Source organism: Lissotriton vulgaris, chromosome 6 (genome assembly GCF_964263255.1).
Source record: "Lissotriton vulgaris chromosome 6, aLisVul1.2, whole genome shotgun sequence".
Classification (NCBI taxonomy): Eukaryota; Metazoa; Chordata; class Amphibia; order Caudata; family Salamandridae; genus Lissotriton; species Lissotriton vulgaris.
The window spans coordinates 1,502,800,630-1,502,872,718 of NC_141694.1; positions in this window are offsets into that span (position 1 = coordinate 1,502,800,630).

Sequence of the window (72,089 nt, forward strand, 5' to 3'; positions counted from 1 at the left end):
ATATATATACACACACACACACATTCACACACATATTTGTGTGCATATATACATATATATGATCCTACTAAGGATTCTAACTCACTCTCTGAAATCTGTACGCATTGGAACCTACTATTGGTGTTCAATGAAAGCTCTATGTGACCACACATCCCTGCATGCTGTATGAAGAAATAAAATACGTAGTTGAACCCATGAGGGTTTTTTCAACCATACAGCATGCAGTATAAAGAACGCTTCAATTCGTACAGGAGAAATGCTTCTGATGAAGTGGTACGTTGGCCACAGACACGCGTCAGGCAGTACAATGAACTTGAATGGCTGGGGCAGGCCGTGATACCAAATGGCAGACACACTGTCGAATGCATCCTGAAAAGCTTCAGCGTTTTTTGGATAAAAATATATATGAATATATGTGTGTGTGTGTGTGTGTGCATATATACATATAGGGGAACAACATTATGAAGCTTCATGGCAGCAGAATGCCTCTTTCTGGCTTTACCACACATATGTTACAAGGTGTGTTTTACATGTGTTTTTTACCTTTTTCCCACTTACTCTTTCAGGTAATTCCTCTTAGAAAACAGCGCAAGTATTAGATTTGTTCCATAAAAATTCTATAGTGCGACACAGTAAATTGCATGCCCACTTTGCACTCACATCTTTGGGGGAAATGACTTCTTCGCATCCCACACTGACGAAAGTCCAGTACTGTCAATAGGCCAATAGCAAGGGCTGAAGCATGTTGGTGTCTATTTTAGGGTCATAGGACCATCACATCCTCCGACCCTACTTTAGTATTTTTTAACCTTCCCTCCCAATCCACTAGTAAAGGACACTTTCGGAGTGCAGAGGAATTTTATCTTTAACGTTACGCCCCACACACAGTATATTCATAAGTGCTCCCTGAAAAGATGGTTGAGCCCACCCCGACTTTTAGGAGTTGGGGTGAGCCCGATGATGAAACATGTCACTATTAGAGTGAGTGAGGGCTATAATAAGAAAATGGACTATTTCCCTTTCCACCCTTATGTCAGATGTCCGGCTGGGTAGGTGATGGCCGAGGGGGTGAAACCAGGGCCAGACTCCTCTTTTGCTGCACATGATAGCTCCACCTGGCATCGGCCAAGGTTGCTCGTGCATCGAGGTGAGTACAAACAGTTTTGGTATCTGCCATTAGTTGTCCATCAGAAGTTCAGAGGAACGTTAATATGAGTTATATATAGTGCTGGCTAGACCCGTAGGTATCAGAGCACTTTACATTAGGCTACACACTGTTACAGAGAATGAAAACAAATACACATAGTGTCAAAAATTAAGCAACAAATTGGGAGAGGAAAGAAAGGTGAGACAAATAGAGAGGAGGGGGGAGGGGGAAGTGTGAAGGGGGAGGATGATGGAAAAGACGTCAGGAGAGACAAAGGGAAGTCTGCCCAATGGCCGAGCCAGTCTCCCCAATAGCTAAACAGGTAGCTCCATTGGGTATCAGTCAGCTAGCTAGGTCTCAACTGACGAGGGAAAGTTCACAGAAGAAAGTCCTCTGGATAGACAGGGTGGGAACTAGGAGCAAGGACAGGTGAGGGCAAAGGTCAATAGCTGGAAAGAGAAGAAGAGTATATAGGAGGGGGTAGGGGGTATGGAGAAGAGAAGAAGGGAGAAAAGTCCAGTAGAGATACTCAAGGGAGTTTGCCCAAAGACCGGCTGGGTAGGTGGTGGTCAAGGAGGGAAATCCATAGCCCATCTCCCCTTTAGTCGCTAGGTAGTTTCACCTGCATCAGTCAAAATGTCTAGGTCTCAGCTGCCGATGGAATGAACTCCGATTCAAATATCATGGAGGGTGAGCAGGAGCAGGGTCGGTTTGGGAGTGCCCCGGTGCCTCAGGAGTCCCCTGAAGTGGTAATCAGGATTGGTCCTAGTCACCATCTTGGGGACAGGCACTACAGCAAACTCCACCTTCGCCTGAGATGCAAGTTTTGTGAAAGGCAGATGGGAGGGGGGTAAAGAAATCATGGTAGCCTTTCCAGCAGGAGATGTGGACCAAGATCCAGCAGGTCTTTGGGCCAGGAATATGAAGGTGTGACAGGTACTTGCGGTGGACGGTGAAGGTTCAGCTGAGCTTCGGGTGCTCCTCACAGCAGCGATGGCACAGGCCCAAGATACAACAGCACGGTGCATCAACAAGCTCCCCAGCTGCAGCGACGGTGTGCACTGTGGGTTCGGTGCTGCTACGGTGCTGATTAAAATAGCGCATGTGGCGGTCACCATGATAGGGTCAGGCAGCATTGGGGACCCGTGCAGCAAGGGTTGGCTCAGATAGGGAATGTGCCTCCCAAATGGCATCTGGTGAATGGATGGATGGGACCCTTCCTTGATGGCACTAGGAGGCGAAAGGGTGCACCGCTACAACGCAAACTCAGATGTCGGGTACAGCCGAACCATCTCCATCCTGTACACGCCGCATGCGTAACTGCCGGAGACCTCCCGACAGCACCCTGTTGGAGCCAGTGCATCCAGGCAATGTCCGCCGAGTCTGAAAGATGCCACACTGCACCAGGTACAAGAATCTGGCAACGGCAGTTGATGCGGAACGGGCCAGGGACTGAGCTCACGGCTACTCTGGAGTGCATTTCAAGACCGTCATTTTGAGTTCAGGCTTCCGCTTCAGAAAAGGTGCTGTTCTCGATCCAGCAGGCAGTTATCCATGATTCAACCATGTATCTGAAGTCGCAGGGCATTCCGCTGCCTCTCAGGGTGTGGATCTTGATGATTTCAGGATTCCCTTACATGATTTTTGCGGTATTGTGTGGTCGAGGCTTCGGAACTCTAGGCTCTTGCGGCCATCTTGGTTAGGCTCCGCCTTCTACATTTTCCACCTTCTAAGAGAAGACCTTTGCATCATTCAATTTTGTTAACATGTCAACAATGTGTGGACCTGGATGTCATTCTCTGTCAATTGCCATGACGCTCGATGCATATCCACACAGATGCGTACAGCTCTTTCACTGACATATTTGCACACTACCACTCTGGAAGACACCCGTGACAATGGGCGAGTGGAACGCACAATGATATCATGTTTAAGTAAGAAAACATGTTCTTTTTCAATAGCTTCCTGTAAATAAAATTAAATTTGTCTGCATATTTGAGCAATAGGATGGACATCCTCATTAATGTGTAATTGTACTTTCATAGTCTTGAGTTTTTCCAACTATGAAACAACAAGGTGAACTGACTTACTATTTTGTGATTAGCATTCATGTTATAGTTTACTGATATCAGTCCCATATCAGCAACTGTGCTGAAGCTGACTAAACAGGCACCTAATGCCATACCTTGAAGTACATGTATGGGTGATTCTGCTTTTGTTTCTCTACAAATGAACATTGACTTTTTAATGATGTCGATGCAACCCATGTATACACTTTGGTTTTCTATGGTGTGAGTCATGCAATGGAGATAGTTCACTGTATTTCTCCTCAAGCATACTGTTTATCAATGCACCACTGTTGATAATAAAAGGTATTGTTGAGCAACTGTTTACTTTTAATGCAATGTTCAGACAATGTTTATGGTGCTTTCTCATGTCGACTTTTCTTTGATCTGTATTTTTCTTCACAGGCGGCCAGTCCAGCATGCACATGTTTTTCTAAGGTAAACATCGACATTGCCTAATCGTCTTCTTCACTTTCACTTGACATTGATACTGAAGAACTGTTTGACAATTAATTAGATGATGACAGCCTTCAATTGGTGTCGACTTGCCTGAACTGGTGTGGTCGCTTGACGTTGTGGGAGTGCGTTGAACGTCAGTCCAGAATGTTCGGGCAGCCATTGTGGCTTCGCGCTGTGGCGCACTTACTTTCTCCTTCACCTTGTAGACCATTAAAAAATGGTTACCCTTCCCACAGCCTTTGCAGATCTGTTCAATGGTGGAACATTGACCTCCATCACCTGAAGCACAACTTATTTTCCTGTGGAGACATCACTCTGCATCCTTGTGCCCAGTACTTTCATGTTCGTGACTGACTCACTCTGGGCATTTGCAGCCTCCATGTCAGCAGCTTGTCAACCGGCATGCTCTTGAGCTCTGGTAACCATGAATAGGAGTTTCTCTCAGCATTGATCATCTGAATGAATCTGACAGGCATCCGTCAAGAACTCTGAGACGTTTAGCTTCCTCGTCATTAAATTCATTGAACTGAGAGTGTTTAATGAAAGTATTCAGTCTCTTAACAAATTCATCAGTAGTTTCACCAACTTTCTAGCATTTTTGATTCTTGACTGAAAATGTATCTTTAGTAAACTACAATTGGGATCGGATTGAACTTGAGATTCAATGCTGCTTTGATTTGAGAGTATGTAAGTTCGTCAGCTTGCAGCATTTTCTTTATGACTGAAGGAAGTGACCCGATTAGGGCCACCCGGGTCACTCGCGACCACCTCTCAGCCTTCCACACAAATGAAAAGTCGGTTAGACAGTAGAAAATATAAACCAAAGTTATTATTAGTCATACACTCGAGCGGAGTTCAGTCTGACCAGCCTCCTTGGATTGCTGCAGAGGGAAACTGACCTTAGAAAACATGGTAAGGTGTAAAATAAATTTCCTGGACTCCTAAAGACCCACCCAGACTGGATTGTTCCAGTTGGGAGCTAATGAACTGAGGAGCTGCAGTAGGATGAGTTATAATCCTGGGACCGGGCGCACTTTATCTTCTATTCAAGGTCGCCCTGCCTGTCCTCACCGCTCTGATAAGTGTGAGCAAGCCTATCTAGTCAGAAAGGTATGCACCAATAAAACACTCTATTCATTAGCACAGCAAACTTAACCTTGGGGAAATAAGCGTTCAGAGGACACATTGGCAGCTGCTTTTCGGTGAGGCAAACACAAAGTGAGACAGAGGTTAATTTCGATCACAGCTCAAAATGGCGGCTAAATACAAAATGGTGCAGCGAATGCTAACTTAAATCATACAGTGCATGGGAAATACAGGAAAAGCAATTGTCTAATCCAACAGATCCTCCTTTTAGCATTCGCTAATACATTTTGCTACTATTTGGAATAACCAACTCCCTATAGAACTAAAGGATTGCCAATTGCAAGCTTAATATATGCATTATCAATATTCAAAAATACCTTCATCTATCAACATGATCTCTTGTATTTCTTGTATCATCATGGCAATTATTTTAGGGTCAGATACTAAACCCTTTGGCTTGTGCATTAGAGTTGTGGCACAATGAGCACAGCAAGCATGGAGACAATGTATGCAGAGGCAACAGGTGAAGAGTAGGCCAGCAACTACAGCTAAGAAAATGGGAATCTTCCATCCCAAGGATACGAACAGACCCCAGAACCATCCAGAGAGGAACCAAGTGCCATTCTCTTGGTGGATGCCGGATGCTAGTCTGTGCAACTTCTGAATGGCAGAGTATACATTAATGGCGTGGTCCAGTATATAGATGCAGCAACCACTGCCAATGATGCTACACGCCCCTCCCTGATCAGCAAGGATGATGTCTAACACCATCCAGTTTTGCAAAGTAACAAGTCTCGTAGCCTAGAGCTCAGCTGTAATATTCATCAAAATATCAGCTGTGGTATTAATGACCCCTTCTACTACTTGTGTAAGGTGACGGATATTTAGACTGTTAGACAAAGGGACCAAAAAGGGTATGATACCCTTCATTGCATCTGTGAACTGTTGCAAAGTGGTATCTGTATGATCTATATTGTCTGTGTTTATCACCCTTCAAACTCGGGGCAGGTATGCACTCCTACGTTGTAATCGATGATACCTATGGTAAGTGGATGGTGCGATATACATGGGGGAAAGAAGAAAAGAGAGATAATAAGTACCTGACCATCCCCTGGAAAGCCAAACATAAGCTTGAGACCCACAGACAAAAAAGACATTATGCAGTGGGAATAAAGGTGGACTACTGTTTGTACTTAACATATACGTGTAATTGCTATTGCCCTCCCCTACTTGTACTTCCCCTGTTCCCTGGACACAAAACCCAACTGTTCTATTAACTATTGGTATTGGCATCACTTTGCTCTTATTAATGTTACATGTCTGGAAATATTGAAGTATTTGCTAGCATTAAACCCCTGAAAGTCCGACATTTAATTTTGAAGCCACAATACATTTTTCTCCTGTTCATAGACATTCATACAGGCTGTTGGGAACAATGTATCAGTGGCCCCTTGCACCCTGGGAGTGAACCCTTGATGACCATGTTAATATTCTAAAACTGTACATTAATCAGAAGATGTCATATACATAGCAGAAGAGTGAAAATGAATGTATACCATAGTAAACAGTTCAAACCACCCCTCACAGCTTGCTAGATATGAGAATGGCATCAACAGTAAAATATCGCTTCTATGTGTAACTGAGGGGAGTAGACCACAAATCCAACAATTTGTAGCATTGGACGCACCATAGGCTTGATGCATCATTTGCAAAAATACATTATCTACATATGTTTTGCGATGTTTTCCTTTGTGAGGGGCCAAAGTAATAAACGTGAGTTCAGGGGGAACAGGCGTTGTACCAACCAGGGAATGCACTGGATATTTCTCTTCTAAGAACCATTCTACTCTAAGTACTGTTCCTAAAAATATCACAGCAATCACTACAAAAACTATTTTAATCTTTATGGGCCAACTTGACCAACTAGACTCATTCCATTCTAAATATGTGGTTGCAAATGGCTGTTCTTCTTGAGCAATGGGTCTGCCAAACGGGTGCATTGTGAAATCTAGGGAAACGAATGCAAGGAAACTAGGGGCAAAAAGGGAAAGTTCCCAGGGCCTGTTAGAGTCTCACTGGCAGACTTTTATTGTTCATCAACGTTGGCACTGTTGAGCACCGGCAGTGGAGCTATCGTACCAGATCTTCCATGGGAGCACATTCAATCTATCCTGTCTAATATCTGAACGGTGCATCAATTGTGCCTTTCCCTTAACTAACTCTGTTGGTACTACAGCAAAGTACACCCTAACTAATAAAGTCCACCCATAACTATTCTGACTTCTCCTTTGGTGTATCATTCTTCCTTCAAGGGTGCAAGTTTTACCTAGTCAGTCCAGGCACAGAGGGGTCGGAAAGAGAACTAGGGGCTCGGGGGACTCAGACACAGTGGGGCCAATGGACTGGGGTTCAATCACAGATGGGCCAGCAGAACAGGAGTCCTGGCCAGCCCTGATCTCGGGTGGGACTGCCTCATTCAACACTACCTCGTTCTCCTCTTTAGTTTAGGTCGAAGTTAGCTGGGCATCCGAGAAGGGGATGAAGCGAGGAACCTGCTCCCCCACAAAATCCCAATGCCTTCAAGGCCCCATTGGTTGTAAGGCAGGGGAAGAGGTACACAGCGGCAGTGCTGTAGGTGAATCTAGTTCTTTCGGCCAACAACCTTGACTGCACTATGAGTGGCAAGGAGCACTTGTACTTGCCCCTTCCACTGTGGATCCAAGGCTTTCTTGCGTTGAAAATTACAAGTAAGGATGTAGTCGCCAGGCCGAATCTTGTGTCTGGGCCCCTCAGGTGTAGGAGGTTGGGTGTCCTGGATCTGTTGGTGAAAAGAACACAGACTTTTAGTTAACTCATACAGATAATCCACCAACAGAGGGTATTCAATCTCAGAAAACATTTTGCCAGGCTCAGACATTTGCCAGACATTTGCCAGGCTCCCAAACACAACTTCATAGGGTGACAGCCCCGTTCTGGAGTGGGCTGTTGTTCTTGTTGACAAGAGGGCTAATGGTAAAGCATCTGGCCATTGCAACCCTGTACCCTCCAGTATCTTTGCCAAATTGAATTTGAGAATACCATTGTACTTCTCAACCAGGCCTGATGACTGGCGACGGTTCACAGCAAAAAACTTATGTTTAATGTGGAGTCCCTCGCAAACCAACTTTATCATTCCTGCATCATGGTGGCTTCTGTTATCACTCCAAATCGAACAGGACAAGCCGAAGTGAGGAAAGCAATCCTTGAGGAGTACCTTTGCAGTCGCCGTGGCTGTATGTTCTTTACCTGGGAAAGCCTCGACCCATTTACTGAATGCCAAACAACCCCCAACTCATATTTCAAATTGTTGACCCTGTCCATCTCAATAAAATCTATTTGGAGAACTTCAAAAGGAAAAGCAGGAGGTGCAAAAGTACCAGGTGGTATAGGGTTGCCCTTCCCAGGATTGTGCATCATACCCACCGTACAATATTTAAGCAAATGTACGGCTGCCTTTGGGATATTGTCATTTGCCACACATGGTCTAACAACTTGTAAATGCCTTTCACATTGATATGGGCTGGCCCATGAGCCAGGGTAACCACAGGAAGAACATATGCCTCTGGTAACATCCATCTCTGCTTTCCTGACTGCAATCCAACACCCATCCTCGTCCAAACGTGCTGTGGTTTCCTGTCATATTGCTAATTCCTCAATCGTTGCCTCACACTGAATCTTCTTGACATTTACCAACGTGTCCTCAACATAGTGACCTAGGCACCCAACTAGCGGGAACTGCTACAACCATGCTTTTCATCCTTGTTCAAGCTGTCGCCTTAGCCGTCTGATTTGTAAATGCATTCCCTCTGCCCACTTCATCTGTTATTGCTTTGTGGGCGCTACACTTTAGCACTGCTAATTTCTGGGGAAGTGTCAAGGCTGAAAAAAGCCTATGTATCAGGGGGCCATGCTGGATCCTCAATGAGCTCTGCAACGTGGGCCGTTATGATGTCGCAACCACAGTGTGTAGTGTCCTTATTGCATAAGTAGCTTTTGTAGTACCATCTGGTAACTTGAAACCCTTCTTGGGGGTCAGATAAGGGAACATCAGTCTGGTCGAACCATCCCTTTCGTCTCCTCCTCTGTCCGAAAAATACAATCATGTAGGTCAATTTTCTCACTCTCACAAGGAAGGGGTAGGAACGTGGCTGGGTTCAGAGTGACGCATCTTTTTATCATGATATGTGGGGCAAAGAGAGTTCGCTCATAACCGGTCAGATGTGCACTGATAAGGTGCTGCGTCTTGGTCTTACAAAAAAAGGGTATCCACAGCATGGGGCACCATAACTGTGAGGTCAGTCAAGTACTTGCCCAGCCGATTGTCATATCGAGACAGCCACGACTGCTCTTAACAGCTCGGGAGGGCTCTGGCGACAGGATCAAGCAAAGCAGAAAAATAAGCACATGGCCGTTGCTTACCTCCAAAGACCTGTGTTAAGACAGAAAGGGAACAACTGGCCGTCTTGTGTACAACACGAACGGCTTCGCGTAGTCACGTGTGCCAAGCACAGGAGCAAAGCAAAGTGTTACTTTTAATGGCTCAAAAGACTGCTGATATACATGCGTCCAAGGCAGGGGTTCATGCACATCTTTAGTGGTTAGTGCTAACAAGGGCTTTATTAACAACAAATAGTTAGGAAGCCATTGCCGACATTAGGAAGTAATGCCAATGAAAGTGCAACTCCCTCTTAGTTTTGGGGGTAGGCATTTTAACAATAGTAGCGATGCGCTCAGGAGTCAATCTCCTACCATCCTTCGACAGTAGGTGACCTAGATAGGTCACCATTTGTCGACAATATTGGAATTTAGAAAGGGACATGTTATGTCCGTGATGTGCCAAATGCAATAACAATTGGACTGTGCGGTCTTTGCAACCTTCTTCAGTGTCAGAAGCAATGAGAAGGTTGTCAACATATTGGAGCAATACATTATCTGAGGGAAGTGTGAGGGAATCTAATTGAGCTTTTAGAGCTTGATTATATATGCTAGGGCTCTCAGTGTAGCCCTGTGGAGTACAACAGAATCTAAAGCTCTTTCCAGCCAGTGTAAAACTATACAAATGTCTACTGCCTGGATGTATTGGAATACTGAAGAATGCATTTTTCAGATTAATGACAGAAAAGTATTTAGCAGAGGAAAGTATCATCGTCAGAAGGGCAGTAATGTCAAGTAACCACTGCAAACTGAGGAACCACTGATTTATTAACTTTGCGCAAGTCAATCACAAAACGATAAACATCTTGATGGTCATCAGAGGAACCCGAACGGGCCCTCCTAAGGATGGAAGAATAGGGCTATTGCATACATTCACAGGCGTCTCCTCAGCAACCCCTGATTCAATCAAGTCCTGTATAATTTGCAACAAGGCTCGCTCTCTGGCTTGCGGTATCTTGTACTGAGGAACACGGGGCAAGCTGGCATTATCTTTTATTTTTATGGAAACCAGGGGGATCTGCAATAGTCCTACTTCTGTGTCACCCTTTGCCCACAGTGTAGGTAGGACATCTTTGAATTTAGCAGGGAGTTGCGCATCCTTGGACAGATACTGCTTAGCGTTGACCACATTAGGACCCATTTTCATGTAAACAACTACAGGGGAACAATACATTGGTGCATGCAACTTTTTTAACAAATCTAAACCCATCAGATTTTAGCTGCAATTAGATGTAAAAAAAAAAAGAAAATGGCCAGCCCACAGTAAAAGGACCTATAGTCAGTGCAAGAGGTTTAGAAATGGGGCTCACAACCGGTACACCAGAAAAACCTACTGAAACATTATTTTGGCCAGACAGAACTGCCCCAGAGACCAGTGAACGGGGAATGGAGCTATTCATTGCACCTGTATCCACCAGAAATTCCTTGGCTGAGCCATGCAAATCCGCAGTAACTTATGGACCGCGCTGATCTACAGGTATCGGGACTGGTCCCTAACTCTGCTCTTGGCTGTCCTAACTGTGAGACATCCTTGTCACCTCATCCATGTCGTAGTCATCATGATAATATTGTCCACCCCTAGTGTCATCAAAGTAGTTACCACTCAAACTATTCTGTGATGCCAAGTTCTGCAGAACTCTGTCCTGTCCACCAGCTCCACGACCCCGTCCACGAGAGCCTCATCCTCTAGGGGACGGTACTTTCTGCAACAACACTGGACACTCGCTCTGCAAGTGTCCCTCCTCCTTACAATATCCACACTGGTTCAGCCCTACAGGAGTAGTGGTCCAGTTGGTACATGGAAACTGCCTATACAAACCACCATGTCCTCTACCATTCCCCCTAGACGCCTGCTGCAACAACACCTTCATTTTCAATTCTTTATGCTTTTTCTCCATCTTCTCCTTATTCTCCCTATGCTCATAATATGGTGCCATACTCAGAAATACAGAAGAGTTGCTATCTCAAGAAGCAAGTTCGTAACAAACCTATTTACGAACAATAGAACACCCCCTTCCAAATCCTGTACACTAAAATCCAAAAAGACACCCTCAAACTGGGTGAAGAAATCTGATAGACTTTCATCTTTCTTCTGACGACATGCTGTTAACTTGTCCCAATCTACCCTTCTCGGTGGAATGAGAGAGTGCATATGCGTAAAAATTTGGCCAGGCAAAGCTAGTATCTCAGCCTCAGGCTTTTCCCCCGGCTTCTTCTCCTGATCCCATGCTTTAATCTGAACCCAAGTACCACCCAATTCCACAACGTGGTCCTGCATGTGTATCTGTTTCCGAAAATCAACAGGCACCATCAGACCAAAGAACATTTCAATATCCGCAAACGTCATCACTATTGATGAAGCAGCCTCAGTCAATTCCTTATGATATGCAGTGGTATTTTTGTTTAGGGTCAGGTAACTGAGTCTGAAGGCACAAAATCTCACTTCTTTTCCACAGAGTGTAAACCCATTGTTCTTGGAAACAGGCCTCTACCCTCGATCTACTAACAGTATTCTTCTGATCTGGTAGATCTGGTAATTCAGGGTGGTGTATGGGATGAACTTCCTGCATCTGAAACTGGGATACTATCTTTGGACTCTTTTCAAGCAGCCTACTTCTATAAGCGACCAGTGTTGTGACATTACCAAAAACCTCATCAGGTGCCATATGAGCACCATATACATGGTCCCTAATATCATAAATAATTTGGGGTGCTACATCTTTGAAACATCGTTCCCACAGCCCAATCAACGTTGCTGACAACGCTTAGGTGGATGTCGTTGCACAAACAGCTCATAGTCTTTCATCACATCCCACACATCTTCCACACTATAAATGGGATTACGAGCCCATTGCGCAGCCTGAATAGCCACCACCTTCTTCTCAGCTTCCCCTACATCAGATCATATCAACCTACGTCCCAGCCGGTCCTTGTATTTCGTCCAGTCCCTATCCTCAGAGCCATGTACTGGTGTCTCAATATTCTGTAACATTGGGGAATAGGGGAAAACAGTAGGAGTGGTAATAGAGCTACCAGGCAATAACGTCACTACTTACTGGGTGGTGGGCGTAAGAGCTGGTGAGAGGGATGCCGAAGTAATAGGTGTTGACGGGATGCTAACAGTTGCAGTTGTCACAGACGGTGGAGATAGACAAAGGACAGGAGGTACTGTGGCCAAGGCAGACAGAGCAACAGTAGCAGATGCAACAGAAACCAAAGGAACGAGTCGCTGGGGCTGTAGGGGAAGGGCGGGGTATACCCTCTGCGACTCATATGGAGGCAGGGTTGAGCATCCAGCAATTCATCCATAAAAGTATCATTTTCTTCTCAAGCAACATAAGACTTTTCACACTGCAATCTAAACTTCCAATCAGCACACACTATTCCCTTTTCTATATTCTCTCTATCATGCGCTATAGCTTTCTGAGTCAACGACTGGATTCTCCCCTTTCGGACCACTTTCTCTGCATTCATTCGTCTCTGTTTAGCTTCCTTCTGCCATGTTCTGAGGGAATCAAACACTGACTGCCTACTCCTTCTCGCAAACAATTTTTCCTGTAGGAAATTAATTTTCTGTTCGTCAAAAGTGCCTGTCAATGGCCACAGTAACTCAGCATTGTCCCTTTCACATTTGTGCCATAGTGTACTAAACATAATAGGGCCAATGCCATGTTTAACATACATGTCAAAATTCAGAGTTCCTTCCGAAGTGCTCACCGGAGCATCAGCAGAACAACAACGACAGCTCAAACAAAATACCTTGCTAAGACACAGCATTTTTCAAAAGAAAACATATCCACTATTTATGCCGAGCAAATATTTGCAAATATCTTTACCGAAAATTGGTCCTCAGACCTCATCAAATGCAAATCAAAGTGGTACCATGTTCATAAAGAAGTCAAACAAATCCAATACTTGTCCAAAGATGGTCCTCAGACCGCGTCAAATACAAATCAAAATGGCACCATCCCCTCAAAGAACCAAAGTAAACTCACCTGGTGCACACAGGTCAAAGAATTTATTCTACACTGCTAACTCTTCAGACCAAATGGTCAGATCCATGGGTTTTGCCATTCAGGAGCCCTGTCAGGATGACCACTGGAGGAAGCACTGCCCGGTCAGACAGGGCAGCTGCGAGTACAAGAATCTCTTGTGCAGGGATCCTCAGTCTGCCTGTCTGACCCGACGTGGCCCGACCTCCTCACCCATCCGTGGACAAGTATGGGTTACTCGCCCAATGGGGTCCCAGTTCGGGTGCCAAGTGAAGGAAGTGACTCGATAAGGGCCACCGGGGTCACTCGCAACCACTTCTCAGCCTTCCACACAAATGAAGAGGCAGTCGGACAGTAGCGAATACAAACCAAAGTGTTTTATTAGTCATACACACGAGCGGAGTCCAGTCTGACCAGCCTCCTTGGGTTGCTGCAGAGGGTACTGACCTCAGACAACATGGCAAGGTTTAAAGTGCATTTCCAGGACTCCTAAAGACCCGCCCAGACTGGATTTTCCCAGTTAGGAGCTAATGGAAAGGGGCGACCACTCGGTCCCCCCGAACGTATGGCGGAGTGCCTCGATCCCCCCGGGAAGCCATTTTGTGGCGGGAGGCGCGTCTCGGCTGGTATGCCCGAAGCGGCGTAGCCGGGGCGCCCTTGTCCCCGCCCTAGAGTGGGCTGGCCTAGACACCGACGTAGCCAGACCCGCCTCCGGGACGGGCAGGGGCGGGTTTACGCCCGCCCTGAAGATGGATAAAAGGAGACGCAAGGCCTGAAGACGTCCTCTTGTTCTTGTGCTCCGAAGCTGCACCTCCTCGCCACACGTGAGCTCGGGACAGAACGAAGAGCCAATTTTGAGCGTTTTGATCTTTTTCTTTGTCTTCTAGATACTTCGTCGGAGAGATGCCAAAGAAAGTCGCAAAGAAAATGTCGACCGACCAGATGGTGCGGGCCCTTTTCAAAGATATGGCAGACATAAAGAGACGGTTGGCAGAGCGAGACGGGGAGGAGGGTTCGGGCCCTGCGCCGGCTGGAGGGAGACCGAAGAGGCCGAGAAAGGTTCCAGCCGGTGGAGACATCCCGGTTCCCCCTGCACCGCTCGAGGCGCCGACCCCAGTTCCAATAGAGGGGAATCCAATCCCCGTTGTCGTCACCCCGACGCCCAAGGAAGACATGCCCCCCGAGCTGGCAGCACAGCTAGCGGCTTGGTTGGGGGATAGTAGTGGTGGCGCCACGGCTGCCGAGGCACAGGCGCTGATAAAAGGGCTTCGTGAGAAGAGAGAGGCAGCAAGAGTAGCTGCGCCATTGACGGGGATAGACAAGCCGCAAGCGGCAGAAGCTGCGTCCAGTTCAGGTAAGCGGCCGTTGCCGATTGCAAGGGACGAGTCAGCACCCTCTCGTAGAGAGAGATTGGGACAACATGTGCCTTTAGCCATAAAGGAAAAGATCTGGGCAGGGGAATACGTGAATATTTTTTCCTTGCTTGTTGATCATTATGATGTGGAGCATGTGAAAAGTCAAAAGGACTTAATGCATCCGAGTGTTTGGCGCGCAAAAATGGCCGCCTTTAAGGTAAATGAGAACATTGGCAATTGGGGCAATGCATGGGGAATCTTCACATCGATTCTGGGGGAACGTAGGCCTGAGTTGCTTCCTGAGTTTCCCGTTTATCAATCACGGATTATGGGTTACTCAACAACATATCAAGGCAACCATTGGTTTTGTTACGACAATCTGTTCAGGAAGGAAAAGGAACATAACAAGAGTTTGACTTGGGATTGTTACGATTCTCTAACATGGGACAAAATGAAGGAATCGGGAATGTTAAGGATGCCATTGGTCGGGAGCAATGTTGTTGATTACTCCCGCCAGAATGTGGGGACGCCCTTTCGCCCAAGTACGAGCACCGACGACCAGTCGAGGCCCGCGGGCAATACAGGGAGAAAGGGTTTCTGTTTTAATTTCAACAAGGGGAAGTGTACTAGGCCACCGGGGTCGTGTAAATTCAAACACGAATGTAGTACGTGTGGATCATCCCATCCTGAGTCATCGTGCAGAGCCAGAACGAGTGAGAATGGGGGTAAGGGAGGCGCCAAACAGGTCTAAGATAGGCCGAGGGGCGCCTTTACCAACCCCGATTGATACCCTGGCAATGATTCCCTGGCTCAGCGACTACCCGGATCGGACTTCTGCCGGGGTGCTGCGGAACGGTTTTACAAATGGTTTCCGCATCCCGGTAGGGGACTTTCAGGGTGTAGGGATGTGCAAAAATCAACTTTCCGTTTTACAACATACATCTGTAGTACAAGAAAAAATCCACAAAGAGGTTAGCCGGGGCCGGGTCGCCGGCCCGTTTAGTGTACCCCCGGTACCAGATTTTGTTTGTTCTCCGTTAGGGGTGGTCCCCAAGAAGGACCCAGGTGAGTTTCGTTTGATCCATAATCTGTCTGCTCCCATTGGTCTTTCGGTGAACGACGCAATTGATCCGGAAGCTTGTTCGGTGCGATACGCATCGTTCGATGAGGCAGTAGCCATCTTGAATCGCCTGGGGCCCGGGACGCTGATGGCAAAATCAGACATCGAGTCAGCGTTCCGGTTGCTCCCGGTACACCCAGACGATCAGCGTCTGCTGGGATTCGGGTTCCAGGGGTCATTCTACATGGATAGGTGTATGCCAATGGGATGCTCTATATCATGTGCTTACTTTGAGCAATTCAGTACTTTCCTGCAATGGGTGTTCACTAAGAAAACGGGTTTCCGAAATGTGATGCATTACCTTGACGACTTTTTGTTCCTTGGCCCCGCCGGAAATCCCGCATGTGCACAGGCCTTAGCTGAATTCCGTGTGTTGATGGGCCAGTTTGGTGTACCATTGGCACCGGGTAAAACTATGGGTCCCACGACTTGCCTCGAGTTTTTGGGGATCGAGTTGGACTCAAGGGAGGGGTGTTTCCGTTTACCAGCCAGCAAAATCTGTAAATTCAGAGCAGCCCTCCAAGTGTGTTTACATGTATCCAAGGTTACACTACAGCAGTTACAACAATTAGTGGGAAAGTTGAACTTTGCCTTGAGGGTGATCCCAATGGCTCGCCCCTTTTCCCGCTCAATTGCCCAAGCGATGGTTGGCCTAAAGGAGGGTCATCATCGCACGAGGTTATCGGCCGAGGTCCGCCAGGACATGCGGATTTGGTTAGCATTTCTGGCGGACTTCAATGGTCGAGTTGTCTGGAACAAGCCAGCCATGTCCTCCGATGAGCTTGGGCTATGGACAGATTCAGCAGGAAGCGTAGGTTTTGGCGCCATCTTCGGCACAAAATGGTCGGCACAGAAGTGGCCCCTATGGTGGCACGAGAAGGGGCTGACAAGTAACATCGCTTTCCTCGAACTATTTCCCATTCTGGTGGCCCTTAGAACCTGGCCAGAAGGGTTCAGAGATCATTCCGTTGTGTTCTGGTCCGACAATATGACCGTGGTAGAATGCATCAATAGTCAGGCAGCCCGTTGTAAATTGATTTTGAGGCTGCTCAAAGAAATCGTCTTACGGTGTATGCAGCTGAACGTGGTATTCAGAGCAAAACATGTACCTGGGGTGATGAATCAGGCCGCTGATGCACTGTCTCGTTTTCACATGCAGGCTTTCTCGGGTTTCCTTCCTTCAGCGGACCCGGAGCCGGCACCCTTCCCCGAAGCTCTCTGGTCTCTCGGTGCCCCGAACTTCGTCACCTCGTGGGAGAGAGTCTAGCACCCAGGACAAGGAAGGCATATGAAGGGGCGTTCCAGGCCTATTTAGCCTTTTTAGGGGCAGAGAGAGGGGGACTTTGGGGGCAGGAGGAGTGGGTAGTACTTTTCCTGATGTCTTTACGTAGGGCTGGGAAATCGGTGGCTACGGCCCAAAGGCATCGTGCCGCCATTTCCTTTGTTGCCAGGGCCCATGGCATCCTGGACCCAACAGCGTCTTTTACGGTACAGAAAGCGCTGCGTGGGTGGCAACGCCTAGAGGGTCGCAGAGTAGACGTAAGACGACCGATAGGTCTAGACAGGTTGTCCCAGTTGCTGACCACACTCCCTAACACATGCTCGTCCCCGTTCGAGACCTGTTTGTTCCGGACTGCATTTATGCTGGCATTTCACGGGGCTATGAGAGTTAGTGAGCTAGTGGCAAGGAACAAACGGGATGTGACGGGGGGCTTGTGCAGAGAGCAGGTTCAGATCAGGGGTGATGCGATGATTGTCTCCTTTCTCAGGTCCAAGACTGACCAGGATGGGAGGGGGGACTGCACGATCATTCGCAGGATCCCCGAGTCATCCATGTGTCCGGTTCAGTGCTTAGAAGATTACCTAGCACGAAGGGTGGCATCATGGGGGGGGACATTGTTGAGGCATGTAGACGCCACCCCGCTGACGAGGTTTCAGTTTCAGCGGGTGCTTGCAATGGCCATTGCCGCAGCGGGCTTGGACCCGGGTGAATTTGGGACCCATTCCTTTCGTATAGGGGCTGCCACAGAAGCTACAGCCAGGGGTCTTAATGTAGAACAAGTGAAACGTGTGGGGCGTTGGTCCTCCAATTGTTATAAGAGGTATGTGCGATTGCACATGTTGTGAAGCTGTAATCATGTACTCACGCTTCTTGTCTTTTGTTTGTTTTCAGTTGCGCAAGCCTACGCGGCAGGGCGGACTGTGCAGTTGACCCAACACCAGGCCAGCGGTCACACATCACCGGCTGAGAGAAAGGAGGTGTGGGTCGTAGGCCACTCATACGTGAGACGGGCCGCAGACGTATTCAAAGCAGGTGATATGATTCACGTACCTGGGGAATACGGGTACAGAGTGTCCTTCTACGGAAGGGGCGGTCTCTGTATTGACCAGTTTCAGGCATTCTTTGAGGGTTTGTTAGAGCGGATGAGGTCACCGCCGTCCATAGTCATAGTACATTTGGGGGGCAACGACTTAGTTACCACCGGTAGACGACTTCTCCTGGAGGCTATGCTTTCCACGGTAAGTTGGTTAGCAAGGAGAGTTCCGGGGTGTATAATTGCGTGGTCTCATATGATCCCACGAAAAGTGTGGCGGGGGGCTATCTCGGTCCCTGCTTTGAATCATTCCGTTAAGAAATTAAATAACAAAGTGAGTAGGTTGTTCCGTTCCAAGACATTGCATTCGATCTCGCATAGTTGTATTAATGATGATAGTATGTATTTGGGGGATGGTGTGCATTTGTCGAGGGTGGGCAATGAGTTACTCATAGGTGACTTCCTAGCTTGGTTAAAATCGTTAAAACATGACCTTTAGGTAGGAGTTTGGTGGGGGGTCCGGATAGCCGGTCAACTATCCGGACCTGTGGCGGTAAGGTCATGATCGGTGAGCACTAATTGGTAGATCCCTATGAGTGGGCGTCACCCAACACGGATGGGAGCGCTCGGGGGAGGTGGCCATTGGCCCCTCAATGGGGAGGCGGTCCCGTCTAAGGGCGGGTCGCCGGAAGTTAAGGAAAGGCGGTCAAGGCCCCTTCCTGTGTAGGAGGGGTTACAGCCCCCTCCTGAGGAATTTCCCGGGGCCAGGGTCATCTGCGACGGCAGATGCGGTAAGTTGTGTGGGGTGGGGGGAGGTCCACGATACCTTCTAGATACCACACACAAGTATTCGAACGACCTTTAAATGGCGTCGAGTCTTAAGTGCCCCCGACAAGTCAAGGGAAATTGTTAGTAGTTGCACTTGAGGTAAGCCTCTGTGCTGTCGCCCTTCCCAAGTGGGAGGGGTAAGTCTGGTTAGGGATCTTGACACCGGTTATGACCTTGCCGTTGGCCCTTAAACGTTAGGATGTACAATTTCAGTGTTTATAGAGAATGTTTTTGTAGGATGCTAGTTCGGCTAGGAGAACCTCTGTATTAGAAAATATGTTAAGATTAGCCAAACATCGCAATGTGATAATGAAATTGTACATAATATGAAACGTTTAATGTTTAATTTTTTGTTTTAATAAATACGGCCGCGGGAGGGTCACTCCCTCCCACATCCAAAAACTTAAAGAACTGTTTCCGGTTTCCCTCCTTGTGGGATTGTGTTGAGAGGGGGTGGCGGGTATCTCAGCCATATGGAAAGGGGCGACCACTCGGTCCCCCCGAACGTATGGCGGAGTGCCTCGATCCCCCCGGGAAGCCATTTTGTGGCGGGAGGCGCGTCTCGGCTGGTATGCCCGAAGCGGCGTAGCCGGGGCGCGCTTGTCCCCGCCCTAGAGTGGGCTGGCCTAGACACCGACGTAGCCAGACCCGCCTCCGGGACGGGCAGGGGCGGGTTTACGCCCGCCCTGAAGATGGATAAAAGGAGACGCAAGGCCTGAAGACGTCCTCTTGTTCTTGTGCTCCGAAGCTGCACCTCCTCGCCACACGTGAGCTCGGGACAGAACGAAGAGCCAATTTTGACCCACCCACCAGCCCCTGAGGACAGCAAGTTGTTGTGCATTAAAGTGAATTTTCTAAGTATGTTCTTTCTTTTCGTTTACAGGTTGTGAAAGTATCAGTTTTGTGGTTTATCATAATAAAGTATGGTGAATATCGTTAGGTTGTTACGATTAAAAGGACTTGATGTAGTGTTGCTTTTAAGCATGCTCTTTCGGTCGTAGCGACCAATGTTTTCATAAGTTCGAATTGTCGTATTTATTTTTTGGTAGGCGGTAAGGTCATGATCGGTGAGCACTAATTGGTAGATCCCTATGAGTGGGCGTCACCCAACACGGATGGGAGCGCTCGGGGGAGGTGGCCATTGGCCCCTCAATGGGGAGGCGGTCCCGTCTAAGGGCGGGTCGCCGGAAGTTAAGGAAAGGCGGTCAAGGCCCCTTCCTGTGTAGGAGGGGTTACAGCCCCCTCCTGAGGAATTTCCCGGGGCCAGGGTCATCTGCGACGGCAGATGCGGTAAGTTGTGTGGGGTGGGGGGAGGTCCACGATACCTTCTAGATACCACACACAAGTATTCGAACGACCTTTAAATGGCGTCGAGTCTTAAGTGCCCCCGACAAGTCAAGGGAAATTGTTAGTAGTTGCACTTGAGGTAAGCCTCTGTGCTGTCGCCCTTCCCAAGTGGGAGGGGTAAGTCTGGTTAGGGATCTTGACACCGGTTATGACCTTGCCGTTGGCCCTTAAACGTTAGGATGTACAATTTCAGTGTTTATAGAGAATGTTTTTGTAGGATGCTAGTTCGGCTAGGAGAACCTCTGTATTAGAAAATATGTTAAGATTAGCCAAACATCGCAATGTGATAATGAAATTGTACATAATATGAAACGTTTAATGTTTAATTTTTTGTTTTAATAAATACGGCCGCGGGAGGGTCACTCCCTCCCACATCCAAAAACTTAAAGAACTGTTTCCGGTTTCCCTCCTTGTGGGATTGTGTTGAGAGGGGGTGGCGGGTATCTCAGCCATATGAACAAAGGAGGTACAGAAGGATGAGTGACAATCCTGAGATCGGGCACACTTTATCTTGTATTCAAGGTTACTCTTCCTGCCCTCACAGCTCTAAACAGTGGGAGCAAGCCTTTCTAGTCAGAAAGGTATGCACTAATAAAACATTCTATTCATTAGCACAGCAAACTCCACCTTGGAGAAATACACTTACAGAGGACACATTGGCAGCTGCTTTTCGGTGAGGCAAACACAAAGTGAGACAGAAGTTAATTGATCACGGCTCAAAATGGCAGCTAAATACAAAATGGTTTAGTGAATGCTAACTTAAATCAAACAGTGCATTGTAAATTTGGGAAAAACTATTTTCTAATACAGCATGACTTCTTTTACAGCTTCACCAGCAAGATTCTTAAGGTATTTGACAATCTTCTTATCTGCTTCTTCTATAGCATCATTGAAAAAACCAAATGTCTCTTTCCAAGCAGTCCATCTATCGCCAATATTTTACTTTTTGGCAGTATGGAATGGTAGTGGTGGTTTCAAGAAGGTGGCGTCATTGCACCATGGGTGCAATTTGTTGCATAGTAGAATTTTTACTGAAGGTGGATGTGAATGGGCTGCATCTGATATAGGAAAAAAGAGAGTTCCAGATTTTGGGGGCAATTCCAGGGAAGGATCGGTTGTAGGTTTACTTCTTGTTAAATTTTGTGGCTTGAGTAGTAAGGTGCTTTTACTTCTGGAAGATCAGTTTCCACCCAACAGTTTAGTTTTGTTGGTCAGGTAAGAGGAGGTATGGTGGTGCAGTGCTTTATGCATCATATATGAAATTTTGAGATGGATCGTGGCCTTATAGGGTAAGCCTTTCAGATATTGTAGTGTAGTTCCTATATTCTCGATAGGCTCTGCACATTGGAATAATATACACTATAGAATTGAAACAGGACTGAGGTCAGTATGTCTCCATCGAGTATATTGAACTTAATTGTGTGTGTGCCAGCTAACTCAGAGGTCACTAGAAATTGTATCGAATAAACAAGAAGGGATTAGTCTCTGACAACCGCATAAACATGACAACTTTGTTTCCCCTAGAATTTAAACAATATCTTCAGAGTCGTGGAAACTATGGATAACTATTTCACTCAGTCAATCGTGCATGCTTCGTTTTTACAGAGTTGCATAGAAATAGAGAGATGGGCATTTCAATAAAAGGGTTTATTGAACAGGTGTACCTAACCTAGGTCTAGTACGAGGGAAGAAGTAGGTACTGTTTAGCTTAAGTTTAGTTTTGCCAAGAATCTGTAAAAAGTTTCTCTAGATTCTAATCAGCTCCATACCTTAGAATGAGAGAGGTTGGTATCTCTTTCTCGGGACTTGATTTCCCAACACCCCGCAAGGGGAGTCAGAAACACTGGAGCTGGATTTCTCGGCAGGAGGATGACAGCTTCTGGTCAGTGCATCAGCTGGAGAGTTGGCATCCTTCGGGATTTGCTGTGGTGAGCTGCGTTGTGCAAGTAGATAGTCAAACTGCACTGAACCACACAATGCTTTGTCATAGCAAGTGAAGGTATGTTTATACCTTTGAGGTGTTTAGGAATGTCAACATTTACGTAAATTGGGCATATGAACGTCATGAATGAACCCCTAAGGAATAGATGTTCATGCATAATAAATGAGTTCTTGGAGATTTCAATATCCAAGCAAGGGGAAGTCCCTAATGGCTTAAGAGTCTGGTTTTCCAAGAAATCGTTGTGACGTAGATAAACCGATGGAAGTAGCCATGCCTGTATTTGGGTCGCATGGACTATGCCTAAAGAAGAACTGGATTTCTATGCCTATATAAGGGCAAAGTGAAATGTACCTATATAAGGGCATGAATCGGGAAAATTCATACGGAATCTAAATCTACATACAACACCCACACCACTTTCTATTGTACAACATTACTAAGTTCTAAACAGGTTACACATATCTAAATCATATGAAGTGCTAAAAGCATGTTTCAAATACATTATAAAAATGCATTCAAACTATTCCATTGGTGCTGTACACATTAAAGCAAGAATTCATTCTAAGCACAAGTTGACATTTTTAAATGCTCACTGAATGAATCACGAAAATATACACTTATTAAATGACTTGTTAAATACAGAAGAAAAAGAGCCGAAACCATTTCATGTCAGATTACAAAAAACTGTCATATATTGTCTCTGGAAGTTTTTCAAAGAATTCTTGTTCTCTATGAATAGTTCTACTATAAGCAGAATATTTGTGCCAAACAATGAAAAAAATACAAATTTGGAGAAAAAAAATTAATCATAGGAAAAAGAGTTCCAAAGTTAGTACCTTGTTTTGAAAAATGAAGGTCAAATTCAAAGTCTCTCAGAACACTGTGTTCCAAAATCAAAAGTCAGTGGTAACGCTTGGAAAAACATGAAATCTTCTATGTCTGTCCACAAAAAGTCGTCTACCATTGTAGGTAAAAGTTGGATTACTGCACGTGAGATATGAGGCCAGTTGAAAGTGGTCAGATGAAAAGACCAATTTCAAGAAAAAATACAAGATTTTTTCAGGAAACCCTCACTCACCCTAGTGGTGACATGCTTCATCATCGGGTCCACCGGGAGAGATCGAATACCTACCCGGTGTGCTGCGACGCCAGGAGACTGCGGAGCAGGTTCTTGTGAGGGTAGAGAGTGAAAAAAGTGTAGTGAATTTAAAAATGTCCAAGGTTGTACCAAAAAATAATTTATTGGCTGGTCAACCTGACATATTAAAAACTTGCTATGTGTAGGGAAAACTAACCAAATAGAGTATACTGGTGTTTCCCTTTTAGAGAAAGGTCAACATGTTTATGCCCGTGGTATGTGTGACTTTACAGGGCTTTCTTCAGGACCAGTTTGCGAGTGTCACCTTGACAGGTATGGGCGCGCTAAGGCCCACCCTGCCAAAGGCGGTGAAAGTTAAAAATAGCACTATGTGTAAAAAAGGTGCATAAAAGATACAAACTTGTAAGTCTGGGGAATTACCTCTGTTACGAGGAACCTAGAAGTCTGTGGACAAATGGTGAGACAAACAGACAAATAAACAGACAAAGAACATAAAATCAATCGGTATTGATCATTTATAATGGCAATTGATGCAACTTGGTGGCGTGACACGTGCTGGCATACCTATCAAAGGCCGTGGCCGAGATGAATGGCATGCGAAGAAATAGTTGTGCCACAATCCGGGGTGGTGGGCCTCAACTAGCGCTGAGAAGTGTAGTTCAGCGCGGTCTGTTGCACGTGTTGGATAAGGCAACAGATTGATAAATGGAGACTTACATTGTTAAGTCCATCCGTGCGGGAGGCCAGGGGTGGCTACCCGTTGTTACAAGGTTACCTATAATTGGGCAGCGGGGAGTTGGTCCCCGAGGTGTTATGCGAAGAGGCAAAGCTACGGTGTGAATACCGGCAACTCTGCTGGCCGTGACTTGTAATTTGATCAAGCACACAAATCTATGAGCGTGAAAGGGAAATATTCCTCACTTGTAAGAAAATGAACCACGCCCCATAGAACTCAAGAGGGGGGTGGGAGCGAAAATGGCACACCCTATTTGGGAAGGAAAAAGACAAACATACACAAAGGATTTAGAGATCTGGCAGAATCTCGAGCAAAATACTTATCTTAATATAAGATGTCCGATAAAAAGTTCCTTACGCCCGCAACGCTCTGCACCCTCTCGGTGCCTAGCTGTTCCCTCACTGGATCTCGTGGATCCTGAGCGAAGGGCGAGCCCGGTGTTATGAGGGGGATGACAGAGCACGGGCCAATGGGAACCGGTTATTCAAAACGAGGCTTGGAGTGCAAGTCCCGTAATCCCGCGAGAGGTGGGTTCAAAAGCGGGGTTTCATGGCGGGATGAGAACGAGGCTTGAAACGCAAGCCCTGGTTATGATGACATGAAACCGGGGCTTGGAAAGCAAGTTTCAGGTTTAGGCTAAAATAACATTCATAGCCAAAGTACCTTGACCAGAGGTGATACAAATGGTTACGACTAGTAAAAAAAGTAGTACTGGTACAAAAAGTGGTTATTGTTTTCTGAATAAGTACTAGGATAATGACACAAAATATGCTTGAGTTATCAGCTTTATGTCTCAGCAGGATTTGTCAAGTATGGTATCGAAAAAATTATTCCATAATACTATAAAGTGGATGATGCTCAGTGTACCAAGAGCCCTATAATCTCGTGATTCAAGAAACATGGTTCTCATGGTTCTAAGGTTCAGCCCAGACTCGAGGTACTGACGAGAGTTAACATGCAGTACTAGAGAAGAAAGAACAACAGCCATGACTCGTGATAAATCTAATGTTTTAGGACACTAGTCCAAGGAATTTGATCGTTCAGCCCATGGATGTGTGTACTGAGTCTGTATACCCAGCGCTGTTCTTTCTCAAACAGGATGCTATCTCTATTTCTCGGGTTGCTGACCTGCTCGATCACTGTCCAGGTCATGTCATTTGGGGTATGATGTGCCTGCAGAAAATGTTCGCTGAGTTTGGTGGTGACTTTTTTACAACGAATTTTGCTACGGTGTTCGCCAATGCGTGTTTTTACTTTTCGTGTTGTCATTCCCACATAGCGTTTCGCACATGGGCAAATAATCAGATAGACAACATTAGCAGAGATGGGATTTTTGAATCCACACTTTACCGGGTTCCAAATTGAGTTGTTTGGTGTGGGTGGTAAGATGACAAACACTACAGTCAGTGCAAGGAAAATGACCAGTAATGGGTGGCAGGTGCCAGGGTTCTGTAACAGACCTAGTAAGTGTGGCTGGTGTTGAGCATGGTAAGGGTCTTGTATGTACCAAGGCATCTTTTAGGCTCCTTCCCTTTTTGAAAGAGAAGAGGGGTTTATCCCAATCACTCATGCTACTTGTGATTGTTCTCCAATTTTTATTGATTGATTTCTTGACAATGTCTGAAAGGGTGCTGTAGGTGGCTACACATGTGAGTGGCACCTCTGTGTTTGTCTTCACATTCTCCTCAAGGAGGGCATCGCGGGGTTGATTGCATGCCCGGGTCTGGCCTTTGTTGAGGAGTCCTTGCGGGTATCCTCTTTGTTTCAATTTTTCGGTCAGTTTTTTGGCCTGGACTTTGTAGTCAGTGATGTTACTACAATTCCTTCTCAGGCAAAGGAATTGCCCATAGGGCAGATTTTCTCGCAGCGGCCTTGGGTGGAAACTGCTGAACTCCAAAAGATAATTTTTTGCTGTAGGTTTGTGATGAGTCACGGTGGTGAGAGATGTTCCCTCTATCCTGATCACTACGTCAAGGAAGACAATCGATTCTTTGCTATGGTTGTGGGTGAATCTCAGGTAAGGGTCAAGAGTATTGACCCAGCTCAGGAACTGTGTGAGACTGTCTTCATTCCCTGTCCACAGGAGGAGATTGTCATCAATGTACCTCCTCCATAGTCCTATGGAGGAGGCAAAGGGGTTTGTAGTCGGCAAAATATGTTTGGTTTCAAAATCATACACATACAACCCCGCTATGCTAGGAGCAAAAGTGCTCCCCATTGAAGTCCCGTGCATTGGAGGTACAGTTGTCCTTTATATTCGAAATAATTTTCTCTGAGTGCCATCCTTGCACATTGTAAAATGAATTCCTTTGGGGTGGTGTACTCCCAGTTGACTGTGTCTAGTGCTTCAGCCAGTACCCGTAGTGTTTCTTCCTGGGGGATACTGGTGTAAAGACTCTCTATGTCCATGGTGACCAGTATAACAGAGTCTTGTGCAAAAGAGGTGTCGTTGAGTAGTCTGAGTAGACTTTTTGTGTCCTTCAGGTAGGTACTAGAGTCCTGCACTATCGGTTTTAGGTAGTGATCGCAAAAAGTAGATAATGGTTCCAACACTGAACCGATTCCAGACACGATCGGCCGACCTGGAGGTGGTAGCACATTTTTATGTGTTTTCGGCAATGTGTAAAAGTAGGGAATAGTTGGACCTCCTGCCATTAGATATGCAGCTTCATGTGGGGAGATATGCTCATTGGTCTCCGCCTCTCGTACAAAAGTTGCTATGCGTGTTTTCATTTCTGCGGTCGGGTCTGTAGAAAGAGGCGAGTAGTTGGTCCTATCATTCAAGAGTGTCATGCACACTTTGTCATATTCAGAAGTATCCTGAATGGCAATCCCGCCGCCCTTGTCGGCTGGTTTAATGGTAATTTCTCTGTCATTTTTTAGGCTCTCCAGGGCTTTATGTTCCGCAGCCGTGAAGTTATTAAACCGCTTAGGGTTTTCAGTGGTTTCTAGATCTTTCATAACAGCCTGTTCAAAAGCAGTAATTGCTGCAGGTATTGTGTGTGGTGGTGGCATGAAGGTGGATTTCAGTCTGAAGTTGGTATCGAACTCCTGTTCATTTATTGAGGACTGGTCTTTGAACTCAAAAAATGCCTTTAATTTGAGTTTCCTGAAGAATTGTGAGAGTTCGCAATGGAGTTGGAATTTGTCGGGGCGAGAGGTAGGGACAAAACCTAGACCTTTTTCCAGGACTTTAGTCTCCTCTGGGGTTAGAACTTTTTTCGAAAGATTAGTCACAAGACTTATATTGCGCTCGTGCTGGCTGTTGCTGTTCGACTGCGGGTGTGCTTCCCCACTGCATCTTCGTCTTCCCAGGTTACTTGCGTGTTGCCTCTGCTCCGTCCCCGTCCCCGCCCGCCTCTCCCTAAAAAAGGCATGGGTGGATGGTTTAGGGGAAATTGAGGTTGCATATATGGGTTCCAGTTCATCATGGGGAACTGGGTTTGCTGATAGAACAGCGGTGTAGGGCCATTGTTTGGAAGACCATAATTTTGCCATCTTGGTTGTTGATTTGGGTAGTTGAATCTACCCCTCCCTCCTCTTCGTCCTTTTTGTCTAAGACTTTGGTTACTAGTAGAGCTCCCACTAGAAGAGTGACTGTCTGAGTCATCAGATTTGCTAGTGTCCTTTTTAGGAACACTGTAATTAGGGTCGGAGTAAGGGTACACACTTTCGAATTTAAATTTTTGTAGATCATTTTGGAATTTGGTCAATTTTGCCTGCATGAGATTGTCCGTGTATTCTGTGAGGTCTTTGTTGATTTCATCCAACTTTTTCTTATAACCCGTTATCGTTGTTTTAAACTGGGCTTCTGTTTGTTGGATCTCTATCTGTAGAGCTTCAGATAGGCGAAGTGCAGTTTTTATAATCAGCACTAGCCAATCTCTCGTACAATGCCATGCAATCATGGCCCAGTCCCTTCTAAACGTGGCATCATTTAAAAAAATCCTGGGAGCGTTTGTGACCAAAAGCCCTTTTGGGGCTGAGTTGGAGGTAAGATATTGTTTAAGTATGGTACCATGAAGTATGGTTCTTATTCTGTCACGTTTGAGTTCAGTCAGTTGTTCCCATTCCGCTGTGTGTGAAATTACTTGAGATATTGCTGGGTCTGAAAATATATTAGGATCTGCCAATAGTTCATCTATTTCCTCTGTAGAGTATGTGAGTCCCAAATTAGCCATTGCTCTATGTTGTTTTCGATCAATAGATACAGGTTGTTGTACCTTTGAAATATATATGTATGTGGAGGGGGCTCTCACTGCTGTGTGCAGCTAGTTATCAATCAACAAAGGGAGAGAAAGGGTTATAGGGCACTCTTAGACCCCAGTCAGTTAGCAAATAAACAAAGGAAGAGTGTCCGTCAGAGAAGCGTTCAGAATGGTTATAGCACGTGAGATATGAGGCCAGTTGTAAGTGGTCAGATGAAAAGACCAATTTCAAGAAAAAATACAAGATCTCACTCACCCTAGTGGTGACATGCTTCATCATCGGGTCCACCGGGAGAGATCGAATACCTCCCCGGTTTGCTGCGACGCCAGGAGACTGCGGAGCAGGTTCTTGTGAGGGTAGAAAGTGAAAAAAGTGTAGTGAATTTAAAAATGTCCAAGGTTGTACCAAAAAATAATTTATTGGCTGGTCAACCTGAGGAACCTCGTAACAGAGGTAATTCCCCAGACTTACAAGTTTGTATCTTTTATGCACCTTTTTTCCACATAGTGCTATTTTTAACTTTCACCGCCTTTGGCAGGGTGGGCCTTAGCGTGCCCATACCTGTCAAGTTGACACTTGCAAACTGGTCCTGAAGAAAGCCCTGTAAAGTCACACATACCACGGGCAGAAACATGTTGACCTTTCTCTAAAAGGGAAACACCAGTATACTCTATTTGGTTAGTTTTCCCTACACATAGCAAGTTTTTAATATGTCAGGTTGACCAGCCAATAAATGATTTTTTGGTACAACCTTAGACATTTTTAAATTCACTACACTTTTTTCACTCTCTACCCTCACAAGAACCTGCTCTGCAGTCTCCTGGCGTCGCAGCACACCGGGGAGGTATTCGATCTCTCCCAGTGGACCCGATGATGAAGTATGTCACCACTAGGGTGAGTGAGGGTTTCCTGAAAAAATCTTGTATTTTTTCTTGAAATTGGTATTTTCATCTGACCACTTACAACTGGCCTCATATCTCACGTGCTATAACCATTCTGAACGCTTCTCTGACGGACACTCTTCCTTTGTTTATTTGCTAACTGACTGGGGTCTAAGAGTGCCCGATAACCCTTTCTCTCCCTTTGATGATTGATAACTAGCTGCACACAGCAGTGAGAGCCCCCTCCACATATATATATATTTCAAAGGTACAACAACCTGTATCTATTGATCGAAAACAACATAGAGCAATGGCTAATTTGGGACTCACATACTCTACAGAGGAAATAGATGAACTATTGGCAGATCCTAATATATTTGCAGACCCAGCAATATCTCAAGTAATTTCACACACAGCGGAATGGGAACAACTGACTGAACTCAAACGTGAGAGAATAAGAACCATACTTCATGGTACCATACTTAAACAATATCTTACCTCCAACTCAGCCCCAAAAGGGCTTTTGGTCACAAACGCTCCCAGGATTTTTCTAAATGATGCCACGTTTAGAAGGGACTAAGCCATGATTGCATGGCATTGTACGAGAGATTGGCTAGTGCTGATTATAAAAACTGCACTTCGCCTATCTGAAGCTCTACAGATAGAGATCCAACAAACAGAAGCCCAGTTTAAAACAACGATAACGGGTTATAAGAAAAAGTTGGATGAAATCAACAAAGACCTCACAGAATACAAGGACAATCTCATGCAGGCAAAATGGACCAAATTCCAAATAGATCTAAAAAAATTTAAATTCGAAAGTGTGTACCCTTACTCCGACCCTAATTACAGTGTTCCTAAAAAGGACACTAGCAAATCTGATGACTCAGACAGTCACTCTTCTAGTGGGAGCTCTACTAGTAACCAAAGTCCTAGACCAAAAGGACGAAGAGGAGGGAGGGGTAGATTCAACTACCCAAATCAACAACCAAGATGGCAAAATTATGGTCTTCCAAACAATGGCCCTACACCGCTGTTCTATCAGCAACCCCAGTTCCCCATGATGAACTGGAACCCATATATGCAACCTCAATTTCCCCTAAACCATCCACCCATGCCTTTTTTAGGGAGAGGCGGGCGGGGACGGGGACGGAGCAGAGGCAACACGCAAGTAACCTGGGAAGACGAAGATGCAGTGGGGAAGCACACCCGCAGTCGAACAGCAACAGCCAGCACGAGCGCAATATAAGTCTTGTGACTAATCTTTCGAAAAAAGTTCTAACCCCAGAGGAGACTAAAGTCCTGGAAAAAGGTCTAGGTTTTGTCCCTACCTCTCGCCCCGACAAATTCCAACTCCATTGCGAACTCTCACAATTCTTCAGGAAACTCAAATTAAAGGCATTTTTTGAGTCCAAAGACCAGTCCTCAATAAATGAACAGGAGTTCGATACCAACTTCAGACTGAAATCCACCTTCATGCCACCACCACACACAATACCTGCAGCAATTACTGCTTTTGAACAGGCTGTTATGAAAGATCTAGAAACCACTGAAAACCCTAAGCGGTTTAATAACTTCACGGCTGCGGAACATAAAGCCCTGGAGAGCCTAAAAAATGACAGAGAAAGTACCATTAAACCAGCCGACAAGGGCGGCGGGATTGTCATTCAGGATACTTCTGAATATGACAAAGTGTGCATGACACTCTTGAATGATAGGACCAACTACTCGCCCCTTTCTACAGACCCGACCGCAGAAATGAAAACACGCATAGCAACTTTTGTACGAGAGGAGGAGACCAATGAGCATATCTCCCTACATGAAGCTGCATATCTAATGGCAGGAGGTCCAACTATTCCCTACTTTTACACGTTGCCGAAAACACATAAAAATGAGCTACCACCTCCAGGTCGGCCGATCGTGTCTGGAATCGGTTCAGTGTTGGAACCATTATCTACTTTTTGCGATCACTACCTAAAACCGATAGTGCAGGACTCTAGTACCTACCTGAAGGACACAAAAAGTCTACTCAGACTACTCAACGACACCTCTTTTGCACAAGACTCTGTTATACTGGTCACCATGGACATAGAGAGTCTTTACACCAGTATCCCCCAGGAAGAAACACTACGGGTACTGGCTGAAGCACTAGACACAGTCAACTGGGAGTACACCACCCCAAAGGAATTGATTTTACAATGTGCAAGGATGGCACTCAGAGAAAATTATTTCGAATATAAAGGACAACTGTACCTCCAATGCACGGGGACTTCAATGGGGAGCACTTTTGCTCCTAGCATAGCGGGGTTGTATGTGTATGATTTTGAAACCAAACATATTTTGCCGACAACAAACCCCTTTGCCTCCTCCATAGGACTATGGAAGAGGTACATTGATGACATTCTCCTCCTGTGGACAGGGAATGAAGACAGTCTCACACAGTTCCTGAGCTGGGTCAATACTCTTGACCCTTACCTGAGATTCACCCACAACAATAGCAAAGAATCGATTGTCTTCCTTGACGTAGTGATCAGGATAGATGGAACATCTCTCACCACCGTGACTCATCACAAACCTACAGCAAAAAATAATCTTTTGGAGTTCAGCAGTTTCCACCCAAGACCTCTGCGAGAAAATCTGCCCTATGGGCAATTCCTTCGCCTGAGAAGGAATTGTAGTAACATCACTGACTACAAACTCCAGGCCAAAGAACTGACCGAAAAATTGAAACAAAGAGGATACCCGCAAGGACTCCTCAACAAAGGCCAGACCCGGGCACGCAATCAACCCCGCGATGCCCTCCTTGAGGAGAATGTGAAGACAAACACAGAGGTGCCACTCACATGTGTAACCACCTACAGCATCCTCTCAGACATTGTCAAGAAATCAATCAATAAAAAATGGAGAACAATCACAAGTAGCATGAGTGATTGGGAGAAACCCTTCTTTTCCTTCAAAAAGGGAAGGAGCCTAAAAGATGCCTTGGTACATACAAGACCCTTACCATGCTCAACACCAGCCACACTTACTAGGTCTGTTACAGAACCCTGGCACCTGCCACCCATTACTGGTCCTTTTCCTTGCACTGACTGTAGTGTTTGTCATCTTACCACCCACACCAAACAACTCAATTTGGAACCCGGTAAAGTGTGGATTCAAAAATCCCATACCAATTGTAACTCTGCTAATGTTGTCTATCTGATTACTTGCCCATGTGCGAAACGCTATGTGGGAATGACAACACGAAAAGTAAAAACACGCATTGGCGAACACCGTAGCAACATTCGTTGTAAAAAAGTCACCACCAAACTCAGCAAACATTTTCTGCAGGCACATCATACCCCAAATGACATGACCTGGACAGTGATTGAGCAGGTCAGCAACCCGAGAAATAGAGATAGCATCCTGTTTGAGAAAGAACAGCGCTGGGTATACAGACTCAGTACACACATCCATGGGCTGAACGATCAAATTCCTTGGACTAGTGTCCTAAAACATTAGATTTATCACGAGTCATGGCTGTTGTTCTTTCTTCTCTAGTACTGCATGTTAACTCTCTTCAGTACCTCGAGTCTGGGCTGAACCTTAGAACCATGAGAACCATGTTTCTTGAATCACGAAATTATAGGGCTCTTGGTACACTGAGCATCATCCACTTTATAGTATTATGGAATAATTTTTTCGATACCATACTTGACAAATCCTGCTGAGACATAAAGTTGATAACTCAAGCATATTTTGTGTCATTATCCTAGTACTTATTCAGAAAACAATAACCACTTTTTGTACCAGTACTACTTTTTTTACTAGTCATAACCATTTGTATCACCTCTGGTCAAGGTACTTTGGCTATGAATGTTATTTTAGCCTAAACCTGAAACTTGCTTTCCAAGCCCCGGTTTCATGTCATCATAACCAGGGCTTGCGTTTCAAGCCTCGTTTTCATCCCGCCATGAAACCCCGCTTTTGAACCCACCTCTCGCGGGATTACGGGACTTGCACTCCAAGCCTCGTTTTGAATAACCGGTTCCCATTGGCCCGTGCTCTGTCACCCCCCCATAACACCGGGCTCGCCCTTCGCTCAGGATCCACGAGATCCAGTGAGGGAACAGCTAGGTACCGAGAGGGTGCAGAGCGTTGCGGGCGTAAGGAACTTTTCATCGGACATCTTATATTAAGATAAGTCTTTTGCTCGAGATTCTGCCAGATCTCTAAATCCTTTGTGTATGTTTGTCTTTTTCCTTCCCAAATAGGGTGTGCCATTTTCGCTCCCACCCCCCTCCTGAGTTCTTTGGGGCGTGGTTCATTTTCTTACAAGTGAGGAATATTTCCCTTTCACGCTCATAGATTTGTGTGCTTGATCAAATTACAAGTCACGGCCAGCAGAGTTACCGGTATTTACACCGTAGCTTTGCCTCTTCGCATAACACCTCGGGGACCAACTCCCCGCTGCCCAATTATAGGTAACCTTGTAACAACGGGTAGCCACCCCTGGCCTCCCGCACGGATGGACTTAACACTGTAAGTCTCCATTTATCAATCTGTTGCCTTATCCAACACGTGCAACAGACCGCGCTGGACTACACTTCTCAGCGCTAGTTGAGGCCCACCACCCCGGATTGTTGCACAACTATTTCTTCGCATGCCATTCATCTCGGCCACGGCCTTTGATAGGTATGCCAGCACGTGTCACGCCACCAAGTTGCATCAATTGCCATTATAAATGATCAATACCGATTGATTTTATGTTCTTTGTCTGTTTATTTGTCTGTTTGTCTCACCATTTGTCCACAGACTTCTAGGTTCCTCATAACAGAGGTAATTCCCCAGACTTACAAGTTTGTATCTTTTATGCACCTTTTTTACACATAGTGCAATTTTTAACTTTCACCGCCTTTGGCAGGGTGGGCCTTAGCGCGCCCATACCTGTCAAGGTGACACTCGCAAACTGGTCCTGAAGAAAGCCCTGTAAAGTCACACATACCACGGGCAGAAACATGTTGACCTTTCTCTAAAAGGGAAACACCAGTATACTCTATTTGGTTAGTTTTCCCTACACATAGCAAGTTTTTAATATGTCAGGTTGACCAGCCAATAAATGATTTTTTGGTACAACCTTGGACATTTTTAAATTCACTACACTTTTTTCACTCTCTACCCTCACAAGAACCTGCTCCGCAGTCTCCTGGCGTCGCAGCACACCGGGGAGGTATTCGATCTCTCCCGGTGGACCCGATGATGAAGCATGTCACCACTAGGGTGAGTGAGGGTTTCCTTAAAAAATCTTGTATTTTTTCTTGAAATTGGTCTTTTCATCTGACCACTTACAACTGGCCTCATATCTCACGTGCTATAACCATTCTGAACGCTTCTCTGACGGACACTCTTCCTTTGTTTATTTGCTAACTGAATGGGGTCTAAGAGTGCCCTATAACCCTTTCTCTTCCTTTGTTGATTGAAAAGTTGGATTACCTCATTTAGAAGATTAACCGCACATAGATGTGAAGCATCACTGTCAGCATTGGTCGCATTAGCAATGTTCGTATTGGATGGTACCTGCGCTCCTGGATTTTCCTCCCATATCTTAGCAGTTGCAATTTGCATCTGTGAGATTTCAGTGAATGTTGTCATCAGAATTGCTAGCCGCTGGGACAACACAGAGCATGGGCCGTTACCGGTTCAAGCAAAGTGTCAACATCCGTTGGCATGACTGATGGGAGTGTGAGACATGTGTCGAACATGCATTCTTTTCCACATAGCAGGCAGCATAGAACAGGTAAGATGCAATCTTGTCAAATTGGTCTGAATGACAGAAACCATGCGGTATTTAAATGTCATAGACAACTTAGTCCATAAATTTGGACGATACGCTCACGACTCTTCATCACCAGCAGAGTTGTCTCCTTGGAGAACTGGGTGTCGCTGGTAAATTGGCTTGCCATATCGTAGCAGTAGGAGCAAAAATAGTATCCCTGCATCGAGTCCCAAAAGCAGGGACAGTCCGCCATACACAGAGTGCACCAAGTTTGGAAATATTCCTAGGACTGCTTGAAAAGGTGCTAACAGTCCAGAAAATACAGTCTTAAATACATGTACAATACCATTCATTTCGGACATGTTTAAGGTACGCCTTAACATTTCTAAGAAATGTATAGGGCAGTTTGTAGCCAAAAGGGCATGCATCTCGGCAGAAGTCCTTGCGACTTGTAGATTATAGGTTTCTTTGGCCGAGGTCAGTGGCACAATTTTTTGCAAAAGAATGGCTTTCATTCTGCGTAGAGTATAATTTCATATAGAAGAGATGTTCAGTGAAGACCAAAGTGGTGACCCACTGGCTGTCTTGGGGTTTTGAAACAATACTTGCATACAGCAAGTGACCCTGGCTGACACAGTTACTAGATATGGTATACCTGACAACATGCCACATCATCTGTGATCGTTCAACATGAGGTAACTTCCATTTGAAAGCTGTCCAAAAATTGGATCAATCATTGCAGCTGGTGAAACTTGCAGGTGACAGGATAAGTTGTTAGAGGAACCATCGCAGGCCCCGTGTAAGTTTATACCCTGACAAAGGAGAGAATCACTTAGTGCGTTTTCACAGTTTGAACCGCTAAGAAACACTTCACATTCCCCACTCTAACATCTATGTGTGTATGGTAAATTCCAGTGTTATACCTGGCAACATTGGCGTGGGTCTCCCTTCCGTTTTTGCTGTTGCCTCATGTATTTTTGCTGCTGTTAGATGCTTTGGGCACTGTGCCGATGCTATTCAGTGCCACAGTGCAAGTGCTCCCTATTGTAAATTGATGTATTATTCAGTGGTTCCATGTTTGGCTATTTGGTTTACTTGTCAGACCCTAGTCTAATGCACTGAGTGTGGCCAGGGTGGGTAAATCCAAATGCTGCTGGTGGGCCTGCAACACTGGTTATGCCACTCACAGAAGCAGCCTTGTAAAATGTGTCTAAGGTCTGCCATTGCAGAGCCTGCGTGCAGTCTGGTACTGTCATGCTGACTGGGCAAGTGCACCCACTTCCCAGTCCGTAAACCTTCCCTTTTCTTCATATCAGTCACCCCTATAGTAGGCCCAAGGGCATGGTGCATTGTAAGTATAAGGTAGGACAAGCCCTGGTGTGTGTGGCATGTCCTAATAGTGAATTACAGCCATTTTCGTTTTTCACTATTGCAAGGCTACCTGGTCTCCATAGGCCAGAATGGGCTGTTAGAATTTTTACATTTTATAATCCTAACTGTCTCAGAGAACATGCTAGAAATTCGACTTTAGTATGCCTGAACTTAGAATAATAAAATACATCTTTTAGTGAAGTTTATTTCAATATTCTGTGTTTGCAAATACCGCTTTTAGAAAGTAGGTATTTGCTTGTCTAACCATTCAAACCTGCCTCTGATAGGTTGTGTATTCCTTTGTCTGGTTTTGTGAGTGACAGGGCTGGGGGATTCCAAGAGACAAGCTGAGTCACCAGTGGTGAATAGAGAGATCTGCATCTAGATGCGAGGGAGGAGTTGCACCTGAACCTTGAATAGGGCTGTGCCTGCCTTCCACAATGCTGGCTCCACCCCAGGGGAGTGGCTGATGTCTCTGCCCTGCACACTGAAAGAAGATAAGGAGTCCTGGAAACAAAGTGCTCCAGGACTGTACTTGCCTTCCACAATGCTGGCTCTACCTCCTGTGGGGTGTCTGAGTTTCATGCCCTGCACTGTGAAAGGAAAGAAGAAGTCTGGTAAACAGAGTGCTTCAGAACTGGTTTGGACTGGTCAAAGGCCCCTCTCCCCTCAGAGAACAAAGGATTTTGAGGTATAAATATTGGGAACCTGATCCCATGAAATTAGATCAATTTGGACTACAAGAAGAAACCTTTACTGAGGAGAGAAACATGAAGAAGCTGAGGAGAGACTATTCCCAGGCTGAAGTGCTGCTTGGGGAATTGGCCTGCAGTGGTTGCCTTACTGCCAAAGGAAGGAGAAAGGAACTTTGTGTACCTTGTGAAGGATCTCCAAGGACTTGGAAAAGAGCTTGCCTCCTGATGAAGTCTCAGGCACAACAGACTTCACCCCGAGCTCCCCAGAGTTCTTGTGAAAGTGCCTGCTGCTGTTTTCGGCCTTCTGAGGGACTGCGTGTCGCAAGGAGCTGGAAGTGTGACTCAACGAGAAGAAGCGTGTCACCGTCGCTGTGCCTGCCGTCGCAACTCCGAAGGAGGGTGTCGCCGCTGAAACTGTCACACTGCAACGAATCGGAGAGAAGTGTGCCGCAACGAAGAGGAAGCGTGTCGCTGCTGCTGCCATTGCAACTCTGAAGAAGGGTGTCGCCGCTGTAGTTGTCGCACTGCTCCGCATCAGGAGAAGAATCTCGCAACGAGGTCAGAGCGTGTCTCCGTCGCTGTGTCTGCCGTCGCAACTTTGAAGGAGGGTGTCGCCGCTGGAACTGCTGCATTGCACCGCATCGACTAAGAGCACCTCGCATCCCCGAGAAGCGCGCCGCCCTCTGAGCTGTTGCCGTCGCATCTTGGATGTCGCCGCTGTAGTTGTTGCATCGAGCAGAAGCTTCACGCATCGTGGGAGAAGAGCGTCGCCGCTGGAGCTGTTGTCGTCGCATCGTAAGGGTGTCGCTGCTGCAGTCCACGCATCGAACCGAGGACTTCTCACATCTCCGAGAAGCATGCCGCATCTGGAATATCTTCACGTCTTTATTTCTGTGCACCTGAACTTTGCCACATTTCCATCACTGCGACATTGCTTGTCATGGAAGCACAACGCAACCTAAGGTACATTGACGCAAAGTGTTGCATCTAAGAACAGAACTGAACTAAGCTTAAATCTACCATCTTAAAGTAATCATAGTGTGTATTTTTGTCGTTTATGGTCTTGTGGTAACTATATAAAATGTACTTATTTTTAATAGAAAACCTGTGTGGTGTCCATTTGTAGTGTTGTTACTGGGTTACTGTATGTGGTCACAACTGCTTTACTTACAACGCCTCTGAAATAAGCCTTGACTGCTCGTGCGCGCTTCCAAGGGGGTGAGCAGGGGTTATTTTGATAGTGTAATTCCCTTACCCTGACTAGAGGAAAGGGTCCCTATTTGTCACACGTACCTAACTCTGCCAATTAGAGACCACCAAATCTAACATTGGCAGGCACTGGAAGGGATTCTGGATTTGCATTTGTAACTCATGTACAGTGACTGATGAACCCTACTTAGTGAGTGCAGACCATAACGCAACCACAAACTTTTTGGTAGATTCCTTTTTGGATTTTTAGTTCTATTTTTGAAAGATGCCTGATTCAGTTGAAGTAGAGAGAGCAGCATCTGTAGCCTCTATTAATTGTGCATGGGAAGAAGAGAGGCTTGAATGCTACACAGTAAAGCAGCTGAAGTACTTTTGCAAGAAATTCAAGGTTTCCACTGTTAGGTGCACCAAGAAAGACGAATTCTACAAGGCGCTGAGGGCCTGGGTAGAAGCAAGGACAACTCCTGAGATTGAGGAGGACGATAATGCAGAAGTACAACAGGAAGGGCCATTGGGCTTGGGAGGAAGGAGACCACCTTCCCCTGCAGGTAGAGGTAATTGACATTTTTATGGTCAGGTATGTCCCCTAACGAGTACCCCATCGTCTCTATGTACGAGATTAAGGTGCATGTAACTTCCCTCCGCAACCGAATTTGAAGACACAAATACATTTGCGTCCAACGTTAACATGTTCTCTATCAGATCCACCATGAATGGATTGATAATTCCGTTCCTAACTATGCCTTGCCAACGTCTTTACATGGTGCACTTTCACGTTTTCCTGGCTCTGCAGAGCTAGGCCCTGATTCCTGCCCTCGAACCACTTTTTGTCTCTGTCTCCGAAAGCTGCAGCGTGAAGATGCATCCCTGACCTCTGCCTTACTTCCTGCCAAGCGAAGCGGTGCCTGGCTCGGCCTGGCCTGCCTGCCAAACAGTATTTTGCCTTCAAGTTATCAGTGTAGCCGGCTCAGCCTCCTCGAAAACACATTCCTGTCTAGTGAAATAGGTAAACAGCTCCTCGGCTGCAGAGCAAAGGGCCAAGCCTCCCTGTCTCCCTCATGTAATTCATAGCTCCCGTTACTATGGTAGGCCCATGGCCCCGCACATTGCACTTAGACACATATGCATCCAGTATAGAATAGCCTCTGCCCGAGAGACCTTTTACTTCAGATTACACCTACCCCAAATACAAGATATCAGACATGTTATAGGAACAGGTCGGTCTGACATGCCAGACGTCTGTCTCTTCTACTAGTGCTAAAAGTCAGACCCTTAGCTTTCTCCAGATACACGTCAATCACACGTCATACCAGCTGCGCGCGCACCCAGGTGACAGGTTTTAGCTGACTCTGCAGAATTTACTATGTATCCACCCACTTATGACACTTTTCTGTGACGTTTGCAGCACACACCTTCGTGCACGCCTTTGTACACGCCTTTTTGCTACGCACATTCAATTGTCACGCCTACTGTATTCATTACTATTGCACCGTTATACTATATATGTCATGTACTGTTAATAAATCGTTGACATCTTTTTGCCATCATTGCATATACCCCCGAACCCTTGTATTGATGGAATTGATTCCCATGACTCGAGTCATTCTGAATTAAAGCCCTTAAGACTCAGACACCCCGGACTCTGCCTCTCATTTTATTGAGCTATTCATTTACTTGTCATTATACGGAAAAATAGTATACGGTAAATTATATTTACCACATAATTTGGCGCCCGAATAGGGACCCCTCCCCCACCCCACGCGCCGCGATGCGTCGCAGGCCTTGCCCCAGGTGAGGAGTGCGGAGAATCCCGACCAGAGCCCAGCCGAGAGAACAGTGTCCGAGGTGTCCAGAGGCCCACCTGTCCGAAGCGTCGAGGCGCATGCGTAGTGCGCAGCAGCAGTGACGTCGTAGTGGTCCAGTCCAGTCGAGTTTCCGAGGCCTTCCGTTCCGTGCTTCCCGGTGAGTACCGTTGCTGGGGACGCATCAAGACGGGTGCATTAATTTGTATCAGGTCAAGACGGGTTTGGGTACAGAGATCCGGTCTGCACTGTTTTAGCAGTGTATCTGTGCTGTTTAGCAGTATATCTAGTTATTCTAGTATTCAACAATTCAGTTTTGTTTTTGTTATAGAACTTATGGGTAGTCAATATCTGTTCGAAATGTTTCAATGTGTTTAATGTCATGGTATGAGTGATTGTTTGCATATTTTACTGTGTTCATTGTGTTTGCATTCAACATAGAGGTAGCAATGCCTTTGTTCTCGAAATTACGACAGATAGGAACTAGAAAAGGGATACTTGAAGAAGCAGTTCCCATCTCACCCAGGGACACTCCTGGACATTTTATGTACCACAAGCACGGCTTAGATGCCATACTATACTTAGACTTGTGGGTAGATTATACTAAAGACCTGGCAGAGAATCTGAGATGGCCCGTTACAGGGACATGGGATGCCGAGTGCATCATGAGGTTAGAAGAAGCGTTATGGAAAAAGAAAGCCAGACAATCACAGAAAGATGCCATTGAATTGTGGCGCAAAGAATCACATAGACGGACAGAGAAAGCACTCAGAAAAGCAGAAAAGAGTAGAGAAGATTCGGAAAAAGCTAAAGAAAAAGACCTACTAGAAGAAGGACAGCGAGTCAAAATCGAACAACATGAAAGACAAAGTAACGCTCTTATAACAGGACTGTATCCAGTTCTGGCCGAGGGCCGAGGGCCCAAAGCAACTCCGGAAATACCGAATGATCTGCCCCCTCCATTGGTTCCGACCAAAGTACGTCATAAACAGACCGCAGCAGATAGTTTCCTTTCTTCCTATTTAGATGGTGAAGCTCCCGCATACGCCAATGTACCCCGACAACTGCCACTGCTGATTCCTGCTGATCAATCCACGACCCCTCCACGTCATCAACTTCCTGCGCCTGTTGTTACTTCCCCTGCTGGTCCCCGTACTCTTGGTCCTAATAACCCTTTTGGTACAGATGCGACTCGGAGTCAGTCGTCCCCGATAAACATACCTTACCCACAGCCACTGACGTCAAGTCAAGCTCATGGTTCTGCCTCGGGAGGTGCTTCAGGAAGTTCCCATCACACTCCGCCACCCATACACCGAGTGACAATGAGAGAATACGCCATGTCCCGTACACCTAAAGCAAGCCCAGCCGAAAAGCTTAAAGAGTACCTGACAGATTGCAGATATGATCCAGTACCTGGCAAGACAAAACCCATGATGTTAGCTTCACTACGTCTACGCCGTGTTACAGACTATCTACTGTTGTTACCAGACATGCCAGAGCATCTAGACAACATATATCATTTTGTTAGAACAGGGGAAGGGCCAAAATGTGTTCGTGAAGCTATGGCACACGAGAAAGTTGAGACAAAGGGTATGATAATGCGATTTCTGATTAATAGTCTGATAAGGGTAATGGACAAGCCCGGCTTTTCGCAGGAAGAGATGGAGGGTTTGTCGAGGTGGAGTCAGAATATTGCTGAATGTAAGCATGATAAAGAGAAATGTATAGTGGCCATGACTAGAAAGATCCGTAAGGAAATCGTAGCAATACATGCCAGACGAGAGACTGACAAGCCTCTCGAGTCAGACGATAAAGACTCCTCAGAGGAGGAAGAACCAGAAGATTCAGCAGCGACCCAAGTGCCTCCAGGCACGATAGTTTACGTAGGTAGGGCGAAACTCCCTAAACAGTATCCTCTTGATAGGCCCTTTGACAGACCCATCCGTCACCTTTCCCCGATTCCAGAGAAATGTTATCTTGAACATGTTTTCCAAGTTACTGATAGAATCCTGAAAGAAAGAGTAGGTTATCATGAACTCACTACCTTGCGTGATCAGGAACTAGCCCGGTCCGCAGTTCAATGGGCCGGGGATGACAGTATATATAAAGATGATTTAGTAGTACAAAGTTTTTAAGTCTAACCCCAGAAGAACAGCGACTAGCTGGTATATACATGACCCAACATCTTATCGTACAGTACGAAAACCAACAATCTGATCCAGGTCCGTTGTATAATCTATTACAAGACTTACTCCTGCATAGATGGAGAGGCCTAGGTACCGACTTGATTAATGTAATTCTCGAACAACGCCACAAATACAGAACGTTCTTGACCCCACGTTTTGTGCCTGTTCCACCCCCAGTAAACAATCCTTTTCACCTAGACAGACAGAACCCTTTACGAGAAGTACACCCCATCCGGAAACCAGACAATACATTTGAACGCGTGTATGTATATACGCCCATAACTAAAATGGAATTATTGGAAATGAAGAAAATAGTGCCTAGTCATGATAAAGATACAGCAGGTTTTCACCGGAAAATAAAAGACATGCTACTCATGGGAGATTACACATATTCTGATATTATGAAAATATTGAAAGTGTTATTGCCTGCCGGTATTTACGAGAAACTCAAAGAAAAAGAATGGGAGGTGGGAGACAAAAAGATTATTTGGGCTGAATTAGAAAACGAAGAAACTGGTCGAACCCCAGGGTTAGGCCTTGGGGAGAAAACTAAAGCGTTACCAGGATTATTAGTACAGATTTTGCCAAGATTGTTGACAATTAAAAAGTAGGACTGGGATGCAATCTCAGCCTGTAAACAGAAACACGATGAAGACACTAGCGATTTTTATTCCAGATTCGAGAAATGTTTTATCATTAATAGTGGCCTGAAAACAAGTAGCGAGTCATACCCACATCTATTTGTAACCAAATTGGTTGAGAATTCATTGCCCCAGGTTAAGAACCGTGTATTGAAAGTCGAGAGCACATGGCAAGCAAATACGCCATCCCAAATGTTACAAATGTTACAGTACCACCAGAACAGAATTAGGGAGGAACATGATCACGAACAAAGACGAATGAAAGACACGAAAATGAAAATGCTAGTCGCTCAGTCAGTTCCAGCTGATGGTCAGAAAAAGGGTACGACACAGTCCAATAATTCGGCGGCTCCCGTTAAAGGGACATGCAACTATTGTAAACAGCCAGGTCACTATGTAAACGAGTGTACGGTTCTGAAACACAATATCGCCACAGGTAAAACTAAAGAGAGACCACGTCCGCCCAGACAGGACCAGGTCCAACACCAGGTCCAACAACATGTTCCACAAAATGTACAACCTATGCATGTTCCACAACAGACCGTAGCGGTACCACAGCCCCAACCTATTGCCGCAACACAGCATGTCACACAACAGATGTACCAGTATGCCCAATCTGATTACCCCGATTATCAGCAATACACATGAAACAGCCTAGAGAGGGAGGTTGGCTTGCCTCTTATTGAAGTTCCTGTAGATCAAGAGGGTCCTTATGTACATAGTCAGGTATTAGGGAAGGATAGAAAGTTTTTGATTGACACAGGGGCAAGCAGAACTACCATCAGTCATGACGAGGTCCCAGGGGCACCCCTCTCAGGCTCACAGAATGTTTCCCTTGGATTTTCAGGAAAGCCTATTGTTAACGAAGTATCGAAACCTGTTCCCCTTGCAGTTGGTCCATTATCCCGTACTACTGATTTATTGCTTACGAAATCATGTCCAGAAAACTTGCTTGGTATAAAAATTCTGAAAGCCCTAGGAGCTGTAATTTGTTGTTCTCCGGAAGGAGTAAGGCTGTTTTTTCGTGATTTCAAGGGCCATTATGTGTTGAGAGATTTTGATCCCAGGTTACAGAATGTTCCTGCACATTTATGGGCACAAGGCCCCACTGATGTAGGTTGTATGCACATTACACCATACCGTGTCACACTCAAGCCAGGAGTAGTACTGCCCCGAATCCGACAATACAAGTTACCACCTGATGCTGTAGTGGCTTTACTGAAAATCATTGACAAGCTCATTGCACAAGGAGTGGTTGTAGAGACCGACTCCAATGTTTGTAATTCCCCTATCATTCCGATTCTTAAACGTACTGATCCAAATGCACCTCCAGTTTATCGACTGGTGATTGATTTACGAGAATTGAATAAATGCATTGTACCACAGTATCCTGTGGTCCCAGACATCTCTTCACTATTGACAGCTATTGATTCAGAGGCGACGTTCTTTACTGTAATCGATCTCAAGAACGCCTTCTTTAGTGTCCCCATTGATCCGGAAAGCCAGTATCTTTTCGGATTCTGTTTAAATGGCCGAAGCTTCAAATTTGCACGCGCCCCTCAAGGATTCACAGAAAGCCCCAGCATTTACAGCCAAGCATTGAAACGACAACTTGACAATATCCACATGCCTCCTAATACTGCCCTGCTCCAATACGTCGATGATCTATTGATCACCGCCCGAAGTGAACCAGAATGTGAACAAGCATCATTGACAGTTTTGTTTTTCCTGGCGGACAAGGGACACAAGGTGTCTCCTTCGAAGCTACAATTCTGTGCCCAGCAAGTGGTGTACCTTGGGCACTTGCTATCCAAAGACGGAAGACAGTTGACACCAGATCGTATACGGTTAATAGCACATCTTACAGAACCCAAGACACAGAAAGAAGTACGAGCCTTTATTGGACTCACTTCCTATTGCAGACAATGGATTCCCCAATACGCATTTCTAGCTAAACCACTTATACAGTTGACAACACAAGAGGCAGCGTCTTCGGCTGTCCTCCCATGGACTCAGGAACATACACAAGCCTTTGATGAATTAAAGAAAGCCTTATGTCAAGCACCTGTTTTAGCGACACCATGTTACAGCAAACCTTTTACACTTTTTGTCACAGAACGCGATGGCACAGCATTGTCGGTTCTCACTCAGGTTCAAGCAGACAAATATAGACCGTGTGCTTATTTTTCGAGCACATTAGATCCAGTAGCCCAGGCCTTGCCTGCGTGCTTAAAATCAGTTGCAGCAACAGCACTAGCAATCAGACAAAGTGATTCCATTGTATTGGGACATCAATTGACAGTACAGGTTCCACACTCTGTGGAAGTCCTCCTAAACAGAACACAGACTCAACACTTGACTATAGCACGACTGACAGGTTATGAATTGACATTATTCCAACCACACATAGAAATCAGACGTTGCAATACACTAAATCCTGCTACACTTTTACCATCAAGCACAACAGATCCTACTCCACATGACTGCGTGGATGTCGTTGACACAATTACGAAACCCAGACAAGACTTGACAGATGTTGCATTACCCAATCCAGACCTGACACTTTATGTGGATGGTTCATGCATGAGGACAAGTACAGGAGAGCTAGTGGCCGCATATGCAGTGACCACTGAAACTGAAGTCTTAGAAACACATCGCATTGACACCCTGTCAGCTCAAGCAGCAGAGCTCATTGCTCTGACCCAAGCCTGCATATGAGCCAAGAACCTTAAAGTAAACATATACACAGATTCACGTTATGCATTTGGAGTCGTACACGACTTCGGTGTCCTCTGGCAAGAAAGAGGTTTTCTGACCTCTCACCGAGCCAAAATCCAGCATGGTCCCCTCATTCAAGCTCTGTTGGAAGCAATACATTTGCCTACAGCCATAGCCATCATGAAGTGCAAGGCACATACAAAGGTCACAGACACAATTTCCCAGGGTAACGACTTTGCAGATCGAACAGCGAAACATACAGCACAGACCCATACTTATACGACTGATATGACAAAGACTGACGTATCATCACTGACACATTGCATGACAGTCAGGGACCCCACACAATATGTCATTGACATACAGACACATGCTACTCCAGACGAAATCAAGAAATGGGCTGAACAAGGAGGGGTCCAGACAGACCAGGGTTGGATGACGAGGGGAAAGACCACATGGTTTCTCCCCGACTCTATGGTTCAGGTTATCATCAACACAGCACATAGTCCAGCACATTTAGGAGAAAAAGCCATGTTAGACAGTTTACAGAACCTTTGGTTCAACAAGCATTTACGAGCAGCAGCAAAACAGAAGGTGCGTACCTGCATGATCTGTTGTCAGTTCAATCCAGGCAAAGGTATTCCCGTGGAACGAGGTGGATTTCATCCTCCCGACCATCCTTTTGAAGTCCTCCAGATGGATTATATCCAGATGGACAGATGCAGAGGTTTTAAATATGTCCTTATAGTTGTATGTGCCCTATCCAGATGGACAGAAGCATATCCCGTCCCAGATTACACTGCTCCGACCACTGCCAAGCAGTTGGTTCGTGAATTCTTCCAGCAGTACGGTTTGCCCCGTGTCGTGTACTCGGACAATGGTCAGCCATTCTCGTCCGAACTCATGAAGCAGGTCTCCCTTCTTTTGGGATATCAGTGGAAATTCCACTGTGTCCGACATCCCGAGGCAGCAGGTCTCGTGGAGCGTCATAATCAGACTCTGAAAACACGTCTTGCTAAAGTGTGTAAAGAGAAAGGTGTAGATTGGATAGTAGCTTTACCTGTTGCTCTTTTTTATATGCGAATGGTAGCCCATTCTAGGACAGGGCTATCCCCGTATGAGGTGGTCTTCGGTAGACCTCCTAATATGTGGGGGATGCCTCTGCCGCGCAAAATCACTGATGTTGACTGTAATATGCTGACAGATTACCTTGCTTCCTTGATGTCTGCACTACAATCATGTCGTTCGCAGGTTGCGGCAGCCTTCCCAGACAACACCGAGGTGAAACCACATGAACTGGTCCCGGGGGACGTTGTTGTAGTCCGGAATTTCGACAGGTCAAGCCCTCTGGAGCCCCGCTGGAAGGAGCCGAAGATCGTTTTGTTAACAACCAGGACTGCAGTTAAATTGGAGGGGAGGAAGGGCTGGGTCCACTCCAGCCACGTGACACGTTTTCATGGACTTCTGCCAAAGACTGATTCCCAGCCCTGCCACATTCCAGAGACTGATACTAAACTCCCCCTGGTAGAGAAAACTCCTCAGCAGGAGTTCCGCATGAAGTTGAGGTCTAGTAAGTCAGACAGTTTAATTGTTTAAGTCCCCCTCGGGTGAAGCGGTTAGACAGTTTCTTGACATGTACAAGTTAGACCCCAATAGAGAGAGAGATAGACAGGAGATCCTGAAAAGAAATCATTATTGTAAAAATCTCCGTAGTCGGTGCATCTGCACCCTGATTATTATGTTTTTTCTGAGTCTTACATTAATTTGCATTAGTTGGATGTTATATATGTATTTTCCGATTGTACATTCTTCTAATGACACTGCAGAGCACACGTTTAGTGAACTACCCCCACACGAATTGTCCTATCGACTTGCGCTGCGCAACAATACATTCATTCGTATGTTACACCATTCACACCAGATCAACAATGCTACTAACTGTTGGATATGTGGCCGACTCCCTCCCTATCAGAATTACAAGGGAGCTCTGCCCCTCTTTCCTTACCCGTTTACACATAATGGTTCCTGTGGTGCATGGTTTAGTTTAATATCTTCTTTAGACACTGATTCAAGGGTTTCCCAAGGCAAATGGATATGGGGGAACCTGAACACAGTCATGAACAAAGCATGTTTCCCAGATGAAGAAGGTCTTCCACAAATGACAGGGACCGATTTAGAAAATGAAGTGTATGGATTAGGCAACTTTACACTCAACCTCATGATTCTAAATGTTCAGTCAGAAACTAGTCCAGACTTGCCATCTATATCAGTTTTACCAGCAAAAGGTGTATTATGCGTCAGAAAGAATGGTTCAGTACATCTAGGCCATAGTGACTGTACTACTGTGGTCGAATTTAGTGATGAAGGCAAGTCTACATTCAAAGCTACCCGACATTCCTATTTCATTTGTGGCCATACAGCTTATGTACGTTTACCTCTAGACTGGAATGGTACTTGTTTCATTGCATTCCTATTGCCACCAGTTTTTCTAGCCCCATCTGACTATCACAGGAATTCCCGCCTCAATCTTGTTAGGCACAAGAGAGATCTTCCATTAGTAGATCAGACTGAAACCGCATGGGAACAATATACATATTTCAATAAAGGATTCTTTCCTTATTTAGGCACTGTCTCCAATAGTAAACTGATACGCAAATTAACCAGAATTCTCGAAGCAGTAGTGAATGAGACTACTTCAGCTTTGGGCAACTTAACAGAGGAGCAGTCTCCTATGAGACTTGTTGTTCTTCAGAACCGCCTTGTCCTTGACGTCATCCTGGCCGATAGGGGCGGAGCTTGTAGAGTCATCGGATCCAGTTGTTGCGTGTTTATTCCTAATAACGCGCCTTCAGTCTATAAGGCCATCACCAGACTTCACGATACACCAGAATCCAGGCTCCTGGACTTGGTCCGGTTGGCTCTGGAGTGTAATAACAGCCTGGGGATGGAAGCTATTGTCATTCCTAGGGATTATATTGGCCATAGTATTTAGTTGTTGTCTATGTCTTCAATGTGGGCCAGCGATTTGCGGCTTGTGCGCCACAGCTTGTATTCCCCGCTCAAGTACACGTTCCCACTCCCGATTAAAGAAAGAAGAACAAATGATGCTATATGAACAGATAGATGGTCTCATGAAAATAGATATATCCTAATGGGTCCGTAGGGGACAAGGAGGGAATGAGGTAATTGAAATTTTTATGGTCAGGTATGTCCCCTAACGAGTACCCCATCGTCTCCATGTACGAGATTAAGGTGCATGTAACTTCCCTCCGCAACCGAATTTGAAGACGCAAATACATTTGCGTCTAACGTTAACATGTTCTCTATCAGATCCCCCATGAATGGATTGATAATTCCGTTCCTAACTATGCCTTGCCAACGTCTTTACATGGTGCACTTTCACGTTTTCCTGGCTCTGCAGAGCTAGGCCCTGATTCCTGCCCTCGAACCACTTTTTGTCTCTGTCTCCGAAAGCTGCAGCGTGAAGATGCATCCCTGACCTCTGCCTTACTTCCTGCCAAGCGAAGCGGTGCCTGGCTCGGCCTGGCCTGCCTGCCAAACAGTATTTTGCCTTCAAGTTATCAGTGTAGCCGGCTCAGCCTCCTCGAAAACACATTCCTGTCTAGTGAAATAGGTAAACAGCTCCTCGGCTGCAGAGCAAAGGGCCAAGCCTCCCTGTCTCCCTCATGTAATTCATAGCTCCCGTTACTATGGTAGGCCCATGGCCCCGCACATTGCACTTAGACACATATGCATCCAGTATAGAATAGCCTCTGCCCGAGAGACCTTTTACTTCAGATTACACCTACCCCAAATACAAGATATCAGACATGTTATAGGAACAGGTCGGTCTGACATGCCAGACGTCTGTCTCTTCTACTAGTGCTAAAAGTCAGACCCTTAGCTTTCTCCAGATACACGTCAATCACACGTCATACCAGCTGCGCGCGCACCCAGGTGACAGGTTTTAGCTGACTCTGCAGAATTTACTATGTATCCACCCACTTATGACACTTTTCTGTGACGTTTCCAGCACACACCTTCGTGCACGCCTTTGTACACGCCTTTTTGCTACGCACATTCAATTGTCACGCCTACTGTATTCATTACTATTGCACCGTTATACTATATATGTCATGTACTGTTAATAAATCGTTGACATCTTTTTGCCATCATTGCATATACCCCCGAACCCTTGTATTGATGGAATTGATTTCCATGACTCGAGTCATTCTGAATTAAAGCCCTTAAGACTCAGACACCCCGGACTCTGCCTCTCATTTTATTGAGCTATTCATTTACTTGTCATTATACGGAAAAATAGTATACGGTAAATTATATTTACCACAAGGTAGCAATGCTTCGAACAAAAGTCTGTCTCCAGAGGAGTTGGAGGACAGAGGGCATGAGATGGAGCTGACAAAACTGAAGTTAAATGGGCAGTTAGAATTTGGATTACAAACCAGGTGGTTAGCCCTGGAAGAGAAAAAAATGCAGTTTGACCATGAGAAGGTTTTGAGGGAGTTGGAGTTAAAAGCTAAAAGTTTGGAAAGAATTCCTTCTGGTGGCAGCATTCCGTCAGTACATTCTTAAAGTAGAGTGTATATTCCCAAGGATGTGGTGAAAGAGATTTACAAAAATGATGATATTGGTCAGAGGTTCAGAGCCTATGAGGTAGCCATGTCTTCCCACTGGGTCCCTGAGAGAGATTGGGGAGCGGGGTTGTGGGGAAGGTTCCTTAGTGAGGGGCGGGATACATTGTTAAACTTGCCTTCTGATGTCCACAATTCATACAGCCACATGAAAGATGCATTTATGTTTAGATATGGTTTGACACCTGAGCTCTATAGGCAGAGGTTCAGGAAATGCAAAAAGTTAGAAAACAGTACTTGGGTTGAATATGTCATTTTATTTTGCAGAGCATTGGATGGTTGGGTAAAGGGCAGCAAGTTTAATGATTTTCAAGGTCTCTTTGATTTGATTGCATGGGAGCACTTGTCTGATAATTGTTTTCCAGATGTGTGCCAGCATCTGATAGATAACAAGCTGACTAACCCTAGGAAGCTTGCTGAGGAGGCGGGCCGCTGGGCGAGCACCCGGGTCCACAAGGGTCACATGGGAGACTCAGCCAAAGGTGGGCAGGGTCCCCAGCAGAAGAGTGGGGGGACAAGGGTAAACAGAAGGAGTTCCGCAAAGGGCCCCAAAGTAGTCCCCAAGGGAAAGGTTCCCAGCCTACCCCGGAGAGAAAGCAAGGGGCCCGACAGGTAGTCCTGTTCCCCAGGGGCCCCTGAAATGTTACATTTGTGGTGACTTGGGACATAAGGCAAATGATAACAGGTGTCACCTGTTTGGTAAGCAAGCACCCACTGGTGCTCCGCCCCGGCAGATGGCTAGTGTAGCCTAGGGGAGGATATTGATATCCAAGGTAGGTGGAGTGCGCACAGATGACGTTAGTCTCTTTAGGAGACAAAGAGAGGTTCAGCTGCCCAGGAACACTAAAAAATATGGGCAGCGAGTGACCCTCAATGGCCAAAAGGTGGAGGCTCTTAGAGACACAGGAGCCAGTGTGACAGCCGGCAGGTGTCACCTGGTGTCTCAAGAGTAGATTGTCCCTCATGCATTTTGCCGAGTTGTTAACGCCGACAACACAGAGAGTCATTGTCCAATGGCTCAGGTTCCCTTTGAGTGGGGGGGTGTCTCTGGTACTCTTCAGGTAGCTGTGAGCCCACCGTGCCTGTTGGCTGTTTGTTGGGAAATGATTTGGAGAGCTCCCCTTGGGGAAAGGTGGAGAAAACAATTCACTTGAAGATGGTTGGACTGCCTGACTGGGCGTGCGTGACCACCCGGTCAATGTCAGCCAGTAGGGGTTCTCAAGAGAATCTGGATCCTGGGAGGGAGGCCCAGGAACCTGCCAAAGAGAGAAGTGGGGAGGGGCTTGGGAAACCGTCCCCCGAAGTTCCCATGGCCCAGGAGGAGGTAGTCCCTGAGGGGGATGCAATGGAGCCAACCGAGGAGCAAGTAGCTCAACTGGGGGACCCGCCTGAGCTGACCCATTGGCAGCAAGAAGGAGGCCCCTCCAGGAATGAATTTTGCAAGGAGCAGAGAGAGTGCCCTTCTCTTTTGGGCTTGCGGCAGCAGCAAGCCAGGCAACAGGTGATCAGTCAGGGTCACACTTGATTTACTGGGAGAATGGTCTCCTGTGTAGTGGGCCTAAGGTTGCTGAGCCTGGGTCAGCCTGTGTGCTGGTAGTACCCCAGAGGTTCAGAGCCTTCCTCCTAGGGCTGGCTCATGATGTGTCATTAGCAGGAGATTTGGGGCAGGACAAGACCTTTGAAAGGCTTGTCACCCACTTTCATTGGCCCCAAATGCACAAGAGTTCAGATACTCATTGCAGGACTTGTAAGACTTGCCAGGCAAGTGGAAAGAGTGGGAGAAAGCACAAGGCTCCCCCCAGCCATTCCCTGTGGTCAGTACCCCCTTTGAGCGAGTGGCGATGGACCCCAAGACAGCCATGGGCAACAGGTTCATTCTGGTCTTGGTGGACCATGCCACCCGGTACCCGGAAGGCATACCTCTGAGGACAGTGACGGCTCCCATGGTGGGAAGAGCACTTATGGGAATTTTCTCCCGATAGAGATTCCCTCGCAAGGTAGTGTCTGACCAGGGTTCCAAATTCATTTCCAAGTATATGAAGCATGTGGCATGAGTGTGGTGTAACCTACAAGTTCACCGCTCCTTAACACCCCCTAAGAAAATGGGTTGGTTGAAAGGTTCAACTGAACCCTAAAGGGCATGATTATGGGTCTTGAGGAACCTATGAGGTGTAAGTGTGACGTCCTCTTACCATGCCTGTTGTTTGCATACCATGAGGTGCCAGAAAATCTCTAGGGTTCAATCCCTTTGAGCTTCTCTATGGACACCCAGTCAGAGGACCTTTTAGTCTGGTTAAAGAAGGCTGGGAGCAATTTCCCAGGAAACCTCCCCAGGATGTATATAGCTGCATGCTGGCCTTCAGGAACCAGACTAGGCGCTTCAGGAAACTCGTTGAGAAAAATAGGGAAGCCAGCCAGGAGGAGATGAAGTGCTGGTTTGACCAGAATGCCACTCTGGTAGAGCTTCAGCCTGGCCACAAAGTGTGGGTTATGGCCCAAGTGGAGCCATGCGCGCTCCAGGATAAGTGGACTGGACCATTTGAGGTTGTGGAGCGCAAGAGTCCAGTTACCTACTTGGTGGACTTGCGGTCTCCTAGGAACCCCTTGAGGATCTTACATGTCAACCGCCTTAAGCTCCACTTAGAGTGGTCTGAAGTGGGCATGTTCTTTGCAACAGATGCTGGGATGGAGGAGGAGACTGAGCCTCTTCCTGGCCTCCTGTCAGCCTCTGAGCAAGATGCATCATTGGATGGTGTTAACCTCTCTTCCACCCTGACCTATTAGCAACAGAGTGACTGCCACCATTTGCAGGGACAGTTTTCTTATCTGTTCTCCCTGGTTCCTGGTCTCACAGATTGGTGCGTCCATGGTGTGGACACAGGAGACAGCTTACCTGTGAAGCACAAGTCTTACAGGGTAACTGACAGGGTGAGAGCTTGAATCAATGAGGAGGTCTCAAAGATGCATGCGCTAGGGGTGATTGAGTCCTCTAGCAGCCCTTGGGCCAGCCCAGTGGTCTTGGACCCGAAGGTTGCATCCCCGGGTACCACACCCGTACTCCGGTTCTGTGTGGACTACAGAGGGCTCAATTCAGTCACGAAGACTCATGCACACCCCATCCCCAGAGCTGATGAGCTCATTGATAGGCTAGGGGCTGCACGGTACCTCAGCACATTTGACTTGACGTCTGGATACTGGCAGATCGCCTTGACTGATGGGGCAAAAGAGAGGTAACCATTCTCCACACCAGATAGGCATTTCCAGTTCCATGTTATGCCCTTTGAGATGAAGAATGCCGCTGCCACCTTTCAGAGGTTGGTCAACCAGGTGTTGGTTGGACTGGATGAGTTCAGTGCTGCCTACCTGGATGACATTGCAGTGTTCAGTGCCAGTTGGGAGGAGCATCTGCGCCGCCTCTGGGAAGTGTTGACGGCGCTGCGGAAGGCATGCCTCACGATCAAGGCGAGTAAGTGCCAGATCAGGCAGGGTTCTGTGGTGTACTTGGGACACCAAGTTGGGAGCGGTTAGGTGGCACCCCTACAACCCAAGATTGAAACCATCCTGGCTTGGAAACCACCCAAAACCCAGACAGAGGTGAGAACCTTCCTAGGTCTCACAGGTTATTACAGGAGGTTTATCAAGGGATATGACAACATTGTTGCACCTTGACAGAGCTGACTTCCAGGAGGCAGCCCAATAAGGTGATCTGGACTGACACCTGTCGGAAAGCTTTTGAGGCCCTGAAAGCAGCCATGTGCACAGCGCCCGTGCTCAGAGCACCCAACTTTTCAAGTGAGTTTATCATTCAGACAGACGCTTCAGAACACGGTGTGGGGGCTGTTTTGTCACAGATAAATGAGAAGGGCCTAGAACAACCTGTAGCCCTTATCAGTAGATGGTTACTTCCACGGGAACAGAGGTAGAGTGCTATTGAGCGTGAGGCATTTGCTGTGGTCTGGGCACTGAAGAATTTGAGACCATACCTGTTTGGAGCTCACTTCCTGGTTCAGACAGACCACAGGCCCCTCAGATGGTTGATGCAGATGAGGGGTGAGAATCTAAAGCTGTTGAGGTGGTCCTTTACCCTCCAGGGTATGGACTTTATAGTGGAACTCCGCCCTGGAACAGATCACGCCAACGCTGATGGTCTGTCCAGATTTTTCCGCCTTAGAGAAGAGAACTCCCAGGAGTTTCAGCTGGAGGGGACATGTGTTAGACCTGGCACCAGTGGCGTGGGTCTCCCTTCCACTTTTGCTGTTGCCTCATGTATTTTTGCTGGTGTTAGATGCTTTGAGCACTGTGGCACTGCTATTCAGTGCCACAGTGCAAGTGCTCCCTATTGTAAATTGATGTATTAATCAGTGGTTCCATGTTTGGCTATTTGGTTTACTTGTCAGACCCTAGTCTAGTGTGCCCAGGGCAGGTAAATCCAAATGCTGCTGGTGGGCCTGCAGCACTGGTTGTGCCACCAATAGAAGCAGCCTTGTAAAATGTGTCTAAGGTCTGCCATTGCAGAGCCTGCATGCAGTCTGGTACTGTCATGCTGACTGAGCAAGTGCACCCACTTCTCAGTCCCTAAACCTTCCCTTCTCTTCATATCAGTCACCCCTGTAGTAGGCCCAAGGGCAGGGTGCATTGTAAGTATAAGGTAGGACAAGCCCTGATGTGTGTGGCATGTCCTAATAGTGAATTACAGCCATTTTCGTTTTTCACTATTGCAAGGCTACCTGTTCTCTATAGCAAGAGTGGGCTGTTAGAATTATTACATTTTATAATCCTAACTGCCTCAGAGAACATGGTAGAAATTCGAGTTTAGTATGCCTGAACTCAGAATAATAAAATACATATTTTAGTGAAGTTTATTTTAATATTCTGTGTTTGCAAATACCACTTTTAGAAAGTAGGTATTTTCTTGTCCAACCATTCAAACCTGCCTCTGCTAGGTTGTGTATTCCTTTGTCTGGTTTTGTGAGTGACAGGGCTGGGGGATTCCAAGAGACAGGCTGAGTCACCCAGTGGTGAATAGAGAGATCTGTATCTAGATGGGAGGGAGAAGTTACACCTGAACCTTGAATAGGGCTGTGCCTGCCTTCCACAATGCTGGCTCCACCCCTGAGAGTGGCTGATGTCTCTGCCCTGCACACTGAAAGAAGAGAAGGAGTCCTGGAAACAAAGTGCTCCAGGACTGTACTTGCCTTCCACAATGCTGGCTCCACCTCCTGTGGGGCGTCTGATGCGCCTGGCCTGCACTGTGAAAGGAAAGGAGAAGTCTGGTAAACATAGTGCTTCAGAAATGGTTTGGACTGGGCAAAGGCCCTCTCCCCTCAGATAACAAAGGATTTAGGGGTATAAATATTGGGACCTGATCCCATGAAATTAGATCACTTTGGACTACAAGAAGTTACCTTTACTGAGGAGAGGAACCTGAAGAAGCTGAGGAGACACTATTCCCCGGCTGAAGTGCTGATTTGGGAATTGGCCTGCAGTGGTTGCCTTACTGCCAAAGGAAGGAGAAAGGAACTTTGTGTACTTTGCTTTCAACTTGTGAAGGATCTCCAAGGGCTTGGAAAAGAGCTTGCCTCCTACTGAAGTCTCAGGGACAACAGAATTCACCTAGCTCCCCAGAGTTCTTTTGGAAGTGCCTGCGGCTGTTTTGGGCCTTCTGAGGAACTGCGTGTCGCCGTCGCTGTGCCTGCCATTGCAACTCCGAAGGAGGGTGCCGCTGCTGGAACTGTCGCACTGCACCCCATCGAAGAGAAGCGTGCCGCAACGAAGAGGAAGCGTTTTGCCGTCGCTGCTGCTGCCGTTGCAACTCTGAAGGAGGGTGTAGCCGCTGGAGTTGACGCACTGCATCACATCAGGAGAAGAATCTCGCAACGAGGTCGGAACATGTCGCTGTCGCTGTGCCTGCCATCGCAACTCTGAAGGAGGGTGTCGCCACTGGAACGTCGCATTGCACTGCATCGACCAAGAGCACCTCGCATCCCCGCTGTCAAAGCTGCTGCCGTTGCATAATGGATGTCGCCGCTGTAGTTGTCGCATCGAGCGGAAGCTTCACGCATCGTGGAAGAAGAGCGTCGCAGCTGGAGCTGTTGTCGTCACATCGTAAGGGTTTCGCCGCTGCAGTCCACGCATCGAACCGAGGACTTCTCGCATCCCCGAGAACCGTGCCGCATCTGGAAGATCTTCACGTCTTTATTTCTTTGCACCTGAACTTTGCTGCATTCCCATCGCTGCGACATTGCTTGTCATGGAAAGGCAACGCAACCTAAGGTACATTGACGTAAAGTGTTGCATCTAAGAACTGAACTGAAATAGGCTGAAATCTACCATCTTAAAGTAATCATAGTGTGTATTTTTGTTGTTTATGGTATTGTGGTAACTCTATATAAAGTTTACTTATTTTTAATAAAAAACCTGTGTGGTGTCCATTTGTAGTGTTGTCACTGGGTTACTGTATGTGGTCACAACTGCTTAACTTACAACGCCTCTGAAATAAGCCTTGACTTCTCATGCCACGCTTAAAAGGGGGTGAGCAGGGGTTATTTTGAGAGTGTAGTCCCCTTACCCTGACTAGAGGTGAGGGTCCCTATTTGTCACAAGTACCTACCTGTGCCAACTAGAGACCCCCAAATCTAACATCCAGGATGTCTGGATGTATTCTTTACCCAACCTTTCATATGTGTCTGCTGGTATATGTTTTAGGTAATACTGAAAATGGCAAATTGTAAAAGGCAGAGTGATTGTTCCATGTATTATCCATTCAGTGGCTGGTATCTCTGCTACTGTAAATGGCAATCTTTCCAGTTTTTCAATGCTCAGCACCGCATTGTCTGCTTTCCTTTGTGCCAACTTGATCTGTTTATCAGTGAGATTGAATTCTGAAAACAGCGACGTAGTATTGATCAGACGCCAAGGCACATAGCCTGAACGTAGGTTTTGTAACGTCCAGCCTAATAGCATGATAGAACGTAATTACGGCTGACCATGTTGCTATATGACCAAGTCCTGTTCCATGATCTCTATGGTAGAAGACACTATAATGTCCAATGAATATATCCTGGACGACAGAGTCGTTAACCCATTGTCAACCACAGAGAGAGATTTCTCTAAATTAATATGATTAATTTCTCGAATTCTTTCTGCAGTCTCTGATTATGTATTCTTCCATATTTCATTATATGCAGCATATATACTGGCAAATATAAAAGGTTTTTGACGCGATTTTCTTGGACCTAGCAAGGATTCCCTAAGATCAGCACCGTCTTTAAGTAAAGATAAGTGTTGCTTTACATCCTTAAGTGTAGATCTTTGTAGCTATATTTGTAGCCAATCAAGGCAGAGCTTCCATACACTGTATGTAGCTACTATCCCAGGAACATATCTTGGGTCTGGCCTATTGAGTGTGAAACCATGTGTCTTGTTCAGGAATCTATCTAGAAAGTTGTTTGTGTCTGTGGGCAAGATCAACCATTTATTCCAATCTGGATCTGTTCTGTTGTGATGCAAATATGTATGTACATTGACCTCCCCCTCTGAAGTGTTATCACTATCAGGTGTAGGGTAGGCATGGATGGATTGTTCATGTCTTTGATCTTGGCTAACCCAAAGCAAGAAGTCTGTTGGAAGGTGTCATTCAAAAACACAATTTGCTCAGGGATGATAAAGGCTCTAAACATAGCTTCCACACCCTGTACCTGCCAATCTTTTGTACCCCAAACAGTTTTTGTCTCAATGTTGTCTTTCCAAAAGTCGAAACCTAGTTTAGACAGTTGGGCATAAAAGGCTGCAGAATAACTCTGTTTGGAATTTGTCAACCTTCTTCTCATTCATGTTTTGTTTACATTTTTTAAGTAAAATGATTCTGCATTAGATACATTGAACCATGAGAAGTATGGGAATTGCATAGCAATTGTTTTTGAGCTACCCTTTGGTGGCGTAGGACAATGTTTCCATTGGTTATACATTAAATCATTTCTAGGGTTTGCAGATTTGTGCAAGAAATGATGACCATAATGATTATAACAATACATTTGTTCATAGTCTGATGAACCTTCTAAATATTCATGATTTTTGAATACTGCAGTCATTTCTAGGTCTGACATCATATTATTAACAGTCTCGAAGAACCAATCATTAGAAAAGGTACTAGATGAAAAAAAGTCACTTAATGAAATCTTGAATAAGTGTGGAATCTTCAACAGCTCCGACGGGCCAAAAATGTCATAATCTGTTTTGTCCCAAGCTATAACATCAGGTACAGGAACGGCTGTAATGTTCACTAATGACAAGTCTCTTTGTTTACGATGGGATGATTTGTGTGGCTTGAGGAGTAAGTTGACGTTCTTAATTGCTGTGTTCATTTTGACATATCTTCCATTTATCAGCATTTGCGGGGTTATTACCGGAGTCAACCAAAGCAGAAGAAAAATGATACCCAATACAATCCAAAGTTCAATCCATGGTTAAACCAGATAAGTCTTTTCGAGGTGATGAAAAGGGAAATTTGCTTGTTCTTTGAAAGTTCTTTTTACTAGCGTCATTTCAGGTTCGCTCCGATCCCCAGAAAACGTATCAAAGTTAATAAAATAGCCAGAGGCAATTGTTGGGATTGCATCAGGATTCGTTGAAATTGCTGGAACCACATGATCACTTGTTACGTTTGTGTAGACAGATGCTACTGCGTTGTAGACAGGTGTTTCTTGACAAACTGTTATTTGGGTCTCAACAGGTACAGGCTCCATAGCTTTGTTGCTTAGTCCTTCTTTTTGCACTGCAAATTCTACAAAGGTGATGAGTCTCTCAGATTGAACCTCTTGGATTGTAGATAGTGGAGTGCATCTGCTACATTGGCGGAGTCCACTTCGCCTACTGCTTAGTATTGGCCATATAATGTGGTTAAATCAGGTCAATAGAGAGAAACTTGTTCTCCTTTTTACCAGCAAGGGGCGGCAGTAATACTGTTCTTGATCTGTGGATTGCTAGGACAGGTACTGGTTGTATGTAAGAAGGCCAAAATTCCGTCTTGTCCATGATCTTTTCCCTGACTAGATCACCGAACTTTGGGATCCAGACAGGCCTTGCTGGGACAGTTGATTTTTCCCCAATGGTGGTTGGCTTCAGGAACACGTTGCTTTTTTTTGTTCTTAGTTCATTTAAGTCCTGTAAAACAGCCAAACAATCTTTGATATCAAATGTTTTTTGTTACACCACTGATGTCTGACAATCAAGGTCCGAGACCAACATTCTTGTCCCAAAAAGGAACTCGGATGGAGTGATACCCCCTAGAGAACTTCTTGATAAGTTGTTAAGACTACGTTGGACACTTATTAGATGTTTGACCCACCCGTCACCCAAACCTAATACCCTAGCTGTTATCGATTGCTTTATGTCCCGTTTTTTTCTCTCCACAATCAAATTTCTCTCAGGATAGAATGGACTAGAGTACCACAATGCAACACTTAAATTGGCCATGACCTCTTTGTAAGCTCAAGAGCTAAACGCAGGACCCTGGTCAGAATGTATCTCGCTGTTTGCGTATGTGCCCATAAAGACTCGCAAATCTTTCATGACAGTTCAAGTGTCAGCCAAGCGCTGAGGCCACATCCAAATTAACCTTGTCTTAAAGTTTCTGGGATTGCATTTGTCCACAGGGACGTCTGCATGTAGAAAGTCTAATGCCGTCTAACAATGGTGTCTGTACTGGGCTGGCTATGCTATAGTCAGGTATCTGGCGGCGTTCTGTGCTGCGATCTCTATTGTAGTCTATGCAGTGCATGACAAACATGTGAATGTAAGCCTTCATTCCTGGCCACTAGTACATCTCTTTTACAGTTAATATCGTTTTAGAGATCCCTTGATGTATCAGATCCTCTCCCAAATGTGCTTCGTATATCAAAGCTACTCCACTTTTTCTGTTTGGAATTACTCTATCCAGTGGCAGCCGGTGAAGTTCGAGAGTCGTGGGGCTGGGTTTGGCCTTCGAGTGGGGTGGAGGAGGAGGAGTGGACAGCACAGCATGTTTTGGGATGCCAGTTTCCATTGCGAATTTTGTATTTTTTTCAAAATGGGACAAGTGATGCAGTGATAGGTTTTAAACATGATTAGAGAACTCAGAGGCAAGACAGTTATCATGTTAACCATGTACATGGCCCAGATTGATATAGAGCAACATTATCAATACCTTTGGTTCTAGTTCTCTTAGTACCTAGCAGGAAATGCAGAAAATTGCACAATAGGTAAAAACAACCCTTAACATAAGGAAAAACAAATCGATATCCAAGTGCTAGCTGATTTGTACAAAGTGAAATCAGAAAGGTAGATTAATTAGGGCTTCCCCACTTAAAGTGTGTTAACTTAGGCAACTATTTTACCTCACCAAAACTCTTTTTCTTCATTATTGTGTATGAATGGAATGCAAAATGTTTTTAATATTTGTGCTTGGAGCCACTATAAACAAGAGAGAAGAGGTGATGCGGACATAAGCAGGGAGATTGGAGAGACAGATTTTCAGTCCATGCCAAACTGTGACCGGAAACACGACCCCTTTCAAGTAAAAATAAGGAAGGGAATTTTCCATCTGGGGTCATACAGTCACCAACAATACAGGACCCATCCCTCCACCCCACACAGGCATATTCTGGCCTTGATTAGGAAACCTGTTTGCAATACCCTGTGCTGTGTGCCCTGCCACATGTGTTAAGTTATCTCGAGAGTTCTGGTGAGAAAAGCCAGCTGAGGGTCTCCGCTTTCGGATGCACTTTCACAGAGGCAGCTACCATTTGAAGGGCGCCTCTTCTCTCCCACACACTGCTTGAGCTCACACCTGCAGTCCGGCTGGGCCTCACTGCCTTGCATCCACACAGCCTCTGTCTTACATGGCAGACATGAACTCTTCCACCCAAGCACTCCTACTCAGTAAAGTGTCACCTGTCAGAAGGTGCACGTGGCTTGTCATTGCGGTACTAAGCGCTATATAAATGCAGCTATAGTAGAGTGCAGTAGCGTTTACTGGTTCACAAAGGGTGAAACATGGCAAACACGTCCGTAGAAATCCACTGAGTGAATGTAGTAAATGGCTCTCATGCATCCACTGAGCACACTTATTTTTGGAGTTATACTAGACCACTGCTCATTTCCAGAGGAGTGTCAGATTACCGGTTGGATAAATATAATAAGGGTATGGAAGACACTAAGATAACTTTGGGAATGTTCGTAAATAATCGGCAATTAATTTCCCATTCTGTTCATAAAACCTATATCCGAATGATCCTTTTGCAGGCAATAAAAATAAGTTACTGCGTAATCACAGAGCTGGCTGGCAGCTTATGCAGCAGCCAGGACCCATGTGAGAGGAACGGAGCGGGTGAAAAGCGAGGGTAGGGAGGGGTCCGCTCGAGGAACAGAGTGGGGGAGCTGTGAGGCCACAATATACTTTGTTTAAAGGTACAGTAATGAAAAAAAGTTCTAATAAAATTAACACTAACCTATGGCCTGAAATATGTGTAATCTCTTCTGCTTGTGACAGCCCATGAAACGAGGCTAGGTCCATAAGTCTATTTCTCGCTGCTGTGGAACCCTTATGGGTGAAGTACTTAAGCTCAAAAGCATCACTCAAAGTGCAGCAAGGGAAGCAACCACCTTGAGTCTGCGCAGACTCGATTTCTCTGCTTTTCGAACTTTTGCAGATTCTACCCCTCCCTTTCCCAACTTGTAACAGTGACGAGTTGGGAAAAGGCAGGGTGACCATATTCTCCACTCCCTGATTGACATGAAGCCCCTGCACTACAGGGCTTCGCTGTAGGACACCCAGGCCTAATTTTATGCCCATGGCATCAGGTGGTGGAGACTGGTCTGCAAGTTTATGTCTTTGCCGAGCTGATGACCTCACAGGCCTCAGGGCTGTGAGATCCTCAGACCGGCAAACACTGTACACTTTGCTCACTCAACATCAGCGTCACTGCATACAGCAGTGTCATCGCACAGTGAGTCGCAGGCATTGTGCAGCAGCCCCAGCCCAGAAAAAATTAAGTAATGATGCGTGTTTAGGCTGTCACTGTGTATATTTTCTGAAGATAAAGTTTGCCTTTATATTGGCAGTGCCAGCTAAAGTAAAGGGGGTGGAGCCCCGACACCCTCAGCGAGAAACCGCCACTGACTCTACCCCCCACTCCAGGGAATCGAGCAAAAGGGGCGCTCTTTGCATCAATTATATATGAGAATTTGAGTGGAATCATATTAGGTAACACTGCCCCGCTGCCTTTACTTGTAGCATTGACAGCTAGCATTATTTTGCTGTCTATTTTTGTTTTTGAACGAGTGATTGCAGCTACGAAAGCTGTTTGCACAGGTGCTTTTGCTGCTTCATCAGCCAATCAATTCCCTTCAACGTGAACACCATCACGTTGACGACTCAGCGTGTGTATCACGTGAGTGTTTTGTAGTCCTTCTCGTAACTGAACCACTTGCTACCAAAGCATTTCATGCTTGATTGTGCCACCTTTTGCATCTTTGAAACCGTTTTGAAGCCAATTCTGTAGGATTGGACCCAATAGAAAGAATCGCACACTATGAGTGTGGGGAATTCGCGATCCGTAGTTTCAAGTGCCATGATGAATGCTTGTAGCTCAACATGCTGAGCTGTACAATCTCCTAGAGATTGCGTTTTTTTGACCATGGGTCTGAATTTGCCATTGCGCATACGACCTTTAACGATCGTACATGCAGCACTGTAAGCTTATTTAGTCCCCCCTGCTCTGACCGATTTTTTGGCCCTCCTTTGAGGGAGGATGATTGGAGGTGACTCCAGTCTATTATCATTCTAGTGCAAGGAATAGAACCATAGACAGGGCCTATTCATAGGGCACAGTAATGCACTTTCGTACCCTTTTCTTTAGATCAGGGCTTATAAACTTATGTTAGGGGATAGATTCATTAGTACTAGTGATAATCCGTCCATTTGCAAGAGTGTTAGTATACCTTCTATGGATTTATGCTTATTTCGGGCCTTGTAGGCCTCAAACGGGAGAGACTCCATCTTGCTTTCTGCCCCGGCAGCTTGAGATGCTTCTAGGTCAAGTGTAATGTTTTAGTTTCGAAGTGTTGTTCGCTTGGAGAGAACCGGCTCAGGCTAGCCCTTATCGAAAGACTGTATTTTTCTCCATTCCGAAGACACAACATCAGGCCGGCCGGCTGAGAACGTGTCCTTGGTACGGGGAGGTACAAGAATTTGGTGGGCGGCAGGTTACTGGCCGTAACTTTCCATGAAAGGACAAGCTTCCATATTAGCCAAAGCATGAGGCAGTGAGTTAGTCAGTCTGTAGGCGGCAGCTAGCCGTTAGCATCAATGCCATTAATTATTTCCAGGCAGACAGTCGCCATTTTGAAGTCCGAGAAAGACCGAGAGGCTGATACTCTCTGAGAAAGATTGAAGTTATTTTAGTTGGAGCAGCTGGCGAGCTTTGACCCATAAGATAAGAGCATTCCGAATGAAGCAGTTAGTGAAGAAAACGAATACCAGAGTGGCTGAAACTGAGTTATAAGATCGAAGCCGAGAAGTGAAGATGGTCCGTGATTGAGAGGAGAGAGGAGTAGCACAGAACAGCCAGAGAGAAAGCAGCCAATAAAAGGAAGGTTCCAGTGACTTGAAGGGAAGCAGAGAAAACCGAGCATAGCGGTGCAGATGTGTATCCGTGACTGCTGAAGGGTGACTTTAAGACGAGCCAAGACACAGACGAGAAGGGAACCTAGATGACTGCTGAACCCCGACTTCACATTAATAAGGTGACATCCGCCTATATTCTATAGTGTGCACATTCTAATCTTTCACTTTCCTTTGCAGGATATATGTTATAGTATAGTATTGCGTTTTTATGATTATTGTAATAAAGTACCCCAGTTCTTAGTGAACCAGCATGTGCCTCGTATTCTTGTTCAATCAGGGTAACCTGTTCTTCTAGTCAGGCATTGTTTTTATGAACGGATGTAATTCCCGGTCAGGTAAGTAGTGACTGAGCAATGAGGGCGATAGGGGCCCCTTGAGGAGGAGAATAGATTGTACATCATCTAATTTGGTAACCTGTTGTGTGATCCATAATATTGTAGTATCGTATCCCTAGTAGCCAATGAGAGATTCCTTCCAAGGGTATTCATAGGAAAGTGATTGTCGTCGGTAAGCGGCGTTAATGAGAACACCAGGCGGGAAACTGGTGCCGATACCCGCAGGATTGCGGCTTGGGATGTAAGTAATGAGAACACCAGGGAGGATACTGGTACCTAGATTCGCAGGATTGCGACTCGGAATGTAAGTCAGAGAACACCAGGGAGGATACTGGTGTCTAGACACGCAGGATTGCGGCTTGTCTGGCGGGCACTGACTGTGATCAGTGTGTAATGGTAGCTAATCAGAACTGCCCTTGGGTAGAGTAGTCTGGGCCTAAGTGGCCGCGAGACTAATTGGTGTGAGTGTGATATTGTAGAAAATCTATGCATGTATATTGCTAATTCCCCATCCTTAGGTACAAGACATATATACCTATTGTAAATATGTCCTGAGGAGGGAGGTGATTACGTTCCGGCTGGGTTGGTGGTGCTCTGAGGAGCTGATCCTATCTGGTCCGAGAATCCGGCCGTTACATCTGGCATCACAAACTGTTTACGAAGCCTGTGTGCGCTGTGTTGTTTCTATCTTGTTGGTTTGCGCTCGGCTCGTACGTGGTTTATTTTGTGTTGTTTGTTTATAATTGTATATATCTTTTTGGTGTGTCAAAATGTTTTCGAGTAAGTCGAAATCTATTTTCAAATTGCCTGTTGAAATTCCCGGCTGGGAATCAACACCTTACGAGGCCTTGGTCCGTGAGTGGGCCGATTGTCCAGGTTTGAGTGAGAATTGGACTTCTTGTTTGGAGCTGGCGGAGCCGGCTGATGTGATTTCTTGCTTGCAGAAGGCACCGGTTGTGAAGGGTGATGAGCTTCCTATTTTAGGACGCAGAGGTTGGATTGTCTTGACTGCGTACAGAATTCTGCATGAGAAGTTTGTAAAATTACAGCAACGATTTGTGGATGTGGGGGAAAAGTTTGTTGAAGTGCAAAATGCTCATACTCTTTTGCGATGTCAGAATAAATTGCTTGCCGACAAACTTGAGACTTATCAGACAATTGCCGAAAGGGCTGCTGTTCGCATTGCAAAATACAAATATAGGCATCGTCGCAGTCGTGTTTGTAAACGGAAAGTGCGTCTGGTCGTGGCGAAAGCCGGACTGGATTGGAACCCCGACGAGTGGGATGGTAACATTTGGGATTCAAATGATTCTGGTTCCTCGGCTAAGGAGTCTGACATGCGCGAGTCTTCTCGCTCCGGACGTGACTGTAAATCTACTTCTTGTGACAAAAATGATGATTCTGGCGACCATGGTCGCTCTTCCCATTCTACTGACGTTTCTGGTCCTGATTGTTCCTCTAAATCTATGGATCGGGCTTCTTCGGATGCTCGTCCGGAGGTTTCGGCGCATCCAGTTTTTCGACGCAAATTACAACAAGCTCCTGGTTACCCGAATGGTATTGCTTTGGATAGTTTGGAAGACTTTACTCAACAGGAAGTTAGTGACATTTCACAACGATTTCAACAACGGCCTGGTGAGGCTTTGCTTACATGGATGGTGCGCCTTTATGAATTGGGCGCTGCAGGTATCATGTTAGATGCAGGAGATGCCTTGAAATTTTGCTCTTTGAGTTCCGATTCTACTGTACAAGATCATTTTCGAAACTTTAATGTGCTGGCCAGATTAGTCTACTCCAGTTAGCGACTGATGGCTGTAACCATAAATATCCTACTGAATCTGACTGGCCTGTCAATGACAAGCCGTGGTACACTTTGCGCGATGCGGCGCAGCGATTGAAAGAGGAGGTGATGAAAACTGCAATTTTTCTCAGTACTGCTGACAGGTTGTTGGATGGTTTGTTGACATCTTCTGTGCGGAATCGCATTATCCGTTCTTCCCCTGTTGCTTATAAGCAGGTTATGATGACTTTGTTAATCAATCAAACTGGCAATGCTCTATCTATGGTGCTTGAATCTGTCCGTCAGCTTGGTGAATTGGGTGACTGGTTTAAGTCTGATAGACAGTCCCGACCGGAGGGTCGTACTGCTGGGGATTATAAATTCTCTAGACGTGATATGTTTCTTGCGCTTTTGAATGACGGTGTGAAAAAGGAGGACATTGATGGTGAACCTAATAATCGCCTATGGGAGATGTTTCGCAAGCGTGGTTTGGATCGAAAGGAGGGTGCCCGTCGTGTGCGTAAGAATGATTGTGATCGCGGTTGTTCTGATGATAGTGGTGACGACAGGCGTCGTGTGGATTCTGATCGTCGTGATGAACGGCAATATGAGCGTGATGTGTCCCCTCGTCGTGAGAAGGAGAGGGGGCGAGAGGGGGAAAGAGAAAGGGGGAGAGATGATCGTGTCTACAACAGATATAGAGATGAAAGGGATCAGTCCCCTGAGTTGAGGAGAAGGGAGGATCGACACACACTTTCCGATTGTAATTCACAGTACCATACAGATGACAGGAATCCATTTAGTAATGGAGATGGATATGAACATGATGTTTTAATACCTAAGAAATATGAGAGCATTTACCCTGATTTGTCCTGGTTGACAGAACGCAGTAAGAACGACTAGGAAATAGGTCAAGCTCCAGTACACAGGTGGGCTCACAAAGACAATAGACCCTATGTAGATATTGAAATTTTTGGGAAACATCGTAATATCCAAAGGGCCCGAGCATTGGTAGATACAGGAGCGGAGGCCACTCTTATTCATGGAAAATCAAAGAAATTCAAAGGCCAATTTTTCACAATTACTGGTTTAGGTGGAAAGGAAACTCCCGCAGTGCAAACTACACTTGAAATGAGAATAGGCAGAATTCCCCGAAAAGAATATTCTGTATTAGTTGTACCACTTTTTGAGTATATAATTGGAATTGACATTCTAAAAGGAATGATTTTACATTTTAGATGACGGCTGTTATCAATTTGGAACTAAACATTATATATTGTCCAGACCCATACGGGTTGGTCGTTTACGAATGCCCCCCATAAAAATCCAACAGGCTACAAAAATTGGTTCTCAGAAGCAATATCGTATTCCAGGTGGCCATGAAGAGATTAGTGCCACTATTCAGGATTTGGTTGATGCAGGAGTTATAACTCCGGTTACTTCTGCTTGGAATAATCCTGTTTGGCCTGTGCGCAAAAGTGATAATTCTTGGCGCATGACTGTTGATTATCGCGAGCTGAACAAACATACACCCCCTTTGACTGTTGCAGTACCGGATATTATTACTTTAATTGAAAGCATCCAGGTACATGGTATGCATCCATTGATATTGCTAACGCTTTCTTTTCAATTCCGATTGCCCCCGAGTGTCAAGAACAATTCAGTTTTACATGGAATGGACGTCAAATGACGTTTAGAAGTCTTCCCCAAGGCTATGTACACAGTCCTACGATCTGTCACCGGCTGGTGGCGGAACATTTGTCCGAAGTATCTGTACACCCGCAAATCCAGATCTGTCATTATATTGACAACATTTTCATTCAAGGCGAAACACAAGATCAAGTTCAGACCCAATTTGATCAAACCCTTGAGTGCTTACGTGAGAAAGGTTGGGAAATTAATCCCGATAAATTACAAGGTCCATCCCAAAGTGTGAAGTTTTTAGGCATCAATTGGCATGAGGGTCACAGAGAGGTGATCCCACAGGTTAAACAAAAAGTGTTAGATTTTGCAGTCCCAAGAAACAGAAAGGAAGCCCAGAGCTTCATTGGCTTGTTTGGTTTTTGGCGTCAGCATATTCCACATTTGAGTCAGATATTGGCCCGTTTATATCGAGTCACTCGCAAAAAGAACGTGTTTGAATGGGGCGAACCACAGCAAGCTGCTTTCAATCGAGCAAAAGAAGCGATTCAGTATGCTTTGGATCTGTGGCCTGTGTGCGAGGGTGATGTGGATTTGAATGTGTCCGTGCAAGGTCTTTATGCAAATTGGAGTCTGTGGCAAAAGCAAGGCAGACAGAAAGTACCATTAGGTTTTTGGACAAAAAAGTTACCTGAGGCTGGTGAGCGTTATACACCTTTTGAGAAACAGTTGCTTGCATGCTATTGGGCTCTGGTGGATACCGAGCATTTGACTTTGGGTCATGATGTGATTTTGAGACCTGAAATTCCTATCATGCAGTGGGTTTTGAGTTCTCCAAAAACTCATTGAATTGGACATGCTCAAGAAGCGAGTGTGATTAAATGGAAATGGTACATTCAAGATAGGGCACGTGTGGGTCCGAAGGGTGTAGCATCTTTACATGAGCAAGTGGCGCAGGTGCCATCGATGGAGACTGGAAGTGATTGCTCTGTACCTGTAGTACAGGAATCTCCTGTTAAGTGGGGTAAGCCATTTGATGATTTGTCCGCGGAGGACAGAAAATATGTGTGGTTTACGGATGGTTCAGCAAAATTCATAGGAGAGAAACGGCATTGGAAGGCAGTGTCCTATAATCCGATCACACAAAAGTTGCTGAGTACAACCGGTGAGGGAAAGAGTAGTCAATTTGCTGAATTATATGCAGTTTACCAAGTTTTGAAGCAAGAATTGCCTGGCACATGTCATATTTTTACTGACTCCTGGTCCACTGCTAATGGTCTGGCGGTTTGGTTACCGACTTGGCATTCTCATAATTGGGAATTGCATTCAAAAGAACTGTGGGAAAAGAATTATGGCAAGAAATTTGGGAAATGCTCCCGCAAAGTACTGTGACAATCTTTCATGTGGATGCTCATACCCCAATAGACTCCCTTGACAAATTCTTTCATAACATTGCAGATGAGAAATCTAAAATTGCTGAGGCAGTGGTGGACATGCAAGATTCTGATTTGGCGGGATTGGCGAAATGGGCCCACCAGAAAGCAGGACATTTGGGTGAGAGAGCCACTAGCAGGTGGGCCGCCGATCGAGGAATTTATATTCCCTTAGATCTCATTAAAGACACCATTTTGCATTGTCCCATCTGTCAACATTCCCGACAACGAAAAGTACCACAAATTGTTAGAGGTCATTTACATCGAGGAAAATTGCCCGTTCAAATTTGGCAGATTGACTATATTGGTCCACTCCCTATGAGTAAAAATTGCCAATATGTTTGTACAATTGTCGACACCTATAGTGGCCTTTTAGTGGCCTTTCCTTGTAAACAAGCTACCCAAGTGAATACCATTAAAACATTGTAATTGATTATGCTCTATTATGGTGTTCCATTTCAAATTCAATCTGACAATGCATCCCACTTTCGTGGAAGATTGGTACAGGAATTTTGTGTGGAAAATAATATTGGATGTGTGTTTCATATACCATATTATCCACAGGCATCAGGCCTTATTGAAAGAATGAATGGTTTGCTAAAAGAACAATTACGAAAATTGACTGACAATAAATATAAGAATTGGAGAGATTATTTGTTCCAAGCACTGTTAATTTTGAACTATCGTCCCTCTTTGAATGCTGAATCTCCTTTAATGCGTTTGTTTCCTCTATCTGTTGATGCAAAGCCCAACTCCATTGGCAATACTGTAATGTACTGGGAAATTTTCCCCGGAGCTCTGGCTCCATGCAGAGCAACCCCAGGTTCCGCAGGCTTGGGCCTGCATGCCATGAATGACACTGTGATTAAGAGTAAAGATCGAGTCTTCATTGAAACTGGTGTTGGTGTCTGTATACCAACTGGAAATTTTGGACTGATTGCCCCTAGATCGGGCCTGGCCTTAAAAGGCATTCAAGTACTCGGAGGAGTAATTGACAGCGATTATCAGGGTGAGATTAAGGTTCTCCTGCTGAATAGCAGTGAGGTTGATTTATCGATTCAAAAGACTGACCGAGTTGCTCAATTGCTAATCATGCCTGTTTTCAGTGGTGAGATTCAGAAAGGCACCGCCCCAACTTTGCTAACTGTGCGAGGCCAGAAAGGCTTTGGCTCTACAGATAATCCTGGAGCGAGAATATGGGTGCAATCGCCTAAAAATCCCCCTGAACAAGCTGAAATTATTGCAACCAGTCATGACAATACCTTTTTAGTTATGAGACCAGGGAAAGAAGGCTGGGAAGCTGTCCCGGCTGACAAATGTTATCTACGAGAATGAATAGTGCCTGTATTTGATTTTCTTTCAGATCACTCTCTGGACTGTTGCTGCAGGATGTGCCGGCGTTGGACTCCTTTTGGCCTGCTACGTCGGGAGAGGAGGGAACCCACAGACTTTGGTTGATTTGAGAACCCGAGTACCGCGTTCCTTCGCTGCGTGGGATTCATCATCGAATTTTTGGACAACTTTAGCTAAACGAGTTACCAATTCTCCACATTTTTGCCTGACACCGATGCGTTCAGTGACTGACATTCTAGCGACCTGTTTGGTTGCTGTCCCTGCATCACTTGAGACTTTGAAGCATATTTTTAATATATCAAGTGCCCGACCCAATGTTATTTTTGGTGATCTTGCCGCGCACGAGTACTGTCCCTTATGTACTATCCTTTCAGACTCAATGCCCCCGATTCATTCCCAAATCACTACCTATAATATCACACAGGGCGACCTGTGTTTCTTTCTTACTTGTGATCCCAATGCAATTACTGAATGTGTAAAGTTAAAGCTCAAAGCAGCCACTTCTTTTTCGGCTCATGAACAAACTTTGTGCTCCCGGAGACCTCCAAAATCATGTACTTCTGTTAAAAATAATATGACTTGCAAGAGTCTAGTAGTTGCCCCTAGCCATTATCGCACAATGTTGTTACCTTCTGGTTGGCTTTTTTCGTGCGGCAACACCTCTTGGCCCTATATTCCCGCAAATATTTACAGAGGCCAATGTGCCATCACCAGACTGAGTTTATTAATATTTTCTTCACATCCTAATACCTATTCCCGTATAGTTCGTGATGCTATGATGTTACATGAGGATTGTGATTCTTCCTTACATCTCTATTCCAAGTCTGAGTACCTTAGTTTAGCTATTTCGATTATTGGTGTCCCAGCATTGGCTGTTTATAACGCTAAATCCATTGGGAAAATGGTCTGTTGGATGGCCAAATCACTTAATCATACTTCTACCATTTTGTCTGACATGTTATTAGATGCCCAGGGTGAACGCAGAGCTATTTTGCAAAATCGTGCTGCTATCGATTATCTTTTGCTTAAACATGGACATGACTGTTCTGATTTTGAGGGTCTTTGTTGTTTTAACCTGTCAGACCATACTAAATCCATTCAGGCTCATATTGACAAACGTCATGACTTAACTGAAGAGGTTAGAAAACACATTGACCAGGGCTGGTTTGACTGGCTCTTTAATTGGATACCTGACTTACATTCCTTACGACAGATATTAGGGGGTATTATGATTGCTATTAGTATTTTAGTGGCTATTTGCTGCTTTATTCAGTGCATTCCTTCCCTACTCCAATATGTAGATTCGGCACGAGGAATAGATCAGTTAGTTTTGTTTCCTACTATTCTTCCACAGATGTTAGTTCCGTATAACGAATGATTAATAGACTAAAGTCAAGGGTGAAGTGTTCTGACCAACTTTTTCGGCCCTCCTTTGAGGGAGGATGATTGGAGGTGACTCCAGTCTATTATCATTCTAGTGCAAGGATTAGAACCATAGACAGGGCCTATTCATAGGGCACAGTAATGCACTTTCATACCCTTTTCTTTAGATCAGGGCTTATAAACTTATGTTAGGGGATAGATTCATTAGTACTAGTGATTATCCGTCCTTTTGCAAGAGTGTTAGTATACCTTCTATGGAGTTATGCTTATTTCGGGCCTTGTAGGCCTCAAACGGGAGAGACTCCATCTTGCTTTCTGCCCCGACAGCTTGAGATGCTTCTAGGTCAAGTGTAATGTTTTAGTTTCGAAGTGTTGTTCGCTTGGAGAGAACCGGCTCAGTCTGGCCCTTATCGAAAG